The following is a 72,089-nucleotide window of genomic DNA, read 5'->3' on the forward strand; positions in this document are numbered from 1 at the left end:
CTTGGCATTGCATGCCATTGCTGTGCCTATCATCTACATCTATCATCTCCTAGATTCTCCCAGAGGTTCTCCCCCCAGTGTATAGATTGCATTCCTATTTTTTTCCATTCAAATGCATTATTTTAAATTTTTCTACATTGAACCTCATTTGCAATGTTCATATCTTTTTGCATTGTTTCTACATCCTGCGGAGAAGTTATTGCCCTGCTTAGCTTAGCATCGTCCGCAAATACAGAGCTTGAACTGTTTACCCCATCCTGCAGGTCGTTTATGAACAAATTAAATAGGATTTGTCCAAGCACAGAACCCTGGGGGACCCCACCACCCACCCCTGACCATTCCGAGTACTCCCCATTTATCACCACCCTCTGAACTCGCCCTTGTAGCCAGTTTTTGTACTCACCTTATGGTCCATGCCAAAGGACCTTATTTTGTACAGTAAACGTTTATGGGGAACTGTGTCAAATGTTTTTGCAAAATCCAGATACACCACATCTACGGGCCTTCTTTTATCTAGCTGGCAACTCACCTCCTTTATAGAAGGTTAGTAGATTGGTTGGGCAAGAACGATTCTTCATGAATCTATGCTGATTACTGCTAATGATACCATTCTCATTACTAAAATCTTGCATATAGTTCCTTATCATCCCCTCCAAGAGTTTACATACAATTGATGTTAGGCTAACTGGTCTGTAATTCCCAGGGATGTATTTTGGGCCCCTTTTAAATATTGGTGCTACATTGGCTTTTCTCCAATCAGCTGGTACCATTCCAGTCAGTAGACTGTCAGTAAAAATTTGTAACAATGGTCTGGCAATTACTTGACTGAGTTCCTTAAAGCGGGAGTTCCGCCGTTTTTTTTTTAAAAAGTCAGCAGGTACAAATACTGCAGCTGCTGACTTTTAAAATAAGGACACTTACCCGCCCAGCGCGTCCGCGATGTCGGCACCCGAAGCCGATCTCTCGATCGGCTCTCGGATGCTGCCGCCGCCATCTTGGGTATGGGAATCAGGAAGTGGAGCCTTGCGGCTTCACTTCCTGGTTCCCTACTGCGCATGCGTGAGTCGCGCTGCGCAATAAGGATGGCCCCCGCTGTCTCTGGGATCCGTGTGTTTCCCAGCAGACAGCGGGGGACCCGCAGGAAGTGGTGTAAATATCCGCAAATTCTGCAGATATCTATGCCAAAAGTGGGTGCAAATACCTGTACTATACAGGTATCTGCACCCCCTCCCCCTTGAAAGGTGCCAATTGTGGTGCCGCTTTAAGTACCCTCGTGTGCAAGCCATATGGTCCCGGTGATTTATTAATGTTAAGTTTCCCAAGTCTAATTTTAATTCTGTCTGTTAACCATGGAGGTGCTTCCTGTGATGTGTCTTGAGGATAAACACTGCAGTTTTGTTTACTATTACTTTTTTACTATTTACATACTGTTGCTCTCCTCCACTATGTGTCTTTCATGTTCTATCTTAGCCGTCCTTATTGCCCCCTTACATTTCTTGTTGCATTTTTTTATAATGTCTGAATGCTGATGATGATCTCTCAACCTTGTATTTTTTGAAGTCCTTCTCCTTTTGCTTTTATATGTATTTTTACATTGGAGTTAAGTCATCCAGGACTTTTGTTCACTCTTTTAAATGTATTACCCAATGGGATGCATCTGATAATGCCCTTATTTAATATGCTCTTAAAGCAAACCCATCTCTCCTCCGCATTCTTTGTTCCTAAGATTTTATCCCAATTTATGCCTTCTAGTAAGGTTCGTAGTTTAGGAAAGTTGGCTCTTTTGAAATTCAGTGTCTTTGTATTCCCCTTATGTTTCCCTGTGGTCGCTGTTTCCTAAATTGCCCTGTATTTCCACATCCGTGATCAGGTCTGTATTGTTGGTAATCAGTAGATCCAGTAACGCTTTATTTCTAGTTGGTGCACCTACCATCTGACCCATAAAATTGTCCTGCAAGACATTTAGGAACTGGTGAACCTTAGATGAATGCGCGGTTCCCTCTGCCCAATCTATGTCTGGATAATTAAAATCCCCCATTATGATAAGACTTCCCATTCTTGCTGCTAATTCAAATTGTGATAGCAGATCAGTCTCCCCTTCTTCCCTCAGGTTAGGGGGCCTATAGCATACTCCCATTATTATTTTCCCCTTAGTTTCATCCCTTTGGAGCTCTACCCATAAGGATTCCACCTCCTCCCTAGCACCCTTAGTGATGTCATCTCTCATATTCACTTGTACATTTATTCTTGATATATAGGCATACCCCTCCCCCTTTTTTACCCTCTCTATCTTTGCGATAAAGGGTATACCCTTGAATGTTTGCCAGCCAATCACAAGAGCTGTTTAACTAGGTCTCTGAAATTCTCACAAAATCCAAATCCTCCTCATACAATAGTATCTCTAGTTCACCCATCTTGTCTGCCAGGCTCCTATATTAGTCACACTCCACTCTTAAAGGCCCATTCACACTAGGAACTGCATGCAATTTGCACAGCAATGCTGTGCGGTTCCTGTGTGATTCACATGCAGTTCTGTGCAGTGAAATTTCGCACCGCACCAAAACTAGTACATACACTACTTTTTGAAATGCACAGTCTTTCCTGCACTGCATTCTAGTGTGAACGCCCTTGGCTCCTCTTGTCAAAGTGACTACATGTCACAATGTCCCCCACCCAGGAACCAAGCTTCCTTGATGTACTGCACCACTACTGGCTTGCTCATAAGGATAGGAGACTTCTGTACATACTGTAAACATAGGTGTGATCAACTATTAAACACACACATGCATTTCTGTGTATACATACAGTATATACACACACACACACACACACACACACACACACACACACACACACTCTTATAAATGTAAACAAACATTTTAAAATTTACTAAACATGGATGGTGTCAGTAGAACAGTGGACATGTCAGTAGGACAGTGGATGGTGTCAATCACTGGAGTAGTGGACATGTCAGTAGGGCAGAGGACTGGGTCAGAAGTTTTTTCTTATTTTAAGTTTTTTTTTTTACAATTTTTTTTTTGTTGCAATTTTTAAGAGCCCCATCGAGGGGCTTTGGTAAAATGTCAGAGATCTAAACAGACCCCTGATGTCTCACTTTTGAGGACAGAGATTTTCTATTTCCTTTCTCTGCAGAGTCAGCTGCACTAGATAGTAAAAGAATGGGTGCTATGCGGAGTGGCTTCCCGGTCATTCACAAACTGAAGCATTGTAAGCATGCAGTTCAGTGCAATGCAATTTCGCAGTGCTATGCGGAATGGCTTCCTGGTCATTCACAAACTGAAGCATTGTAAGCACAGTTTATGCTTCAGTTTATGAATGAACACAGTGAGTGATTGGTACTGATCACTCAATTTACTGGCCCCTTTTCCTGCTCTATTCGGAAGCATCCCCCTGTGTGCCTGTAGCCAAAGCTGATGGAAGAGGAGAGGAGGGAAGCCAAATGGGGATGGGGGATGATTAGCCGCTAAGCTTTGAGTGTATCAAGGTATAAAAAAAGTTTTGGCTGGAATCTGGAACTTGGCTATATGTTCTCAAATTGCTCAGGGGAAGAAACCACCAGCTCCCCTAATGAAAGGGCACAAATAAAATTGCACAGAGGCCCATTATCCACCAAATCTATTGTTTTGGCAATCCCATAGCTTCTAAATTAAGGTGGCTTTGAGTGTATCAAGGTACAAAAAAGTTTTGGCTGGAAACTGGAACTTGGCTATATGTTCTCAGATAGCTCAGAGGAAGAAACCACCAGCTCCCCTAATTAAAGGACACAAATAAAATTGCACATAGACCCATTATCCACCAAATCTATTGTTTTGGCAATTTCATAACTTCTCAAATTAAGGTGGCTTCAACCATTCTCTATAGTCATGTTTATTTAACACTTACAAACATGTTTCCATTTTATTTTTATATTATTATTATGATGTGCATAGCTCATGCCACGTTTTAAGTTATGACCCCTTTCAACACACACAAAAAAAAAATCTTTGAGTAATCGGGAAACGTCTCTTGTATCAGTTGAACATAAAGTTTATTTTTCACATCCGTAACAGGCAAGAAATATGTACAAAAAGAACAATGTGCGTGTGTTTATATGACCATTTAATGAAAACATTGCTGGCACACAAAGACAAACAGGGGTTTCCTGTAATAACTTAAGCATTAATCACATGACTGGGGACAGAAAGTCTTAGGCACATCCAGGAAAGTTCTAAATAGGGAAGGGAGCAACAAACTCATTTCAAACTGCATCCTGGTCAGTCTAGGTACTGAAAAAAAACCTGACTAGATGCTTCATACGTAAATGGCTTAATACAAATTTTAGTAGCTCTCTTGAAAGCTTATGGAAAATGTTCAATTTACCTGGGGCTATGTGCATTTCTGTATGTGTTACATATGCCCATTTAAAGATGCTAACTTTTGAAATATATCAAGTGTTTAATAGTCAAGGAATTGAAGAGCATTTTTATAGCACGAGCCTTAAGGTCCTAGCTTGGGGGGGTCTTCTATGACCCCTTTTTCCACCCTCCTCACTTCTTTTCCTTTCTACCTCCTCTCACACCTCCCTATTGTGGAGGTCCTTTCATTTCTCATGTCTCCTACTCAATAACCCGCCGTTTCCCCCAGGTCTGCAACCACGTTTTTTTTCCAGTGGTGGGAAAATAAAGGGCTACTGCGAATAGGAGTTCTTACAGGGCTTTATTCTCTTGATTATTTTAAAAATAGCCTACTCATCAAATCACATCTTTCATAAAGACCAAACTAAAAAAGCTTAAGGGCTTGGCTACTCTTACAACATTTGAGTATTCCTACAAGGCTACCATATTTGTCACAGGTCATATATCTATCCTCTATGAGCTTCTCATGTGCCCTTTACGCAAACTTTTCTATATTACTCAATGAGAACATGACCTGGGCTCCACCTTAGACATGGAGGATTGGCAGACAATTGTGCATAATCTGATTCTAGGTTCTGGTCGTATATGGCCAAAATAGATCCACAAGCCTCTCTTCTGTGTTTTAGGCATTGTGGCCAATTAGGCACTATGTTCCATTTATGGTGGCAATGCTCCAAACTCACAGGGTTTTGGATACAAACCTTCACCATAATATGCACAGGTAACAGATGTTAAAATCTCCAGGACTGTACTGTACTTCTCTGTACTCCTTTTCTTGTAATTCTCAATAAAAGTTATATTTGAAAAAAAAAAAAAACTGAAATAGCTCTGTTCCAAAATGTAAATTTTAATGTATTTTCCCTTTTTCCTCCTGGTGACATTCTCTTCCCCTATTATCTGTACATGTATGTACATTTTTTATAGTAAATTTTACCTGCTACATACCTTTTCTCATCAGTAATATATAGCGGTCTTGTGACTTCTATCAGTGTCTGGTTAAAGCTTGTAGGAGGAGTTTTCATTCTCTTCTGACTGTCCTATGAAGCTGTATGACTCCTAACCCTCTGTCTGGACAGTGCTAATTGGCCCTGTGCTGATCACCTGCACCGTCCAAAAAACAAAACAAAAAAAAACCCCTCTAGCAATACACACCAAACTGAGTATGTAGAGAGTGCCCTCAAGGCTCTGTACTATCAGGAGGTGGATTGGGGACTGTGGAAGAAGAGGAAGGTCAAAGAAGACAGGATCAGTCTTTTTACACAATTGGCTGGGCTAAACCCTTAGGTTCCACACTGAGTAGAATAAGCATGCTTTTCTGCATATACAGACTGCTTTTGTTGTGGGTTTAGTAAAGCATTAACTGTGTTCAAATTCCAAGTGCCTACACTGGTATTCTGTTGTTTTTCCCCTTGCTGGAGAGCCTGTTTGTTAGTTGAAAACTTTAATAAAAAGATTGAAACGGGGGTGCATGCATGGAGCGGACAGTGTCAGACATGTCCTGCTGAGGCTCTGTTCTTCCTGGGAATTTGCGGCCACCACAGACGCCCGAATGGCAGGGTAACTAAACAGAAAGCATACTAATATCCTCCTTAATACCCTGTGAACCAAATAGAATGGTTTTAGGAGCTGCCCGAGGCAAAACAAAAGTGAAAAGCCACAAGGAAAAAACGCTGAGAGGCTCCTGTAATATGGCTCAGTCAAATTCTCCTCACACAGCTAAGACACGCGCTGACAAGGAACAGCTGCATTTACCTCAGGAACTGTATAACACAGAAAGTGAATACAGCGGCAGCTCCCAGCCACAACAAGCAGATACATTACACCCGAATATAGTAAAGCAAATAGAGAAAATTCTACAGAAAGCTTTAAAGCAGATCTCTGACCAAATTACAGAGAAACTGACAAAATAAATACGTGATTTAGGCCAACGCACAGCTGAATTGGAAAACAGAATGGATGACTTTGAAACGAATGTACTATCATATGACAATGAATTGGAGTCCCTTAAAGATGAAAATGTAACGCTGCAAGCACGTTAGAAGATTTTGAGAACAGGGCATGTCGTTCAAACCTCCGCATGCGAGGTATACCTGAGTCAATCATTGACTTTCAATCGACTATGACTTCTCTTTTTCAGGAATTAACACCATCAATCCAAATTGAAAGATTGGAAATGGACAGAATCCATAGAGCTTTGGCGCCACGCAAAGCTGAAGGTCCCCCTCGTGACATAATTGTAAAGTTCCCCTTTCTTCGCACAAAAGCGCAACTTATGACAGCTGCCAGGAACAAAGACTCTTTTACTTTTCAAGGTCATTCATACCAGATTTTTGCTGACCTATCCCCAATAACAGTTGCTAAACGGCGCGCAATGAAACCTTTGCTCCAAAATCTCCAACACCACCATATCCCTTATCAATGGGGTTTCCCATTTTCTATTAGTTTTACACTTCAAGGCACCAAATATTCAACCAGATGCTCTGAAGAATTACAGTTGTTTGCATAAACTTCATCTATACAATGGGTCCTCTACTAGCGCTTGTCGACTGACGTACAACCTCTATTTCTCCACAAAGTGCATCTAAGCCTGTAACTGACAGAAGCAGACAAAGTGCATCAAAAAGGGGTAGATTCAATTCTCCAGATTTGGACCCACTGGACAATGCATTTTGCATTTCTCTCTGAAGCTCATTCAACTTAACGGTTCACCTATCTTATCTTTAATTTTAAATATTTCAAATTCTTAATATGTGATAAGTTAAGGTATATAACCTTACACTAAAATATTCATATATAATTAATTTAGGATTTGTTAAAAGGAATACTATTCAATCTGATTCTTGTGTTTGCTTATTTTTTAAGGAATATAGCCAAAATCGGATGTCTAAATACATTTTTTTTTATTTTTTCATAAATTTGGGCACAGGGGACCCGAGAATTGGTCACTGCTGCCCCCATTTTTCTGTCCTAGGACTCTCCTCCACTTGGGTTACAGTGTGAGGGGCCTCCTCGGATAGACTTTGTGCCTCTGAGCTAGCAGATTTGCGTGCTCAGTACGCCATTGTTTTATTTTTATACATATATTAGTAATTGTAACTTATTTTAAATATAAAACTCTTATTCTTTCTTTCTTCTCTCATATTCTACTTCTCCTTTTTTCTTTTATCCGATCTTTCCCTGGGGTTTCTTTGATTCCGCACCTGATAACAGAAATATATCAATATATCTTATGTGAAAATTATATATGGCTCCTTTTAAATGTCCTAACCCTAAATTTCCAAGGTCTAAGCATTCCTCTTAAGCAAATTAAAGTATTCAGATCTTTATCCTCCTCAAAAGCCCATATAGTGTGCCTCCAAGAGACACATTTTACTGAAACTTCAACCCCTAAATATTTTGGGACATGCTACCCCCAAGTTTATACTGCTTCAGCTAAATCAAAATGCAGTGGAGTACTAATAGCATTTCACCAAACTACACCTTTTCCCCCTCATAACAGAGATCAAAGATCCAGAAGGCCACTATCTCATATTTTTGGAACACCTATGTGATATCCCACTCACAATTGTTTCCTATTATGCACCTAATAAAAGACCAACATCATTCCTTTTTCACTTGCTACATTTAATAGATTTGCATAAAATTGGCACACTTTTAATATGTGGTGATTCAAATGAAGTTCTATATCCCTATCTAGATAAATCCCCTACTCCAACCGTATCCAGCTCTCAATCTCGTATGTTTCAAAGACTCCTTCAACAACATTCATTGCTAGATTCCTGGCGTGAAATAAATTCTTCAAAACGTCAATTCTCTTTTTACTCCCACCCACATAAATCTTTTTCCCATATTGACCATATCCTAATACCGTATCTATAAGTATGTCACCAGAATTTCTCAACTCATATTAAACCTAATACTGGACAGATCATTGTGCGATAATTTTAACCGTTACTTCTTTAATCCCAAAAGCTCAAGACCCCACAGGGCACATAAACGATTATATTCTCACACACCCGTCACATTCATCTGACTTAGAATCAGCAATAAAAGAATCTGGGAAACAATGATACTCCTGATATATCCCCCACTGACATTGTGGGAAGCCCATAAACCTGTTCTTAGAGGGGTCTGTTTAGGATAAGAATCATACCTTAAAGAAAAACAAAAACTAGAAAGAATTCAATGACTGCCACACAAATTTCCAATCAAACCCCACTCCAGTGTCAAAAAGCACAGCTTGATAAGGCAAGTTTGAATCTTGACCTATTCCTATCAGAATTGGTGGACAAAACAATACGTAAATCTAAACATAATGTCTACTTTAAAGCTAATAAACCTGGCACACGTCTTGCACGTGAGCTTAAAAAATTAAATAACCCCTTTAAGCCAATTCGCCTAAAAATACCCCATGATAAATATACTAGTAGCCCAGTAAAGATATTACACATCTTTCATAAACATCTTACTTCTTTATACAAAAAAGAAGGATCCTTTGATCAATCCTCAGCAGAATCATTTTTTTCACAAGTTAAACTTCCGACCATTTCTCAAGTTCAATACGATAGCCTTGAAAATCCTATTGAAATCGAAATAGCAATTAAATCCCTTAAATAAAGGGCCAGGCCCTGATGGATTCTCAGCCCTCTACCATTTACTGACTCCCATGCTGACAAAAGCATTTGACTCCCTACTTAACAAACAATCCTTCCGACGGGAAACTTTAACAGCAATAATTTTGATGATCCCTAAACCTCAGTCTGATGACTCATCTTGTACTAACTTTAGACCTATATCCTTATTAAACCTAGATATAAAACTACTAGCGAAAGTAATGGTGTCTCGTCTTAATATAATTGGTTCATTAATAAGCAAAGATCAAGTAGGTTTCATCCCTTTACGACAAGGAGCGGATAATGTCCGTAGAGCATCATTATTGATTCAAGAAGCTAAAACAAGGCGAATACCTCTGTGTCTCCTATCATTAGTTATCAAAAAAGCATTTGAGTGACATGGCCCTACTTAAATTTTGCTCTACAAAAATGGGGCTTTGGCCCTCATTTTCTAAGCTGGGTCACTTCACAATAATCCCAAGGCATATGGTAAGTATGCAGGATACAAATCAGACATGTTTGACATAAATAGAGGAACAAGTCAGGGTTGTCCTCTCTCCCCCACTCTTATTTGCCTTACTCATTGAACCTCTTTACCAGGCTATCCGTTCAGACCCCTCAATCAAGGGCATAGATTTAGCAGGCCATCAACACAAATTATGTCTATTTGCTGATATATTCATTGTTATGTCTTCCCCTCATATTTCTGCTCCCAATCTTATAAGTAAACTAGATCACTTTGCCCACATTTCTGGACTAACATCTCTCCCCTTTACATGGTCAACGTCTCACCTCACGTATCTAGGTATTACTCTTACCCCCAATATATCTGATATCTTCTCTGCTAACTATCCTCCACTACTACGAAAAATTATAAATTTTCTTAAAAAATGGTCCTCTTTGTCAATATCATGGATTGGTAAAATAAATGTAATAAAAATGACTGTATTGCCTAAAATGTTATATCTCTTTTGTGTATTACCCATTCCTATCCCGGCAAACTTCCTTAGGAACCTACAACGTAAAACACAAGCATTCATATGGAGCTCCTCAAAATCTCTTACCTTCCCACACTCTTTATCTTTCTAAACTTAGAGGATTAGGTTTGCCTAACTTTACAGATTATTTCCATGCAGCACAAATAGCACATATTCCTAAATATCACACGAAACATGAGGTTCCCCTCTGGGTAGTGATTGAATCAATCAATTGTGATCCGATGTCCATACCAAATCTAATGTGGTCTACCTTTTTGAACATACAATAAAAAATAGGATTACTAAACATACAATTGCTATATGGGATAGTTTCAAAGTAATTAAAAGACTACAATCTCCGCATATACTTGTATCATTTATGAGAAATCTACTTTTCTACCCGGCTCATACATCTCCTAAAACTTTAAAAAAATTGATTTCTGCTGACTTAAATGACCACTTCACTTAAAACCTTTCCTGAAATATGTGAAACCCATCAAATTTCAGATTTAGAACTTTGTTATCTACAGATCAAAAAAATGTTATGCCATTTATACAAGGTAGAGATAATCTATGTGACATAACGCATTTTGAACTTATTTGTAAAAATGACCCCCATTCAAAGGGGCTCGTGTCGATGTTGTATAGTCACCTGAATGCTTTGCATGATACAAAAACACCCTCCTATGTGAAAAATGGGAGAATGATCTTGGTTTTCACATGCACTCATCCAAATGAGATAAATTCTGGGCCAATACCAAACTATCTTCTCAAAATGTAGTAGCCTTAGGGGTGAACTATAACGTACTTATGCGTTGGTATCTGGTCCCTGTTAGGATTGCAAAACATGTTCCACAATACTCTCCACTTTGCTTTTGCAGCTGTGGTGATCCAGGAGCGCATTTTAATATCTTTTGGGATTGCCATATAGCAAAAAATTATTGGAAAGAAATATTCCTAATGCTCTCTAAATTATTCAAGAAAACTATCATCCCAGATTCGACAATTGCGCTTCTAAATTTAAAGCCTACCCAAATATCCTATACACAATTTAAACTCCTACAAATTACCACAGCCGCAAAGCAGACCATCACCAAAGCATGGAAGACCTCATCATTAATGCTTTCTGAAGCTATGAATAGAATACATCAAGCCATGATCCTCTCGAAAAAAGATGCCATATCCAATGATACCATACCTAAATTTGAGGTTTGAAACTTGAGACTCTTTCTCCTAATTTGACTTCTTCTTTACTTAGACCTTGGTAACTATATAATTTTGTTTTGAATAATTGCTAAATAGATACTATGTATATATTGTTACTAAGAAATCCCCGGAAACCTCTACTAATCCAGACTTTTTTTTTCTTTTCCTCTTATCTTTACTTTCCTTTTAGTCTTTTCTTCTCTCCTTATTCTATCCTGTCTTCTCCTATTTATAATTACATAACAAAATGGTAGCGAAACATTCACTTTTATAATGCTCAATTATAATACAATAGTAGTTAGTAAGCTCTAATGTCCTATTATAAGTAACTGAATCTCGTAGTAATTAATATTATTTGTTTATTACAATTTACTCTAAAAGTTAAAAGTTGAACAACTTTTAAATTTTTTGTTGCTCTTGATTATATAATTGTTAAAATTGATTGTAACACCTTAGTCTTTCTAAAAACATATAGCCTACTTAAATCTTTAAATGCTTGTAACTACAAGAAATACTAAGATCTGACATGTAAATTCAACTAATACTACCATTTAATGTAATCAATATTTTGTTAATTGTACCAATGTTTATATTTTCAAAATCAAAATATTTCAATAACAATTCATTGAAAATGAAAATCATTCTTATAGAACTACAGTAATATATACAATGTAATATACAAGCATACAATCTAATTTTATAATGGGCTGTTAAAGTATAGTTAGGATTTAAAATTCAATATATACTCAAAAACACTTGACCTCCATTATGATATGAACATACGATTGCCTTTTTTTTTAAATTTGATATACTGTTATGTATAATAAAAAGCATAAGAATCTGCCTTCTTCATTAAAACATCACTTTGTACTTGTTGAGAATCAATATTAAGGTTGATGCGATTAGGATTCTGTTCTCCTTTATCTTTCTCCCTTATTTCCTGTAGATAAAAAAGAAAAAGAAAAAGACTCAAGTTCAAGTGGTTAAAGTGGAAATGCAAGCAAAAGTATCAGGATTGCATGTATATGCTATATACTCTACATTACTCTTATAGCTGCAAGCTGTGATGGGACAATAAAAATACAGCACCATATGACAAACAGCCTCAGAAGACATTCATATAGTCATGGACGGGACATATGTTGCATGCAGGCTGTGAGGCTACGTTAGAAACAACTGCTTTCAGCTGCTGGAATAAATGTAGGGCACTGCTAGAGCCAGCAAAGAAATAAACCGCACCAAACTGAGTGCCCGTGTGAGGCCCCTTTCACACTTGTACGACTTGTCATGGTACTTTGCAATCCTAAATTGTGGGACAAGTCGTTCCCGATGATTTCCAATGACAACCATTCATATTAGTACGACTTCAAGTCGTGCCTAATTCAAAGTAACCCCTGCACTACTTTGGTCCAACTTTGATGTGAGTTACACAGGCATTCCCTGAAATTGTGGTAAAATTGCATGACTTTGAAGTCGCAGTAGTGTGAAAGGGGCCTGAGTTTCAGAAAGAAAAAATCATTTCATAACTGTTGGCCAGAAGACTGGAAATGGCCTTGCTTTACCTGTACCCCAGGAAGACTTCCTCATACCATTTATGAAGAGCAAACAAAGGCAAGACACCAACTGTTTTTTTTTCATGCAGACCTACCTAAGTACCTATCCAGAAAATTGCACTGAAGCGGTCATTCTGAGACTCTTTCCTTTTTTTGCTTGCCATTTGATTCTACACCCCCCTCCCCCACCCCTCTGCCTGCCTCTCTCACTCTTTTCCCCCCTTTTCTCAGGTGTTAGAGCTTGCACACTACGTAACACCCACCCAAATTTCCCACCCACCCACCCATATTCCTTCGGACCCTTTATGATAGGCTGCCTCAAAATGAATTTGTAGAAGGCAGGAAAAGCAGATGAAAATCAGCACTATCACTTATTTTAGTAAATCCTCTTCTATGTGTCATGAAAGACTGCAAAAAATTCTAAATACATTTAGCACGTCTGTCCCGTTAGAAAGGATAAGGCTAACCATACACTGAGCAAATTTCTTTGCTGCAACCATGGGTTGATGGGGAAAACCTCCTGCCGGGCCATGGTCTTCTCCCGATGGGGGGGGGGGGGGGGTGGGCGGTGACCACCACTAGCGACTTAAGCAGCCGCTATCGATAATCGCAAGAGAATCCAGCAGGCTGGTTGTACATAAGTTGATAAATTGATGGTACATTCAGCCTGGCCATTAATGGTTCAAATTTTGTCTAGTGCCTGCTGAACAAAGTTAATTATGACAAACACAGCTCTCCAGCCCTCATAAACAACAAGAGATAAACGGGTTTTTAAAATATTTTTTTAAATAATATTATGAGAAAATGTAAAAAAATATAAAGTAGGTGTTATCCTAATTTGGCTGCAAAAGTGGCAATATACTTTATGCATACTGCATACATTGGCACAAGTGTATTGTTCTGTATCTCCTTTGGATTGATTATATTGTGCTTAGTCACTTTAAAGGGTTATTCGCATGTGCAGCTTGGAGCAGTGGGCAGTTAAACCAGGTGGTTGACCCCCTGCCTGAATACTAAACATACAGCTGGACACGGATGTACAGTCAGGTCCATAAATATTATGACATCAACACAATTCTAATCTTTTTGGCTCCACCACAATGGATTTGAAATGAAATGAACAAGATGTGCTTTAACTGCAGACTTTCAGCTTTAATTTGAGGGTATTTACATCTAAACCACGTGAACGGCGTAGGAATTACAATAGTTTGTATATGTGCCTCCCACTTTTTAGGGGAAAAAAAAACAGGAGGTAGGTGTATGTGTGTCACAGTCAACAATCAAGAGAAGACTTCACGAGATTGAATACAGAGGGTTCACCACAAGATGTAAACCATTGGTGAGCCTCAAACAGGAAGGCCAGATTCGAGTTTGCCAAACATCTAGAAAAGCCTTAAACAGTTCTGGATCAACATCCTATGGACAGATGAGACCAAGATCAACTTGTACTAGAGTGATAGGAAGAGAAGAGTATGGAGAAGGAAAGGAACTGCTCATGATCCAAAGCATACCCCCTCATCAGTGAAGCGTGGTGGTGGTAGTGTCATGGCGTGGGCATGTATGGCTGCCAATGGAACTGGTTCTCTAGTATTTATTGATGATGTGACTGCTGACAAAAGCAGCAGGATGAATTCTGAAGTGTTTTGGGCAATATTATCTGCTCATATTCAGCAAAATGCTTCAGAACTCCTCGGACAGCGCTTCTCAGTGCAGATGGACAATGGCCCGAAGCATACTGCGAAAGCAACCAAAGAGTTTAAGGGAAAGAAGTGAAATGTTATGCAATAGCCAAGTCAATCACCTGATCTGAATCCGATTGAGCATGCATTTCACTTGCTGAAGACAAAACTGAAGGGAAAATGCCCCATGAACAAGCAGGAACTGAAAACAGTTGCAGCAGAGGCCTGGCAGAGCATCACCAGGGATGAAACCCAGCATCTGGGAATGTCTATGGGTTCCAGACTTTAGGCTGTAATTGACTGCAAAGGATTTACAATCAAGTATTAAAAAGTGAAAGTTTGATGGATGATTGTTAATCTGTCCCATTACTTTTGGTCCCTTAAAAAGTGGGAGGCACATATACAAACTGTTGTAACTCCTACACTGTTCACCTGATTTGGATGTAAATACCCTCAAATTAAAGCTGAACGTTTGCAGTTAAAGCCCATCTTGTTTGTTTCATTTCAAATCCATTGTGGTAGAGCCAAAAAGATTAGAATTGTGTCAATGTCTCAATATTTATGGACCTGACTTTACATATGCCACAGTCATGATGCTGTATTTCATGGGCACTGCAAAACCTAGACAGCATGCAGCTTTCAGCAGGTGATGCTGCTGCTGAACGCAACTAATTACAATACAGTCCTATTAGGGACACCCTGCAGCCGTTCCACAATTATATGCAATGCATGCTAGTACAGCACAGTAGCGTAGAATTTAAAAGGGTTAAATTGGGGGTTGAGGAAGCAACTTATCGCCTCTTTACTGTCTTTGAAACACCTCTGAAAAGCAATCCAGCTCAGTTGTGGTCTCTGCCTCACATGTGAACAAGCCCTAAGTAGTTTTTCTCAAAATCACTGTATTGCACTTACATGGTTATGGGCTTATTCAGATAAGCACTGAGACCTGTCCTATGTGCTAAGCAGCTGTCTGCTGTGTGTGACCCCACCTCAGAACTGCATGCAGGCAGCTCACAGAAGTGGATGCAGCAGCTGCACGGAGTTAGATGCATATCAAAATTTGACATGCGTGCATGAGCGGGTGTATGAATTTGAACAGTGTCATGGATCTGAATGCACACTATTACACCACTGTTTGGAAAACACTGGTTGATAAATTATGTTGATATCTATCTATCTATCCATCCATCCATCTCTCCGCACACACACACACACACGCGGACATGGCTCTTTACACAGATCGGGGTCGAGCCGTTTCCTAGCAACACAGCGCAGGTGCACACCCTCGCAGGCAAGCAAAAGAGGCCATTCTGGGATGCCGTCATATGACGTCATCCCAGAACAAGAGTTGCACCGCTCTGTCTCATTTGACGGTGGGCGGGCAGCAAGCAGTTAAAGCTGGGATAGGTTATAAAAAAATAGCCCAAGCTTTGAACATCTCACAGAGCACTGTTCAATCCCTTATTCAAAAATAGAAAGAGTATGGCCCAACTGCAAACCTACCAAGATATGGCTGTCCACCTAAACTGACAGGTCTGGCAAGGAGAGCATTAATCAGAGGCAGCCAAGAGGCACATAGTAACTCTGGAGGAGCTGCAGAGATTCACAGCTCAGCTGGGAGGAAAAGACACATAATGCTTACTTCCTTTCAACATCAGAAGATGTCCAGCAGTGCTATCTGCATAGAACTGGTGGAAACTAGTGGGACCCAGGTACACCTATTTACTGTATGGAAAATTCTGGCCAGAAGTGGTGGTTGTGAATGAACTGCGGCCAAAAACACATACCCATGACATGGAAACAAGGGTAAGCGACTCAACTATGCATGAAAACAGGAACTGGGCTGCAGAAAATGTCCTGGACTGATGAATCCAAATGTTAAATATTTGGCTGTAGCAGGAGGCAGTTTGTTCGGTGAAGTGCTTGAGAGCTGTACAATAATGAATGTCTGCAGGCAACAGTGAAGCATGGTGGAGGTTCCTTGCAAGTGTAAGGCTGCATTTCTGTAAATGGTTTTGGAGATTTGCTGAGGATCAATGGTGTCCTCAGTGCTGAGAAATCGATACTTATCCATCATGCTAAACCATCAGGGATGTGTGTGATTGTCCCCAAAGTTATTCTCCAGCAGGACAATGACTCCAAACATACAATGTAATTAACTATCTTCAGCATAAAGAAGAGCAAGCAGTCCTAGAAGTGATGGTGTGGCCTCCATAGATCTGTGATCTCAACATCATAGAGTCTGTCTGGGATAACATGAAGAGATAGAATGATTTGAGGCAACCTATGTGCACAGAAGATCTGTGGTTAGAAATTTGTAGCAACCTACCTATCGAGTTCCTTCAAAAACTGTGTGCAAGATCTATAAAACCCATATGAATACACATGCTCCATTAGTTGCGAATGAAATCTCCTGCAAACGCCTAGAACTATACTCATGCCTCACATATAACACAGAAAAGGCACTTAGATATAATTTAAAGAATGCTTCTAGTTAATTAGTCACAAACCCAAAAGATGTCAAAATTTACTCAGACCTCCTCTCAAGCCCCGCATTTTCCATTCCAGCCTCAGACTTTTCTTGGCTAGAAAATATTCCAATACCATCCCAATTAGGGATGGGTGAACTGTTCGCCCGGCGGTCGTTTCGTGGCAAATTTTGTGTGTTCGTGATTCGCGCGATCGGTGGACTATTGCCGACGTTCGCCCGGTGGACATATGTGTTTACAGTGTGAAAGAACTTTGACCCATGATGACACATCCATCACGGGGTACAGGACAGCCAATTGAGACATTTCAGCACATGGACAATTGGACATTCCCCCACCTTATAAATAGACCTGATCTGGCGGCCATTTTACATTCTGTCTTATTTCAGTGTAGGGACAGGACGCTGTGTGGAGCAGGGAGAGACTGTAGTGACACAAATCGCTAGCTATTGCCTATTAGGTCCACAAAAGTCCTTTTAAGGACTGGTATGGTATAGGGGTAGTACAGTATATAGGGTTGAGTGCACTGCTGTGCTGGCGATTGAAGCAGCCTGTCGTTTGTCAGTGTAGGGAGGGACAGGACGCTGTATGCAGCAGGGACAGTCAGTTTAATCACTAGCTATTACTATTAGGTCCACAAAGGTCCTTTTAAGGACTGGTAGAGGTGTACAGTATATAGGGTTCAGTTCACTGCTGTGTTGGTGATTGCAGCAGCCCGTCTTTTGTCAGTGCAGGGAGGGACAGGACACTGTGTGCAGCAGGGACAGTCAGTTTAATCACTAGCTAGCTATTACTATTAGGTCCACAAAGGTCCTTTTAAGGACTGGTATAGGTGTACAGTATATAGGGTTGTACACGTATAATATACTTTCTTCCAAATAAAGAAAGAATATTATACTTGACTGCTGCCCTTTTCTGCAGCAGTCCTTTATCAGTGTAGGGACTGAGGTACAGTCTGCAAATCACTAGCTACTTGGTCCACAAAGGTCCTTTTAAGGACTGGTATAGGTGTACTATTTGGAGGGTTGTGGTGCACTGCTGCAGATTGCTGCCCTATTCTGCAGCAGTCCTTTATCAGTGTAGGGACTGAGGGACAGTCTGCAAATCACTAGCTACTTGGTCCACAAAGGTCCTTGTAAGGACTGGTATAGGTGTACTATTTGGTGTGCAGTATATAGGTGTGTAATACACGTATAAAATACTTGCACATATAGAAAGCATAATATAGTGCATTTCCACTGTGCAGCATTGTCACTGCTGAGCAGTTCTGCAGCGATACTACAGAGAGTGACGAACGCAATAAAAAAAATGTATTATAACTGGTGTGATAGACCAGTGGCCCCCAAAAAACAACAGATTGAAGCGGGGTGTTACATACCTTCTTCCACATACATACTGCACTTCTCTAGAGACTTTTGTCACGGGGTCATTTAAAAAATGACAGGCAGAGGAAGAGGCAGGCCCTTCCGCAGAGGTGGTAGGGGTAGGGCAGGAGCAACAGAGCTGTGTCATATTTTTGGGGCCCAGTAGCGAGCTGCTGGTATCAGTGCTGCTGTCAGTGCTCTCTATCTCGGTGCTGGTGTCAGTGCTCTATATCATGGTGCTGGTGTCAGTGCCCTCCATCACGGTGCTGGTGTCAGTGCCCTCTATCACGGTGCTGGTGTCAGTGCCCTCTATCACGGTGCTGGTGTGGTCTCAGTGCTCTCTATCACGGTGCTGGTGTGGTCTCAGTGCTCTCTATCACGGTGCTGGTGTGGTCTCATTGCTCTCTATCACGGTGCTGGTGTGGTCTCAGTGCTCTCTATCACGGTGCTGGTGTGGTCTCAGTGCTCTCTATCATGGTGCTGGTATGGTGTCAGTGCTCTCTATCACGGTACTGGTGTGGTGTCAGTGCTCTCTATACCACGGTGCTGGTGTGGTGTCAGTGATCTCTATCATGGTGCTGGTGTGGTGTCAGTGCTCTCTATCACGGTGCTGGTGTCAGTGCTCTCTATAACGGTGCTGTTATCAGTGCTCTCTATCAGGGTGCTGGTGATCATCTCCTGCACCCTCTTCATAGCCTACCCTGACCTTTCCTCTCCTCCATTGCCTTCATGCGCTCCCGAGTCCTGAATTGTCAAAATTTCACATATAAAAAAAAAGAATGCTTGTAGTTGTCGATCCCAAAATTCACTTCATACATGTGTTATGTCAGTGGCCATGTGGTGGGACTATGTGTGTACAGCTAGAAATTATTTTATGGCTGAAAATATGACATGTAGGTTTTTAAAGTTTGCCTGCCATTGAAGTCAATGGGGCCCGCCGCGAACTTTGTGGTTTGCGAACTTTCAGCCGTGTTCACGAAATGTCCCTTCGGAAGTTCGTCCATCTCTAATCCCAATCTCCTTCTCAAATTGAAAAATGAAACGCTCCATGTACTGAAGATGAAATTCTACAAATTATTAAAGCCCCTAAAAAAGTACATAGCCAGGCTCAAATGGATTCACCTCATTTTATTACAAACAATTTGCCCCTCGTTTGGCACCTACATTAACGACATTATTTAAATTCAGTGATTCCTGCATTGATCTCCCCCTTCCAATCTGGTTTTATTCCAGGATGCCAGCTAACCGACAATATTTGACTAGCAATAGACATAATCTAATAAGCAAACATAAATCCTCAAGAATTACTTCTTTTGAGCCTTGATATTAATAAGGCTTTTGTCAGTGTCTCTTGGAAATACCTAGACATCATTTTACAAAAATATGGGCTACAGGGTGAAATTCGTCATGCTTTCCACACACTATACAATAATCTTTAAATGAGAATTTGCCTACCTGGATGCAACTCAGTTTTTTTAAATAGGTAGAGGGGCTAGGCAAGGGTGCCCTCTTTCCCCTCTCCTCTTTGCTCTTGCTATAGAAACCCTAGCCTCAGCTATTCTATTACACCCAGATATTAACCACTTAAGGACCAGAAGGATTTGCCCCCTTAATGACCAGAGCACTTTTTACAATTTGGAACTGCGCTGCTTTAACTGGTAGTTGCGCGGTCATGCAATGCTGTACCCAAACAAAATTTGCATCATTTTTTTTCCACAAATAGAGCTTTCTTTTAGTGATATTTGATCACCTCTGCAGTTTTATTTTTTTGTGATATAAATAAAAGAAAATACCTGAAAATTAAAAAAAATATATATATATATATTTTCTACTTTGTTATTAATAAAAATCCAAATAAACTCAAGTTTTGTCATACATTTAGGCCAAAATGTATTCAGCCACATGTCTTGGGTAAAAAAATAATAATTCAATAAGCGTATATTTATTGGTCTGCGCAAAAGTTATAGCGTCTCCAAGCTATGGTACAGTTTCTGCAATTTACGCAGCTTTTAGTTTATGATGGCCTATCTCATTTCTTGAGGTGCTAAAATGACAGGGCAGTACAATGCCCCTAAATGACCCCATTTTAGAAAGTAGACACCCCAAGGAAATTGCTGAGAGGCACGTTGAGCCCATTGAATATTTTATTTTGTCACAAGTGATTGAAAAATTACAAAAAAAAAACCCTCACAAAGTTGTCACTAAATGGTAAATTGCTCACACATGCCATGGATATATTGTATTTATTGCTGTATAAAAGGCACCTTAATTTTAAGAGACAAGTTTCAGGAAAAAAAACTTACATTTTAAATAAAGAATTTTGAAGCAAAATAAAGGTTAATGCCCATCAATACAGCCTGATCAGTGCCCATCTGCAGCTTCGCCATTGCCCATTAAAGAAGCCTGATCAGTGTCCATCTGCAACCTCACCATTCCCATCATTGCAGCCTGATCAGTGCCCATCTGCAGCCTCACCATTGCCCATTAATGAAGCCTGATCAGTGTCTATCTGCAGCCTTGACATTACCCATCACTACAGCCTAATCAGTGCCCTTCTGCAGCCTCACCATTGCCAATCATTGCAGCCTAATCAGTATCCATCTGCAGCCTCACCATTGCCCATCATTGCAGCCTTATCAGTGTCCATCTGCACCCTCGCCATTGCTCATCATTACAACCTCATCATTACAGCCTGATCAGTGCCCATCTGCAGCCTTGCTTATCATTGCAGCCTAATGAGTGCCCATCTGCAGCCTTGCTCCTCACTGTAGCCTGATCAGTGCCCATCTGCAGCCTTGTGTGAGGGCTGGGCTCAGCCCTGCCATCTCAAAGCTGGCCACTTATGTGTCGGCTAATTGACAGCTCCTATCTCTCCACAGTGACTCACCTGTTGATGATATCCTGCCTACTTAAGCCGTCCAATCCAGATCTCTGCCTTTACCTTGGTCACATCTCTAGGGACACTCTCCTGTGTTTGCTGACATTCCTTCTGGCTCTAGATCCTGCTTGCTCTTCTACTATGCTCGTCTCTGGCTCTCTGATGTTTCGGCTTCTTTGACTATCCGTTCCGGTTCCTGAACTCTGGCTATGTTTTGACTACGTTTACTCTGTTTACCTTTTTTTATTATTATTAAACAAGTGTGATTTAACTGTACTTCTGTATCATCTGATTCATGGTTGCTGACAGTAGGCGAAGGCCATGAATTCAGAAGTTGCAGTCAATCCACTTGTTGGTAATATTTTTTCCAGATTGGACGAGCAGGATCACCGCATGGATCAGTTTACCATGGCGTTACAAGTGCTCCCGAGTTGCATGGCTCATCTGGAATCTCCCACTGTGGCTGCTCCGGTACATTCTGAGTTGCAGGCCATCCCTACTGCTACTCCAGTCTCTGTGCAGGCACCCGCCTCCAATATTACCTCTATAAGAGGTATGTCTGGTTTCGCTCCACTTCCCCAGTGATTTAGGAGTGGTCCAGTCCAATGCAGAGGGTTTCTCAACCAGGTTGAGATATACTTTGAGATGCTGCCCCAGGCGTTTCCCACGGACAGAAGCAAAGTAGGTTTCGTGATAGCTTTGCTTTCTGAGAGAGCCTTGGCCTGGGCAAACGCTCTATGGGAGACGCAAAAACCTGTTGTCTTGAGTTACCCTGAGTTTGTGGCTTCTTTTAAAAGGGTATTTGATGTTCCCGCACGCTCCGCTTTTGTTGCCAAGTGCCCCATGTCCATCAAACAGAGTATGAGAACTGTTGCCGATTACGCCATTGAATTCCGTACTGTGGCAGCAGAGGTTGCTTGGAACAATGAGGCAATCGTGGCTGCTTTTTCTCATGGTCTCTCGTATACCATCAAGGATGAGATAGCAGCCCGAGATGTACCCACTGAGCTGGAGAAGTTCATTACATTCATCATCCTCATTGACACCAGACTCAGAGAAATACTCCCTCTTAAGGAGCACTTGCGGAAGCCTCCTGTAGATTTGTGACTACAACCCGAGCCGAGTACACAGGAGATCCGGCTCTGTCTAGTTCGGTGGCGCTCGTCCCCTCCTTCCCCTCCGTGGCAGCCCATTTCAGCGTATGACATGCACAGACAATTTTCCCCCTATCTTAAGGGGGAAGAAGTGTGTGTTATATGCCAATTAATATGGTATATTGAATTACACCCCAAAATACATTCCGCTGCTTCTCCTGAGAACGGGGATACCACATCACCGCATTCAGGCTTTCTATGGGCGTAAAATGGTGATTTCACTTCCTATCTACCTATCACAGTTTCAGGTGCCCTGAAATGTCACGATAGCACAACCCCCCCCCCCCCCCCCCCCCAATGACCCCATTTTAGGCACTTCAAGTTATTTTCTGACAGGTACGTTGAGTCCATAGAATGTTTTATATTTTACCCCAAGTTTTGGGAAAATTCAAATTTAAAAATTTTTTTTTTTTTTACACAAAGTTGTTACTAAATATTATATTGTTCAAACATGCCATTGGTATATGTGGAATTACACCCTGAAATACATTCTGCTGCTTCTGAGTACAGTGATACCACTTTCTGGCAGTCTAGCCGCATACAGCACCCGAAATACCAATCACCACCTTCAGGATTTCTAAGGGCATACATTTTTGATTTCACTCCTTACTGCCATCACAGTTTCCGAGGCCATGAAATGCCAAGATAGCAAAAAAAACAAACAAATTACCCCATTTTGGAAAGAATACACCCCAAGCTATTTGCCGAGAGGCATGTTGAGTACTTTGCAGATCTCGTTTTTTGTCAAAGTTTTGAAAATTGTAAAAAGAAAAAAAAATACCTTTCCTTTCTTAATTTTCAAAAACAAATAAGAGCTGCAAAATACTCACCATGCATCTTAGCAAATACCTTGGGGTGTCTACTTTCCAAAAAGGGGTAATTTGGGGGTGGGGGGGCATTGTGTTGTATTGACATTTTAGGGCCTCCAAAACTGTGATAGGTAGTGAGGAAGTGAAATCACTATTTGGTAAAATATAAAAGATGATCTTATGCCAAGTGCATAGATACCAAACACGACATGATTTAAAATTGCGCGCAACCATGCAGCAGCGACAAACTACATACATTTTTAAAAGTCTTTACAGGTTACCACTTTAGATTTACAGAGAAGGTCTACTGCTAAATTACTGCCCTCGATCTGACGTTCACGGTGATACCTCACATGCATGGTGCAATTGCTGTTTACATGGGACACAAGACCGATGCTTGCGTTCGCATTTGCACGCCAGCACGGGGGGGCGGGGGGGGATTGGTGTTTTTTTCATTTATTTTCTATTATTTATTTTGCTTTTTTATTTCATTTTTACACTGTTCCATTCATTTTTTTTCTATAATTTTTATTGTTATCACAGGGAATGTAAATATCCCCTACGATAGCAATACGTAGTGACAGGTACACTTTAAAAAAAAAAAATAATTGGGGTCTATTAGACTCTAGATCTCTCCTCTGCCCTCAAAGCATCTGACCACACAAAGATCGTGTGATAAAATGCTTTCCAAATTTCCCAATGGCACTGATTCTATCTGGTGAAACCGAAGTCATGAAATGCTCGTAGCTTCCGCTTTCTTAGGCCATAGAGATGATTGGAGCCTATCTGGTCTTCGATCAACTCTATGGTCAGCTTGTGGAACCACCGGCTACATTCTCAGGTTCCCCGGTGGGACAGGAGAGCCCGAGAAAACCATGGGAGACGGCGGGGGGGGGGGGGGGGGGGGGTTTGTTCCCTCCTACTGCTTCTAAACAAAACAATGTGTATAAAAAAATGAGTCCCTCTGTGAATCAACTAGTTGATTCATAGAGGGAATCTTTTTACACATATTTTTTGTTATTACGGTTGTTTTTAACATAACTATCATTTTTAACTCACTTATTACAGTTATTTTTTGCACCAATATTATTTTTTTTCATTTAATTTCAGGACTGTTTTTCAGACTTTGTTTCACTGGTTTGTTTCAAGTTTTAGTAATTTTGTATCAATTGTTCATACACATTTGGTAATTGTATATAAGTCTATGAACTTTAAGACTTAGTTTTGACAGGGCACTTTTCACTTAATACCACATTTACCACATCCCACCAATCCAGGGATTTTTCAGTGTTGCAGTGTTTCACTATATTGGCCAAGCGCACCCTTTAATTGTACAAAGTAAACCTGCCACCTTCCATTGATGGCCACTTTCACAAAAATTTTACCTTGTTTTCCCCTTTTCCATTAACTGCGTGGTGGAAATTGTGGTGGAAATTGTGGTGGAAATTGAGGTCGTGTCTGTAAAATAATAAATATTAGGAAGTGATAATTTGATAAATATATACATAGAAACAGGATATACACATCAGATACACAAATATGGCAATAATATAGAAATCACATTAGAACATGGCTAACGGAAACTAAAATTCTCCGATGAAAAGGCCGATATTTTATACTGGGATTAAACTATAACTGACAAAATTGATGGCTATATGTTGCAAATCTATGGATGCAGTAATGTCAAAATATCGTTCAGAGGACTGGGTACTTGCATGTAACCTCAGTTCTAGATAAGCAGGCCCTTTGCGGGCAAATATTTGTACTGTTCCTACCAAACCTCATGTCTAATTTTTCTAGATGTGTAAGTGGTTCTCCCATATGTAAGCAGATTTTTCAGCATCTTGGGACATTGTACTTGGCACATTATCATATTTTTTTTGTTTTAGAATATACACATCTTACATAGTTGCATGGCATTTCAAATGTCTTGAGGAGGGTAGCTATGTTAGGAAAGGTTTTTGTTAACTTTGAACCATTATAAATGTAAATAGCACTCATTTTTTCTAACTTTTATGTGCATAATGGCAGCTAAAATTGGATTGGTTGCTGTAGCAAAACAAATTATTTGTAACTTGTACAGTGAGGGAAAACAGTATTTGATCCCCTGGTGATTTTGTACGTTTGCCCACTGATAAAGAAATAATCAGTCTATAGTTTTAATGGTAGGCTTATTTTAACAGTGAGAGATAGAACAACAACAAAAATATCCACAAAAACGCATTTCAAAAAAGTTATAAATTGATTTGCATTTTAACCACTTTCAGACCGGACCATTTTGCTGGTAAATGACCAGAGGTCTTTTTACACTTTGGCACTGCGCTGCTTTAACTGGTAATTGCGCGGTCATGCAATGTTGTACCCAAACAAAATTTGCGTCCTTTTCTTCCCACAAATAGAGCTTTCTTTTGATGGTATTTGATTGCCTCTGCGATTTTTATTTTTTGCGATATAAACGTAAAAAGACCGCAAATTTTGAAAAAAAATGATATTTTCTACTTTTTGTTATTAGAAAAATCCAATAAACTCAATTTTAGTCATACATTTAGGCCAAAATGTATTCAGCCACATGTCTTTGGTAAAAAAAAAGTCAATAATTGTATATTTATTGGTTTGCGCAAAAGTTGTCACATCTACAAACTAAGGTACGTTTTCTGGAATTTACGCAGCTTTTAGTTTACGACTGCCTATCTCATTTCTTGAGGTGCTAAAATGGCAGGGCAGTACAAAACCCCCCCAAATGACCCCATTTTGGAAAGTAGACCCCCTAAGGAAATTGATAAGAGGCATGTTGAGCCCATTGAATATTTTATTTTTTTGCCTCAAGCGATTGAATAATGACAAAAAAAAAATTTTTTTTTTTTTTTACACAAAGTTGTCACTAAATGATATATTGCTCACACATGCTATGGGCGTATGTGAAATGACACCCCAAAATAAATTCTGCTGCTTCTCCTGAGTACGGGGATACCACATATGTGGGACTTTTTGGGAGCCTAGCCGCGTACGGGGCCCCGAAAACCAAGCACCGCCTTCAGGCTTTCTAAGGGCGTACATTTTTGAGTTCACTTCTCACTACCTATTACAGTTTTGAAGGCCATAAAATGCCAAGATGGCACAAAACCCCCACAAATGACCCCATTTTAGAAAGTAGACACCCCAAGCTATTTGCTGAGAGGCATGTTGAGTTCATGGAATATTTTATATTTTGCCACAAGTTGCGGGAAAATTACAAACTTTTTTTTTTTTTTTTTTTTTTCACAAAGTTGTCACTAAATGATATATTGCTCACACATGCCATGGGCATATGTGAAATGACACCCCAAAATAAATTCTGCTGCTTCTCCTGAGTACGGGGATACCACATATGTGGGACTTTTTGGGAGCCTAGCCGCGTACGGGGCCCCGAAAACCAAGCACCGCCTTCAGGCTTTCTAAGGGCGTAAATTTTTGAGTTCACTTCTCACTACCTATTACAGTTTTGAAGGCCATAAAATGCCAAGATGGCACAAAACCCCCACAAATGACCCCATTTTAGAAAGTAGACACCCCAAGCTATTTGCTGAGAGGCATGTTGAGTCCATGGAATATTTTATATTTTGCCACAAGTTGCGGGAAAATTACAAACTTTTTTTTTTTTTTTTTTTTTTTCACAAAGTTGTCACTAAATGATATATTGCTCACGCATGCCATGGGCATATGTGAAATGACACCCCAAAATAAATTCTGCTGCTTCTCCTGAGTACGGGGATACCACATATGTGGGACTTTTTGGGAGCCTAGCCGCGTACGGGGCCCCGAAAACCAAGCACCGCCTTCAGGCTTTCTAAGGGCGTTACAGTTTTGAAGGCCATAAAATGCCAAGATGGCACAAACCCCCCCCAAATGACCCCATTTTGGAAAGTAGACACCCCTAAATTTAGGGGTACACTAGTGAGACTAGGTAATAAATGGCGGGTGCCCTGAAACTATAAAAAAAATAACTAACCAATCAGCGTCACCTGTAACAGTTATATGGTGATCACTGGTGAAAGGGTTAACTAGGGGGCAATCAGGGGGCTTTATGCGGTAGTATATGGGGGTCCCTGGCGCTATAAAAAGCTGCGGCGAACCTAAATACCTACCTGCCTAACTAGCGTCACCTGTGACACTAATACAGCGATCAGAAAAACGATCGCTTATTAGGCTGGGTTCACACTGGAGCGATGCGGGAACGCCACGAATGCGCGGCGGGTTCCCGCATCGCATGCCTCCCGGCGGCAGTTCACACTGCCCTATGCGAACTGCTGGGAGTGTCAGTGAAATGTTACTGACACCCCCAGATCAGTTCGCATATCGCAGTGCGATCTGCAAACTCGGATCGCATGGTGTGAACACCCATGCGATCCGATTCTGCTGCGGGCCAAAAAAAGGGTCCCGTGCGAATTTGCGGCGGGTGCGGCGGGTGTGGCGGGTGCGGCGAATGGCTGAACTCGAATCGCACAGAGATCGGATGTGATTTGCACTGCAGTGCGGTGCGAATCACATCCGTTCTCAAACCGCTGCAATGTGAACCCAGCCTTAGTGACACTGGCGACGGGGGGTGATCACGGGGTTAAACCTTTATTGGGGGGGGTTAGGGGGGTACCTTAGAACTAAAGGGGGCTAACCCTAACTGCCCTAACAGTTATTAGTCACAAATGACACCCGCCGGGTGATCAGGGGGTTAAACCTTTATTAGGTAATAAATGGCGGGTGCCCTGAAACTATAAAAAAATAACTAACCAACCAGCGTCACCTGTAACAGTTATATGGTGATCACAGGTGAAAGGGTTAACTAGGGGGCAATCAGGGGGCTTTATGCGGTAGTATATGGGGGTCCCTGGCGCTATAAAAAGCTGCGGCGAACCTAAATACCTACCTGCCTAACTAGCGTCACCTGTGACACTAATACGGCGATCAGAAAAATGATCGCTTATTAGGCTGGGTTCACACTGGAGCGATGCGGAAACGCCACGAATGCGCGGCGGGTTCCCGCATCGCATGCCTCCCGGCGGCAGTTCACACTGCCCTATGCGAACTGCTGGGAGTGTCAGTGAAATGTTACTGACACCCCCAGATCAGTTCGCATATCGCAGTGCGATCTGCAAACTCGGATCGCATGGTGTGAACACCCATGCGATCCGATTCTGCTGCGGGCCAAAAAAAGGGTCCCGTGCGAATTTGCGGCGGGTGCGGCGGGTGTGGCGGGTGCGGCGGGTGCGGCGAATGGCTGAACTCGAATCGCACAGAGATCGGATGTGATTTGCACTGCAGTGCGGTGCGAATCACATTCGTTCTCATAAACCGCTGCAATGTGAACCCAGCCTTAGTGACACTGGCGACGGGGGGTGATCACGGGGTTAAACCTTTATTGGGGGGGTTAGGGGGGTACATTAGAACTAAAGGGGGCTAACTCTAACTGCCCTAACAGTTATTACAGTCACAAATGACACCAATGCAAAAAAAAAAAAAAAAAAAAAAAAAATGACATTGGTGTCACTGTGACTGGGGGGCAGGGGTAATTGGGGGGGTGATCGGGGGGTAAAGGGGGGGTGTGAGTGTGCCTGGCATGTTCTACTGTGTGTGTAGAGTGTTGGTGCAACTTACTGATCCGCTCTCCTCCGTGTCGGAACGAAAAATACCGACACGGAGGAGAGAATACATCACTTCCTCTCCTGTGTTTACATTACAGGAGAGGAAGTGATGTCACCGGGGATTTCTATTCGTCGGGAGCGATCGCGAGGGGGTGGCCATGAATGAATGGCCGTCCCCTCGTCCGGGATCGCTCCCGTACGAATACCGACCGCCGCAGGCACCGGGCGGGGGCCCGATCGGGCCCCCGACCCGCGGGAGGCAAGGGACGTACATGTATGTCCTTATGCCTGCCCGTGCCATTGTACCGACGTACATCGGCGTGCGGCGGTCGGCAACTGGTTAATGAGTAAAATAAGTATTTGATCCCCTAAAAATCTGTCTCCCAGGTGCCTTCTATACAGGTAATGAGCTGAGATTAGGAGCACTCTTTTAAATCTTAGCTTGTTACCTCTATAAAAGACACCTGTCCACAGAAGCAATCAATCAATCAGGTTCCAATTTTTTTACCATAACCAAAGTGCTGTCCAAGGATGTCAGGGACATGATTGTAGACCTACACAAGGCTGGAATGGGCTACAAGACCATCGCCAAGCAGCTTGGTGAGAGGTGGCAACAGTTGGTGCGATTTTTCAAAATGGAAGAAACACAATATAACTGTCAATCTCCCTTGGTCTGAGGCTCCATGCAAGATCTCACCTCGTGGAGTTTCAATGATCATGGGAACAGTGAGGAATTAGCCCAGAACTACACAGGAGAATCTTGTCAATGATCTTAAGGCAGCTGGGACCATAGTCACCAAGAAAACAATTGGTAACACACTACGCCGTGAAGGACTAAAATCCTGCAGAGCCTGCAAGATCCCCCTGCCCAAGAAAGCACATGTACAGGCCCGTCTGAAGTTTGCTAATGAACATCTATATGATTCAGAAAAGAACTAGCTGAATGTGTTGTGGTCAGATGAGACCAAAATCGGGCTCTTTGGCATCAACTCAACTCACTATGTTTGGAGGAGGAGGAATGCTGCCTATGACCCCAAGAAATCCATCCCCACTGTCTAACATGGAGGTGGAAACATTATGTTTTGGGGGATGTTTTTCTGCTAAGGGCACAGGACAACTTCACCGCATTAAAGGGGCGATGGATGGGGCCATGTACCATCAAATCTTAGGTGAGAATCTCCATCCTTCAGCCAGGGTATTGAAAATGGGTCATGGATCGGTATTCCAGCATGACAATGACCCAAAACACACAGTCAAGGAAACAAAGGAGTGGCTCAAGAAGAAACACATTAAGGTCCTGGAGTGGCCTACCCAGTCTCCAGACCTTAATTCCATAGAAAATATGTGGAGGGAGCTGAAGCTTTGAGTTACCAAATGTCAGCCTCGAAACCTTAAAGACTTGGAGGGGAGAGGAGGGGTGGAAAGGGCTTAACCTGTCAGTGTGTGTTTGTACATTTCTACTGCCTGTGTGCTATATTGTGAGACACCTCCCCCACTGTATACACAGCATGTCACAGTACACAGTCCCTCTCCTTCACACACTACTGTGTATGGCATTGCCCAGGTCCCTGTTTAACCACTTCAGCCCCAGAAGATTTTACCCCCTTTCAGACCAGAGCACTTTTTGCGATTTGGCACTGCGTCGCTTTAACTGGAAATTGCGCAGTTGTGCGCGTCTGTACACCAAAAAAAACTGACTCCCTTTTTTCCCACGAATGTAGCTTTCTTTTGGTGGTATTCGATCACCTCTGCTGTTTTTTTTGCGGTATGAACAAAAACATTTTTTTTTATTTTCTGGTGTAAAACATCCAATAAAAAAAAATGGAGAAAAATCCAATTTCATAAATTTAGGCCAATATGTAATCTGCTAAATATTTTTTGGTAAAAACAAATCCCAATTTTAAATTTTTGCATTTGATGGGCACAGTGGTGGCAATTTATGGGTACAGTGGCTGCGTTTGATGGCACAGAGCTGCGTTTGATGGCACAGTGACTACGTTTGATGGCACAGTGACTACGTTTGATGGCACAGTTTCTGCATTTGATGGCCACAGTGGTGGCAATTTATGGGTACAGTGACTATGTTTCATGGGCACAGTTTCTATGTTTGATGGCACAGTAGCTGCGTTTTGATGGCACAGTGACTACGTTTGATGGGCACAGTGGTGGCAATTTATGGGTATAGTGGCTGCATTTGATGGCATAGTAGCTGCGTTTGATGGCACAGTGGTGGCAATTTATGGGTATAGTGGCTGCGTTTGATGGCACAGCGACTACGTTTGATGGGCAAAGTGGTGGCAATTTATGGGTACAGTGGCTGCATTTGATGAGCACAGTGGCTGCGTTTGAGGAGCACAGTGGCTGCGTTTGAGGAGCACAGTGGTGGCAATTTATGGGTACAGTGGCTGCGTTTGATGGCACAGTGGCTGCGTTTTGATGAGCACAGGGACTGCGTTTTGATGAGCACAGGGACTGCGTTTTGATGAGCACAGGGACTGCGTTTTGATGAGCACAGGGACTGCGTTTTGACAGCACAGTAGCTGCATTCTGATGGGCACAGTGGCTGCAATTGATGTTTTTTTTTTCAGTTTGTTTGCGCCCTCCCAAAAATTTTGAGCACCGGCTCACCACCACTGGTGCAAATCTGGTGGCCAACTACAAGAAATGTCTGACCTCTGCGATTGCCAACAAGGTCTTTGCCACCAAGTACTAAGTCATGTTTTGCGAAGGGGTCAAATACTTATTTCAATTACCGTATATACTCGAGTATAAGCCGAGATTTTCAGCCTCTTTTTTGAGGCTGAAAGTGCCCCCCTCGGCTTATACTCGAGTCATCGCCGTCTGACTGCTCGATCAGCGTATCGAGCAGACAGACGGCGGACATACTACAATTTGAAAGCCGCGCCTCCTTCTCCGTCTCCGCCTGTGATAGGCGGAACACTGAATTTCCCAGCAGCCTGTGTTCCGCCTATCACGGACATCGTCTCATCCTCGTCCGTAGTACGAGGATGAGACGATATCGGTGATAGGCGGAACACAGGCTGCTGGGAAATTCAGTGTTCCGCCTATCACAGGCGGAGGCGGAGGCGGGGCTTTTGAATTTTAGAATGGCCGCCGAGGCGATCCTGGCAAGGCACGGGACGGAGGCAAGGCAAGGCACGGCACGGGACGGGACGGAGGCAAGGCACGACACGACACGGGACGGAGGCAAGGAGGCAAGGCACGGCACGGGACGGAGGCAAGGAGGCAAGGCACGGCACGGGACGGAGGCAAGGAGGCAAGGCACGGGACGGAGGCTCGGGACACAGGTAGGCTGGACACACACACACACACACACACACACACACACACGGACACACACACGGACACACACACGGACACACACACGGACACACACACACAGGGATGGATGGATGGATGGAGACACACACACACAGGGATGGATGGATGGATGGAGACACACACACACAGGGATGGATGGATGGAGACACACACACACAGGGATGGATGGATGGATGGACACACACACACAGGGATGGATGGATGGATGGACACACACACACACAGGGATGGACGGACACACAGGGACGGACACACACACAGGGATGGACAGGCATGTCTCACCCTCGGCTTATACACGAGTCAATAAGTTTGCCAGTTTTTTGGGGGTAAATTGGGGGCCTCGGCTTATATTCGGGTCGGCCTATACTCGAGTATATACGGTAACCACTTAAGCCCCGGACCAATTTGCAGCCAAAGGACCAGGCACCTTTTTGCAATTCGGCACTGCGTCGCTTTAACTGACAATTGCGCGGTCGTGCGACGTGGCTTCCAAACAAAATTAGCATCTTTTTTTCCCCACAAATAGAGCTTTCACTTGGTGGTATGTGATCACCTCTGCGGTTTTTATTTTTTGCGCTATAAACAGAAATAGAGAGACAATTTTGAAAAAAATTCAATATTTTTTACTTTTTGCTATAATAAATATCCCCCAAAAATATATATAAAAAAATTTTCTTCCTCAGTTTAGGCCAACACGTATTCTTCTAGATAAAAAAAAAAACTAAAAAATTTGGTTTGCGCAAAAGTTACAGCATTTACAAAATAGGGGATAGTTTCTATAGCATTTTTATTAATATTTTTTTTACTAGTAATGGCGGCGATCAGCGATTTTTACTGTAACTGCGACATTATGGTGGACACATCGGACATTTTTGACATATTTTTGGGACCATTGTCATTTATACAGCAATCCGTGCTGATTCCTGTGTAACTGACACTGGCAGTGAAGGAGTTAACCACTAGGGGGCAGTGTAGGGGTTATGTATGACGTTTTGTGTTTTTTTATTGTAGGGGCATGGCCTGGCATGTGACGTCACTGATCGTCCTTCCCTATAAAAGGGAACAGACAATCGGTGACAGCCACACTAGGAAGCATGGGGAGAGGTTTGTTTACACAGACCTCTCCTCGTTCTTCAGCTCTGTGACCCGATCATGGGACACCAGCGGCGATTGGGTCCGCTGGTCCCGTAGCCACGTTCACGGAGCTCAGGACCGGGTTGGGAGCGTGGCGAGCTCCCGCCCCACGGCTGGGCACTTAAAGAGCCACGTACAGGTACGTGATTGTGCCCAGCTGTGCCATTCTGCCGACGTATATCGGCGTGAGGCGGTCCTTAAGTGGTTAAATAAAAATCAATTTCTAACTTTTTTGAAATGCGTTTTTCTGGATTTTTTATTCTCTCACTGTTAAAATAAACCTGCCATTAAAATTATAGACTGATCATATCTTTGTCAGTGGGCAGACATACAAAATCAGCAGGGGATCAAATACTTTTTTCCCCTCACTGTACATGCGACATGATGGCTAAAATTACATTGGTTGCTGTAGCCTTTATTTTCAGATATTTCATTTTCTTCAAGTCTATAAAATGACCTGAATGACTCATTGTAACTGGATCTATATTCTTCCTCCAAACTTTAGTTTATTAGTGCAAAAGATTTATCCACATTTATCTACAAATCCAGTAGTGTTCATCATACATTATATGCAGATAACCAATTTTTAAATTTTTAAAATATGCACCAAAAATCATGTGGGACACTTCTCACCTGTTGCCTCCGGCAAAGTGATAACTCTTCTTCCTTTCTTACATATAGAGCAGAAAACTTACTAAGTTCATCCTTTTTTACCGTCACCTCATTTTGTAATGAAGCTTTTTCTGTTGCTAGGTTTTTTTTTTCTTCAGTGAGAATGGTCTGGCCTTGTTTGCACTTCTCCAAATCCTCATTAATTCGTGCGTTGGTCACCTTGATCTGGGTGTTTTCATAGACAACAACATTAACATCTTGCCTTAACCTGCTCAAGGTCATATCGATCCTGTTGTTAAGCAAGTCAGAAATTGGTCTACACCTCATAGTTGAATCATAGGAGTTTCCAGGTATAGCAGTTTCAATCACACTTGTTAAGCTCTGTAGCTCCTGCCTGAACTTTTCATTAATTTTAGTACAGGATTCTTGAAGCAGGTTTATCTGAGTCCCCAGGTCTTTGTTATCCCTTTTAAGCTGTATAATTTCAGAACTGACCGCCTGGTTTTTGGCGTTATGGCCATCTATTGTCTTTGTGTAGTTTTCTTCATGCTGCTTTAGTTTGAAGTCACACATCATTTTCTCATTCTGTGCCTTAAGTCTTTCATCTGTTTCAGAATAAAAAAAAAAATTAACTGTCAGGTGAAATTATACTGGTAAAATGTATTAATATATTCTACTTGATACTACCGAGAATAGTTAGGCTGTTTTTTTTTTTTTTTTTTAAGATATAGGTGTACATATTGCTAAAAAACTTAAAGATGAAGGAATTCTCACTTTCAATAATTGTTATTAAAAAGATTTTTGCAGTCACATATTGGTCACATTTTATGGTAATATATTTACATAAAATGTGAATGTTTGTGAAATACTATATTTACATACTTATCTTTACCCATAACAATTTCACGCTAGTGATAGCTGGTCTAAAGAAACTGCATGATCTGCGATGTTCTCTGTGCAGTTAAAGACATAGGGAAGGAAGAAGGGGGAAAAAAGAGAAGAGAAATGAAAAGGGGGAAGAAGTGAAAGACACTAAAGCATGAGTCAAAAGATGGGGACCTTATAAGGGGCATGGGAAGGAAAACAAAGGACTAGGGAGAGAAGGAAAGGTTCTGGAATCCACAATGTGCATCTCCCTACAATTATGTCTACAGGAAAAAAGCCCCTGATGACACCCTTTTTGTGACAAAGCCTCCAGACATTGACAGATGCCTGCTGCAAAACAGTGTTCCATAATTCTATAAGGGGATGATACCATATCTCTACACATACTGACCTCTAGTCTCAGTCAGTATGCACATAGATATTATGGTGGATGTGCTTTCTTCTTACAGCAACAGAAGTTTGATTGGTATGGAAGAGTATTTTTCCGGTGGGGTAATATCATCATATATCTGTAACCTCTACCCCAATTCAGGTGGTCAGACGCTATAGCTGGCTACTGTGTGCTTCACCTATAGCAGCCCCCTTTCCCTTAAGCAGGCCTACCGGTACTTGGTTGCCCCCAGTACTTATACACAATGCTATAGGGCCTGGCCACCACACCAGAGCAGATGCAAACTGAGCAAAGCAAAGAGATACTTGCAGTTAACAGACAGATAGCATGGTTCTATGACAGTCCAGGTAAAAAGAAAGGCTGAGTTCAAGGAATAGTTCAAAATCCAAACTAGCAAAGCAGGGCAGACAGACCGGGAGCTTGATCAGGAACAAAACAGGTATCACTCACTATCACAAGCAAGGGACTGAGTGTTTGGCTTGCTTATAGCAGGTGACTGACCACATCAATCACCTTGCAGGTGGACACAGACAGGGAGAGTGCAAAAGCCAAAACCCGGATGCTGGAATGAGGAGCAGGAGCACTTAAGTTGTCCTGACTATATCATATGCACAGTTCCTTCACAAAACAGTGGTGGAATATCTGTTACTGAGAATTGCATTGGAGGACTTTCACTTACAGCGCTGCAGCATTTTATATATATATATATATATATATATATATATATATACAGTGGTGTGAAAAAGTGTTTGCCCCCTTCCTCATTTCCTGTTCCTTTGCATGTTTGTCACACTTAAGTGTTTCGGAACATCAAACCAATTTAAACAATAGTCAAGGACAACACAAGTAAACACAAAATGCAATTTGTAAATGAAGGTGTTTATTATTAAAGGTGAAAAAAAATCCAAACCATCATGGCCCTGTGTGAAAAAGTGATTGCCCCCCTTGTTAAAACATACTATAACTGTGGTTGTCCACACCTGAGTTCAATTTCTCTAGCCACACCCAGGCCTGATTATTGCCACACCTGTTCACAATCAAGGCATCACTTAAATAGGAGCTGCTTGACACAGTAAGGTCCACCAGAAGATCCTTAAAAGCTACACATCATGCCGAGACCCAAAGAAATTCAGGAACAATTGAGAAAGAAAGTAATTGAGATCTATCAGTCTGGAAAGGGTTATAAAGCCATTTCCAAAGCTTTGGGAATCCAGCGAACCACAGTGAGAGCCATTATCCACAAATGGCGAAGACATGGAACAGTGGTGAACCTTCCCAGGAGTGGCCGGCCGCCCAAAATTACCCCAAGAGCGCAGCGACGACTCATCCAAGAGGTCACAAAAGACCCCACAACAACGTCCAAGGAACTGCAGGCCTCACTTGCCTCAGTTAAGGTCAGCGTTCATGCCTCCACCATCAGGAAAAGACTGGGCAAAAATGGCCTGCATGGCAGAGTTCCAAGGAGAAAACCACTGCTGAGCAAAAAGAACATCAAAGCTCGTCTCAATTTCTCCACAACACATCTTGATGATCCCCAAGACTTTTGGGACAACATTTTGTGGACCGATGAGACAAAAGTGGAACTCTTTGGAAGGTGTGTGTCCAAGTATATCTGGCGTAGAAGGAACACTGCATTTCATAAAAAGAACATTATACCAACAGTAAAATATGGTGGTGGTAGTGTGATGGTCTGGGGCTGTTTTGCTGCTTCAGGACCTGGAAGACTTGCCGTGATAAAAGGAACTATGAATTCTGCTGTCTACCAAGAGATCCTGAAGGAGAATGTCCGACCATCTGTTCGTGTACTCAAGCTGAAACGAACTTGGGTTCTGCAGTAGGACAATGATCCTAAACACACCAGCAAGTCCACCACCGAATGGCTGAAGAAAAACAAAATGAAGACTTTGGAGTGGCCTAGCCAAAGTCCTGACCTGAATCCTATTGAGATGTTGTGGTATGACCTTAAAAAGGCCGTTCATGCTCGAAAACCCTCTAATGTAACTGAATTAGGACAATTCTGCAAAGATGAGTGGGCCAAAATTCCTCCAGGACGCTGTAAAAGCCTCATTGCACGTTATCGCAAACGCTTGGTTGCAGTTGTTGCTAAGGGTGGCCCAACCAGTTATTAGGTTTAGGGGGCAATCACTTTTTTACACAGGGCCATGATGGTTTGGATTTTTTTTCACCTTTAACAATAAACACCTTCATTTACAAATTGCATTTTGTGTTTACTTGTGTTGTCCTTGACTATTGTTTAAATTGGTTTGATGTTCCGAAACACTTAAGTGTGACAAACATGCAAAGGAACAGGAAATGTCGAAGGGGGCAAACACTTTTTCACACCACTGTATATATATATATATGTCTATAGGGAGGCATAACCATCCAAAAGCATGGGTATGGGGAGCTAAAGGGGGTCTTACCATCTTGTTTAAACCCCTCTATGCAGTAACAACTGCATTTATGTTCCCTGTTATTTATAAGGCTTAGTAAACTAAAATCTGTCACATCATATATGTGTTTTAAAAGTTTGATTATACTGTATATAAATAAATAATCTATTAAGCCAGATTTAATCTAGATATATGATTGCTGGGAACATTTTGAAGAAGCTAAGAACACTTGGAAAGCATATATTCAGACTAGAATATAACCTTTGCAAAGAATATTAACACTTAAATACTAAACGTAGTTGAACAGTGCGGCCAGGCTCCATCCAAGTGAAGTGTCTTAGTACTATCTTCTTCAGCATTGGTGTGCGCAGCCTATTGCATTAAGGTGTGTACCACAGAGCATGAACACACATGCGTGTATATCAGCAGAGAAGTAGACGTTGTCAGTAGAGCAGCCATTGGTAGGGCAGTGGATGGTGTCGGCAGTTTTTAATTTTTATTGTTTTTTACAAAATATTTTTTATTAATTTTTTACAATTTTTTTAGGAGCTCTGCTGGGGGTCTTTGATGAAATATCAGGGATCTCAACAGGCTCTGATGTCTCACTTTGAGAGAGAAAAAACTGAGGACAGAGATTCCACTGGTGGGCACTGATAGGCGGTACTGATGGACATTGATGGGCAGCACTGACAGGTATAGCTGGCAATGGTGGGCACTGTGTTTCACTATTGTAATCAGGGCACTGATGATCAGTGCCCTGATCACATTCCTACGTGTCCCCCTGTGAGGAGATGCTACTGATCAGCTCTCCTCTACTCACACACTGTCAGCATGAGGCGAGGAGAGCTTGGACACAACCGATCACATGGTTTAAGAGCTGCGGACGCGGCTCTTTACAGAGATCGGGGTCACGCTGTGTCCTAGCAACATAGCGAGGCCGCGATCGCCGCTCTGCGTGCCCCGTGGGTGCACGAGAACAGCCATTCTGGGATGCCGTCATATGATGGCATTTCAGAACGCGAGCAGTTAAAGAGATACTCAAAACATTTCCCTCTGGGTGATATATGTACCTTGCAAGGATTTTGCTGCCGAGTCCTACCTTTTGCTATTTTGAAGAAATAACTGTTTGTGTCCATGTGCACAGTGAATCTGTATGGGAGTGGTTTTATAACTATCAATCGGCTGCTGTACATGCAGGGCTCTAATGGAGGAAATTGGCAAGGTCTGCATCCCTTTAGACATGATTTCCCTTTGGCAGTATCTCACCAAAATTTACATTTTAGTTGCAGGGAATGCCAAAAATCGGACTTATATTTTAGTGCAGACTTCTGGGAAAACCTGAAAGCAGGACATTACATTTCTGGGGGGGGGGGCACTGCATTTTACAGAAAATTACAGCACTGCAAATTGAAAAGGAAAGATCATTTTTAATCACATCCAATTACAATATGTTGCAATTATATACACTGTACTTTTTTTTTTTTATTTCTTGATTTTTTCCCCATGAAAGTGTAATTACCCATTAAAGCTGAACTACAGAAATGATCTATTTTTCAAACTTACACTGGGCCAACTTTGTTACATGTAATTATCCATTTGCCACAGGGGAGGGCCACTGGAGTTACTGAAATTCACTGTAGTAGCCTGTGCTACATACAGTCAGCATTGTCCTGTTGTGGGTGCTGCTCGAGCAATCTACTGTCTGTACACTAAACACAGGGAGTTGATTACTGTATGTGACAATGAACTGTGTGTGGTGGATAAGACATTGTTGAAGGATTAGGGTGAAAGGAAGTGAAGTCTGTAGAAGAAGAGCAGAAGAGTAGCGCAAGCAATATGAGGAAAAAGGAGAACAAGGATTGTAGGGAGGAGCTAAATTTGGAGGGTGAGCAGCATTAGAACAAAGGTGCAGGGGAGAGGTAGGGTGGATGTCATTAGGGTGAGCAGCAGTAGAACAGTAAAGTGACACAGGGAGAGGTGGAGAGAATCCCCAAATGAGCAGTAGTAGAGTGAAGGATGATGGCATTCCAAGGTCAAGTGGAGGAATTCCTAGAATGAGTGCAATTGAAATGGAGGAGCCAGTAATTCAGAATAGAAAAGCGAGGAAGCCCAGGACAAGCAGTGCTAGAGCGAATCCTGCAGAAAACAGACAATATGGAATGGTTTTCAAAACTTAGTAACTTTACTATAGGATCTGGGACATTTGGCAACTATGTAGAGGTGGAATTGTACAGCAAGTGATGACACTGGCAAGAGGGGTGGTGGCAAACCAGTTGAGGACCAGTAAAAATAAAACAGCTTCCAGGGACCAGACATCACAACCAGAACTCCCCCTTCTTCTGTTTGTCGGACTTTTTTAAATTGTAGTTTCTAGGTCAGCTGGGAATTATATGGTAAATGTTAAGATCAATGGAAGGGTCGCTTTCACCCTCCCCCCAAGTATTAGCCAATGGTTTGGGGGGGGGGGGGCTGCTTGAGCCCAATTCCATGAAAAGTGGAGTGTCAGACTTGAAAGATTCTTTTTGAAAGCTAAAATAAACCCAAAAAACATTTTGTAATATTTTAAGTTGATGAAACACGTAAAATGTTAATTTAGCCATACAGAGCATTTATATTTAAAAATAGAACTCACTAATGCGGGACATGTTCAGAAAGTCCATGGTACTTTGTATATTGTTGCAGTTCGGTGGCTAAAATAAAATGAAGACAAAAAAAAGATATCAAAATTCATATAGTCTATAGCTGAATTTTTTATGGTTATATTTATCAATCAGCACATTGAATCTGGTCCATTAAAAACATAAAATGCCCACTTCTTCCTTCAATTGTTTTTTTTATTAAGAATTAACATTTGACAAGGCAGAAAAGGCATTAACATCATTTAAATATAGACAACAGTAGAGTAGCCATTCACATTATGTTTGAAATACTAAAGAACTTTTATAGCTAACATATGCTTACATAGTATTTGTCAGTGAGTAAGGTTTAAAAAAAATCCCCTCACTTCACATTTGGTGGGCATGCCCCCCTGTGAGGAAGTTCTGGCAAAAGATCCTTGACTTGTACTGCAAACTCATGGCGACCTCCATCGCACCCTCTCCTGAGATGGCTCTGCTATCTCTGCTCCCGGGACCGCTTAAGTCAGTCAAGAAAGACGTTCTGCGTCACTTTTTGGCGGCTGCTAGAACGGTGTTGCCCAGACATTGGAAGTCAACGAGCATGCCTTCCCTGGGGGATTGGGCAATTGAAGTGGACCGAATTAATAGTTTGGAAAGAATGTTGTCGCAGGAAACGGGTAGGGAGGAACAATTCTCTAAGACCTGGACCTCATGGTCGATGTTTCGATATTCCTCAGAGTTTATCTCATGGGCCACAGAGGACTCTACCAATACACCTGTGTGATCAGGGTGGAATGTATATCTTTTGATCCCTAAACTCTTTACTGTCCTGACCCCTCTTTCCTCACTCTCTTCCCCCTTTCTTCCCTCCCCTATACAAGTTGCAGTAATACCCGATTACTTAAGTTATGACCTCTAGTCTCATTAGACCAGCATGGTGGCACATACAGAGCTTCCCCCCCAGAGTGAACGTTGCCAGAATGAACACAATAGCCCTAGTCTACCTGTAATGAGTGGGCAACACCCGCTGAGAGGATAGTGGTGCACACACACCCACTTTAACTTAGACTAATCATGGTAGGACTACAGGCTCTCTTACCATACTACCTAAATCGAAGCTCAAAACAAACACTTTAACCTTGTGACAGTTCGACACCACTGTAGTAGAGTGGATTTCTCTGTGGTTTCTTTTTTTTATGTTTATGTAACAATGTAACATGAATATGTTGGAATATTCTGTATTTTTTTTTCCCCTCCTATCTTGCTTCTATATCTCAATAAAAATAAGATTGAATTAAAAAAAATCCCCTCATTAAACCATCCTATGTGACTGTCTAGGGTTCACTTTGATTTGGAGATCAACAGTGGAATTTCTAACTGTGGCTGCTAATTTGTGGGTTTGGCTGACAAAATCTAAAGCTGGCAATAGCTGGATCGAAATTCCCTGCTGAACTGGCAAAATTTCAATCCATGTATGTCCATATTGATAGAATGGAAGTCGATCTATCGACTGCAGGGCCCCAATCAGGGGGGTAAAGGCAGTACTCCTGTAAGGGGCCCACCTGGCTGGGCCCCCCCTTTCCCCCTCTGGTGCCTTCTATAGAGAGGGAGAAGGGAGCATGCACAAGTCTGATGAGTCACCGCCTTTCTTTCACTAGCACCCCCCCCAGCGCCCGCTATAGAAAAGAAGGGAAATCTGAGCCACCACTGCCGCTTTTCACTAGCAGACCCCCCACAGGTGATCGAGGCCAACAATTGCTCCGTTCTTTCCCTGCTGGCTGCTGCTGCTAGGTTAGCTCTGATTGGCCGGGACTCTGGCAGGGGGTGTGGTCAGTTTGTCATTGGTGAACAACCCAGCCCTATTAGGCGCATGCAGATAGGAGAGAGCGGCGTGGGAGGGTAAATCACAAAAGGTTGGTGTGCGGCTGTGCTCCCTGTGCTGTATATTTGAACTTTATTTTAATCTCCTTCTCCTTGGATGGGACATCTGAGGATGACACCCTTGGTTCAGATGAGAGTTACATTGTGGAGATTCTCTTCACTTTGTAACTCTTATGCCACGTACACACGACTTTATCTCAGAATAAACTCTGATGGTCTTTCCAACAGAGTTCCGACTGAAACGGACTTGCCTACACACGATCACGCCAAAGTCCGCTCATTTAGAATGCTATGACCTATGACGGGACTAGAAAGGGAAGTTCAATAGCCAGTAGCCAATAGCTGCCCTTGCGTCATATTTGGTTCTTCGGAATAGCATAGAGACCAGCTTAGGATCCACCCAGATGTCTGGACCGGCATCTGGCTCAGCCTTTCAGCAAGCTGCTGAGAGCCTGAGCTAACCGCTCCCACCCCTTCACAGCCCAGCCCTCCAGTGAGCCCTGGAGGAGCAGAGAACCGCTGACTGACAGTCACCAACTCTCTGCAGCCTGAAGACTGAGAGATGAGAGATGAGCGCTATTTCATCACTCAGTTCTCGGTCTGAAGCCAGAGGGGACATCTAGGTGGACATCTTGTTTTTTTTTTCAGGAATCCAATACTTCTCCCTCTGGGTGGACTCACAGCAGCCATAGCTCACAGTTTAGAGGGAGATACTGTTTTATATATTTTAATTTTTGGCATTGGCATATGTCTTTTATGGCAATGCTTGGCTTCTTATGCCTTTTGCTTGACAATAGATTTCTTTTTAGCCCTACAAATTGTAGGCTGGCCATATTTGAAACACAATGGGTGTTATTTAGTAAAGGAAAATCCACTTTGCACTACAAGTGCACTGAAAGTGCACTTGGAAGAAAAATCGCTGTAGATCCGAGGGGGACAGGCAAGGAAAATAGAAAACAGCATTTTAGCTTGCACATGATTGGATGATAAAATTTCAGATCTACCCCTTAGATTTAGAGCGACTGCACTTCCAAGTGCACTTTCAGTGCAAAGTGGATTTGCCTTTCGTAAATAACCCCCAATGCTCGCTCCCTCATAAAGTTCAACTGGGTTCACCTCAAAGTTTGTGAACTTTGATCTTAAAAAAAACATTTGTGAAGTGTACCCTATGAATAAAAAGTGTAGTTCTTTGATGATCTCAGTGGCTGCATGTAATGTCTTTTTATATTTATTTATTTTTAGCAAAGAGAATACAGAAGCATTCACTATAAAATATAAGTACACTGCCATTTAACATGCTTTTAGGATATTGCTTCTAAAATACAGAGTACACCTACTTTAGCGTAGAGATAAGGAGGTAGAGAACAGATGAGGGAAACTAACAATTAGAAGAGAAAACATATCCAAAATTTAGAAACTGTATGGTTCAGTGAAAAAATCATACATTAAGTTATTTTAAAATGACAGTAAGATTTATAGGTAACTGACATTTGGTGGACATTTGGTGATCTAAGACTAAACTGCATCCCCTTTTTCCACAAAAGGTCCACTTTATGTAGACATCATGGAGGAGTGGAAGAGATTGGTGGCAACCTGTGAAGCTCTGGTGAACTCCATGCCCAAGGCAGTGCTGGAAACTAATGGTGACCACACAAAATATGGACACTTTGAGCTGAATTTGGAAATTTTCACTAAGGAATGTACTAATTTTTGTTGCCATCGATTTAGACCTTAATGGCTGTGTGTTGAGTTATTTTGAGGGGACAGCAAATTTACACTGTTATACAAGCTGTACATTCAAATTGGAGCATGCTTTGCTGGGGTTTTTTGCCTTCCTCTGGATCAATTGTAGGTGAGGGATTATGTATGTAGCACCCTCGAGTTTAGGCAGGGTTGTTCCTCACAAATTCGTGGTCAGAGGTAGAGGGGAAGCTGTTGCCAGTAAGAGTCGGTTCACACAGGGGCAACACGACTTTCAAAGGCAACTTGGACACAACTTATCAACACGACTTGGGGCGACTTACAAAACGACTTTAAGTTTCCCCAGGCCAGGTGACTTTTGCCGTGGACAATCAGAGAATGAGCTCTCAAGGGGAACTCCACGCCAATTTTTATTTTTTTTTAAACGGCGTGGGTTTCCCCTCCAGGAGCATACCAGGCCCTTAGGTCTGGTATGGATTTTAAGGGGAACCCCCTACGCTGAAAAGATGGCCTGGGGGTCCCCCTCAGATCCATACAAGACCCTTATCCGAACACGCTACCCGGCCGGCCAGGAAAGGGGATGGGGACGAGCGAGCGCCCCCCTTCTGAGCCGTACCAGGTCGTGTACCCTCAACATGGGGGGGTGCCTTGGGGAAGGGGGGGTGCGCGCCCCCCAAACCCAAAGCACCTTGTACCCATGTTGATGAGGACAAGGGCCTCTTCCGACAACCCTGGCCGTTGGTTGTCGGGGTCTGCGGGCGGGGGGCTTATCGGAATCCGTGAGCCCCCTTAATAAGGGGGCCCCCGGATCCCGGCCCCCCACCCTATGTGAATGAGTATGGGGTACAATGTACCCCTACCCATTCACCTGTGAAAAAAAAAAAACACAACACACAAGGGTTAAAATAGTTTATTGCACAGCTCCGGGGTCTTCTTCCATCTTCAAGGGTTTTCTCGCCAGACTCCTCTGCTATCTTCTGCTAGCTCTTTTACTAGCGGAGGAGCCCGGCTTTCTTCTTCGCCGCCGCCCTCTTCTTCCAACTTTGGGGGTCTTGTCCCCCTGTTTGGGGGTCTTGTCCCCCTCTTCGGTTCTTCTTGCCGGGCCACCGCACCTTCTTCTAGCTCTTTTACAAGTGGTGGCCTGGTCTTCTGTCGCCGCTGCCACTGTCTTCTGTTCTTCTGTTCTTCTCTTCTCTTCTTCTCTTCTGGAGATGTTGCCTCGTCGCTGTCTCCAGTCACACTGACAGGACACGCGGTGTGCGGCGACTTATATAGGGGCATCACCGGATGATATCCCCGCCCATTATGATGTCACAGTCCCAGCATCCTTTGGGCTCGCCGGGAGGCCCTATTGGGGCGGTAAGGGACTTGCTGAGTCGCGGGGTGATAGTACCTGTTCCGGAGCCAGAAAGATTCCGGGAGTTCTACTCCAATCTGTTTGTAGTTCCCAAAACGGAAGGGGTACGTCCAATCTTGGACCTAAAAGCCCTCAATTACTTTGTAAAAGTACAGAGGTTCAGAATGGAATCAGTTCGCTCAGTAGTCGCTGCACTCCATCAAAGGGACTCCCTGGCATCTTTGGACATCCAGGATGCGTACTTGCACATATCCATATGCCTTCGGCATCAGAGGTTTCTGCGTTTTGCAGTTGGGGAAGCCCAATACCAGTTTGTGGCTCTCCCTTTTGGTTTGGCATCAGCCCTCCGAGTCTTTACCAAGGTATTGGCTCCTGTTTTTGCGTTGCTGCGACAACCCGGGATCTCGATTGTGGGTTACCTAGACGATCTACTCCTGAGAGCATCTTCCACCTCAGAGTTAGAGGAGGATGTGGCGATCACCATGCAGACCCTGCAGGAGTTTGGGTGGCTGTTGAACCTAAAGAAGTCGGTGATTGTACCGACTCAGTGCCTGGAGTACCTAGGCTTACTGCTGGACTACATGGAAGCGACAGTGTTTCTCCCTTCAGACAAGCTGCAGACTCTCAGAGCCACGGTAAAACTGCTGATGAACCACAGGTGGTCGTCGCTACGCTTCTGCATGCGAGTCCTGGGACTCATGGTGTCCTCCTTCGAGGCAGTACCGTATGCCCAGTTTCACACCAGAGTCTTGCAGAAGGAGATTTTTACAAAGTGGGACAAATCTCTGGATCGGCAGATTCAGGTGAGCCAGTTAGTCAGGATTCCCTGCTTTGGTGGCTGAAGTCCCCGGCACTTCGGTCCGGGAAGTCGCTCCTACCTCTGAAATGGACAGTGGTCACAACGGATGCCAGTCTGACTGGCTGGGGTGGAGTAATGGGGATTCAGTCGAACCAGGGCCTCTGGTCGGTGGAGGAATCCAAGTTGCTGATCAATCTGCTCGAGTTGAGAGCGATCAGGCTATCCCTCTCCACATGGATGATAAGACTTCGAGGGCGTCCGATCAGGATCCAGTCAGACAACGCCACGGCAGTGGCATATGTCAATCACCAAGGAGGAACAAGAAGCTCGGCCGCCGCACGGGAAGTCGCTTACATCCTTCAGTGGGCAGAGAGCGACATGTACGGGGCTTGTCAGCCATTTACATCCCGGGAGTTGAAAACTGGCAGGTGGACTACCTAAGTCGCCAGATGCTGGACCCAGGAGAATGGGCGTTGCATCCAGAGGTGTTCAGGCTACTGTGCCTGCCATGGGGTGCACCAGACGTGGATCTTCTGACCTCCCATCTCAATTGGAAGGTGCCGAGATTCATGTCCAGGACAAAAGATCCTTGGGCAGATGCGTCAGACGTGCTGGTGGCTCCGTGGGATCAGTACCAACTGATCTATGCCTTTCCTCCTCTGAAACTGTTACCACGTCTGCTCCGCAGAGTGGAGGCCGAGGGAATTCCAGTAATACTGATTGCCCCAAATTGTCCCCAGCATCCCTGGTATGCAGACCTAGTGCGCCTGGTGGCGGACGCCCCATGGCGACTGCCGTTACGAGAAGACCTGCTGTCTTAAGGTCCGATTCTCCATCCTGCTTTACCATCGTTGGTTTTAACGGCATGGCTATTGAGAGCCAGGTGTTGAGGAACCGGGGTCTTTCTGACTCAGTGATTCCCATTATGTTGAGAGCACGGAAATCTTCCTCTCGGAAGATATATCATCATACCTGGAAGGCCTGCATCTCCATGTGTGAGGAGAAAGGTTGGCGTCCGCGCTCTTTTTCTATATCCAGGATCCTGCTGTTTCTACAGCAAGGAGTAGATGAGAAATTGGCTTTAAGCACCATTAAGGATCAAATATCAGCTTTGGCTGTCTTTTTTCAGCAACCCCCGGCATCTCACTCTCTAGTGAGCACTTTTGTTCAAGGGGTCCGACATGTAGTTCCTCCAGTGCGCCCACCGTTACCCTGTGGGTTCTGAACCTGGTGTTATCGGCGCTTCAAAAACCGCCATTTGAAAATATCAGAGAGATGCCTCTGTTGATTCTTTCCCAGAAAGTGGTCGTTCTAGTGGCCATTACTTCGGCCAGGAGGGTTTCGGAACTGGCAGCCTTGTCTTGCAAGTCGCCCTATCTGGTTATCCATAAGGATAAGATGGTGTTGCGTCCGCAACCTTCTTTTCTGCCGAAGGTGGTTTAGGCGTTCTACATCAATGAAGACATTGTGTTACCATCTCTGTGTCCTAAACCGACACATCCTAAGGAGGTGGCCCTTCATTCCCTGGACGTGGTTCATGGCTGGTCCGAAAAAAGGCATGGTGGTCTTGTCGGCCACCATTTCCAGGTGGATCAGTAGCAGGTGCCCCCCTTTCCAGTCACGGCCCACTCCACAAGGTCAATCGGAACGTCTTGGGCCTTCCGACATAAATCGTCTGTCGCTCAAGTGTGTAAAGCGGCGACTTGGTCGTCTGTCTACAAGGTAGATGTCAGTGCATCGTTTGATGCCTGTTTTGGCCGCAGAGTTTTGCAGGCGGCTGTATAATTGCAATTGCACTTAAATTTTTTACTGTTTTTTTGCTAAAAACACAGTACCTTTAAGTAAATGCACTGTTGCATTTGTTACCGCAGTTCTATTGCGGTTTGGAGACAGTGACTCCCAGTTGAGGAGCACCCTGTTTTTTTGTGGGTAAAAAAGTTTTTATACTAGTTCCCACATGCCATTGTGGGTGAAGTTTTATGCTGGTTTCCCACCCCTTGTTTTGGCACTGTTTGGGGATGTCCCAATGGTCTAAGAAAGGAGCTGTGTCAGTCTGTGAACGTAAGAGAAAATAGGATTTTTTTGTACTCACTGTAAAATCCTTTTCTCTGTAGTTCCCTGACTGACACAGCACCCTCCCCTCCTATTTTTATCTAAGTTATACTGCTTGTTGATGTACTGAAGCTGCAGTATCAGGCTGAGGGGTTGTTACCTAAGGGACCGCCCCTTGGTTGGAACTAGAAAGTTCTAGTTTTATTATCACATGTTAACATGTTATGCCTAGTCCTCTCCTGAAGGTGGCGTAACAACTGAATGTATGTAAGGAAAGTTGATGTCGCGCTATTCTTACCCTATTCTGGGTAGGGGTTACACCTTCCACTCTATCTAGTAACATATAAATGACTCTCAGAACATATATATTTGAATATATGATATCTTCTAGATGGTTCTATATGATTAGAAATTCATTATGGTGTAGATATTTTATAGAAAGAACTATAGAATAAGGTGCCAAGAAAAGGACTAAATTTTAAAAGTTGCACTCTTAAAAAAAACATAAACACACTTGCAGAGGTGCTGACACCCAGTGATGTTGGTTTTATATAAAACTATCAGAAGTGTTTTAGTGTTGGGTGTTACCGCATTAAAAAAATAAGAAAATTGAAAAATAAATAATCGCCCTATAGATTGTATACATATGACTTATCAACTCTAAACCTATATGTGTTTAAATGACATCAATATTGAGTGAAAGAAAGTGCCACGTGCTCATCACATAAGTGCAACTACTTTAAATATGCTAAACAGAACTAAAAACTCTCTAAATTATCTCATATATTGCCTAGTGTTGGCTGGTATTGTAAAGGTAGTAATAACAATGTTAACAATGTTGTTACCAGCCAACACTAGGTAATATATGAGTGAATCAGAGAGTTTTTAGTTCTGTTTAGCATATTTGAAATAGTTGCACTTACCTGATGAGCACGTGGCACTTTCTTTCACGCAATATTGATGTCATTTAAACACATATAGATTTAGAGTTGATAAGTCATATGTATACAATAATTGCCTCTGTAGGGCGTTTATTTATTTTTTAATTTATTTTTATTTTTTTATGCGGTAACATCCAACACTAACACACTTCCGATAGTTTTATATACACTCAACATCACTGGGTGTCAGCACCTCTGCAAGTGTGTTTATGGTTTTTTAAGAGTGCAACTTTTAAAATGTAGTCCTTTTCTTGGCACCTTATTCTATAGTTCTTTCTATAAAATACCTACACCATAATGAATTTCTAATCATATAGAACCATCTAGAAGATATCATATATTCAAATATATATGTTCTGAGAGTCATTTATATGTTACTAGATAGAGTGGAAGGTGTAACAGCCTCCTACCCAGAATAGGGTAAGAATAGCGCGACATCAACTTTCCTTACATACTTTCCCTAGTGGACACGGCTTGGTTCGTATCGGTGTATGCAGCTATTCATATAAATAACCTTTACTAGGAGCAGCGCAGGAATAACTATTTACTAGTAACAACTGAATGGTCTAAGAAAGGAGCTGTGTCAGTCGGTGAACTACAGAGAAAAGGATTTTACGGTGAGTACAAAAAATCCTATTTTCGTTGTAACGGAATTTGGATCCAAAATTCATAGACTAAATTTCGCATTTCGTACAAAATTCGAAAGCATAGCAAATCGTATTTCGGATCCTCCCGAATGTACGAATTTATGGAAATTCGTATGAATTTTCGATTTGTACGAAAATAATCGCACATGTCTAGTATATATCAGTTCTTGGGACACTGTGGGAGTTATTTACTAAAACTGGAGAGTACACAATCTGCTGCAACTCTGCATAGAAACCAATCAGCTTCCAAGTTTTACTGCCAGAGCTTAATTGAACAAGCTGAAGTTAGAAGCTAATTCTGAACCAGTGCACCAGTTTTAGTAAATCTCCCCCTGTGTATGTTTTGAGTCAGGGATGCAGAAGTGAAGCATCTTAAAGGAATTAAAGCCTTGAAGCACACATCTTCAGACGTTTCAGCTACCATATTTCTTTTCAAATGCTAGGTTCACAGTTTTTTTTTGCGTTCAACCCAGTGAAATAAAAAAAGGAGAGGTCACCATACTAACTAAACAATGTTAGTACAGCAATCTCCCCCGCTGAGCTATTGTGTTTTGACAGGGTGACTGCCCCCCCCCCCCCCACCCCACTAGAACACACTGATCAGTGCTCACAGTCATTGGCTGCAAGCACAGATTGGATGGTTTTTCAGCATGCCCGCTTGATGAAAGCTATTAGACCAGCTCCTGTCCAACAGGCTGCTTTACACACAGCCTGCGTATCGACCACTTTCTATTGAACTGGCCGATACCAGCCAATATTCGACCCATTACCTTGATGGAAAAAAAAAATTTTTTCCTTCAAACAGATGATTAAAATTTAGTATGGTGTATGCACAAGATGGGGCACTTGATGATGTCACACAGTTGCCATATACAGTTACACTTTTTCTCCTGAGATCTTGCAGTTAGGAACAAGGTCTCCCTTCCTGTTGCTTTCCCTGGTGGCATCTGTCTGACAAGGGCTGTCTCACTATTGACTGCAGGGAAACCAGGAAGAAAAAAAAAAGGTAAGTAAAAGCAAAAAAAAAAAAAAAGTTTAACAAAACAAATGATAGATGATTTCACACCAGCATGGAGCACTGCATGCTGATGTGAATTGTATTAAAAGTTGGAAAGGTCTGTTAAAGATTTTTATGCTTCCTGAATTATTGTGCATTGCTATGGTCAACAATGTGTTATCATTTTACATTTTTCGTGTCATCCTTGATGAAGGGGGTGCAGATACAACCTCTGAAACATGTTGGCTTTGCAAATATTTTAGCATTAGAATAAACTTGAAGATTCCTGACAGGTTACTTCGCTGTCTTTCTTTGTCACAAAAAAATAATCAGCTTGTTGGAAGATCTTCCTCTGTGTAGATCCTTATCCTATATTCTTCTATGCAGTGGAATGAAGCAGAGCAAATACCCTTTATGCACCTTCGCCATTGCTGTAATTAGTTACAGAAATGGGCAGCTGTCACCCCAACTGTTATTTTCAGGGTGATAGCTGATGACAGTGGTTTATGGCTTACTTTAAAGCCCAATTCCAATTTTTTTTTATTTTTTTATTAGTGTTGGATAAAGTGGACAAGTTTAGCCCATCAGACCTGTTTCTTTAGTTGTTTGCTCTGTGTCCCCATGTCCCCTCAGTTCCCGTCCTAGTAAAACGGGACAGGAAGTTATAGGAAATCTCTACAGTGGGGGCAGAAAGCAAAAAAAAAAGGCAAAGTGCTGTAAAAAAAAAAAAATTGAATACATTGGTTGGATTTTGTTTTGTAGAATATTTTTTTAATTGTTTACAAAGCTATTCTGCCAATAACAGCATTTCCTAGTCAGGATAAGTCACTGTCTTGCAATTAGCAGCAGCATTGCCAACCTGCTTTGCAAGCTGCTTTGGTAGGCTGTTAAGTGGATAAAAAAAAGTCTACACGCCCCTGCAAAAATGTCAGCTTTCTGTGATGTAAAAAAAATTAGACCACGATAAATAATTTCAGAACTTTTTCCACCTTTAATATGACCTATAAACTGTACAACTCAATTGAAAAACAAAATGAAATCTTTTAGGGGTGGGGAGTAAAAATAAAAAAATAAAATAATGTAGTTGCACACCCTATTATAATTGGGGATGTAACTGTGTTCAGAATTATGCAATCACATTCAAACTCATGTTAAATAGGAGTCAGTAGACACCTGCCATCATTTAAAGTGCCTCTAATTAACCCCAAATAAAGTTCAGATCTTCTAGTAGGTCTTTCCTGACATTTTCTTAGTCGCATCCTACAGCAAAAGCTTCCAAAGCATCAGAGGGATCTCATTGTTAAAAGGTATCAGTCAGGAGAAGGGTACAAAAGAATTTCCAAGGCAGTAGATATACCATGGAACACAGTGAAGACAGTCATCATCAAGTGGAGAAAATATGTCACAGTGACATTACCAAGATGGACGTCCCTCCAAAATTGTTGAAAAGACGAGAAGCGGTAGTGGCAGCTCTTTTTCTTCAGCTGGAACAGGGGCCTTAGTAAAGGGGAATTATGAACAGTTCCAAATACCAGTCAATATTGGCACAGAATCTTCAGGCTTCTGCTAGAAAGCTGAACATGAAGAGGAACTTCATCTTTCAGCATGACAACTACCCAACACATACATCCAAATCAACAAAAGAATGTCTTCACCAGAAGAACATTAACGTTTTGGAATGGCCCAGCCAGAGCTCAGACCTAAATCCGTTTGAAAGTCTGTGGGGTGATCTGAAGAGGGCTGTGCACAGGAGATTGCCACACAATATGACAAATTTGGAGTGTTTTTGCAAAGAAGAGTGGGACAATATTGCCCAGTCAAGATGTGCCACGCTGATAGACTCATACCCAAAAAGACTGAGTGCTGTAATAAAATCAAAAGGTGCTCCAACAAAGTATTAGTTTAAAGTGGTTGTAAACTTATTTACATCACTTGTACCTAAAGGTAAGCCTATAATACGGCTTACCTGTAGGTACTGCAAATATCTCCTAAGCCTGCCTGGCTTAGGAGATATTTACCATATATGCTTGCGCCGACATCATCGGCTCACGCGCACTGAAGAGCTCGTTTCTTCAGCAGCCGTGCCGTGACCGGCGGCTCCCACACGCGGGTGTGTTGTCATCACGGCTCCGGCCAATCACAGCACCGGAGCCTGCGAACCCCGAAAATAACTCCAGAAGACATGTTACCGGTCACAGCGGTGTACGAGAACCGCTGCAACAGCTTCGATCTAAGGTAATTATTTCATAATGAGCTAATTATTTTTGCTTGTTTTTTGGGGTTTACAACTACTTTGACCACTTCAGCCCCGGACCAATAAACACCCTAAGGACCAGAGGTCTTTTTACAATTTTGCACTGCACTGCTTTAACTGGTAATTGCGCGGTCATGCAATGTTGTACCCAAACGAAATTTGCGTCCTTTTCTTCCCACAAATAGAGCTTTCTTTTGATGGTATTTGATTGCCTCTGCAATTTTTATTTTTTGCGATATAAATGAAAAAAGGGCGAAAATTTAGAGAAAATTTTTTATTTTCTACTTTTTGTTATAAGAAAAATCAAATAAACGTAATTTTAGTCAAACATTTAGGGCTAAATTTATTCAGCCACATGTCTTTAGTAAAAAAAATGTCAATAAGCGTATATTTATTGGTTTGCGCAAAAGTTATAGCGTCTACAAACTAGAGTACATTATCTGGAATTTACACAGCTTTTAATTTACGACTGCCTATCTCATTTCTTGAGGTGCTAAAATGGCAGGGCAGTACAAACCCCCCCCCCCCCAAATGACCCCATTTTGGAAAGTAGACACCCCAAGGAAGTTGTGGAGAGGCATGTTGAGCCCATTGAATATTTTTTTTTTTTGTCCCAAGTGATTGAATAATGACACAAAAAAAAATAAAAAAGTTTACAAAAAGTTGTCACTAAATGATATATTGCTCACACATGCCATAGTTATATGTGGAATTGCACCCCAAAATATATTCTGCTGCTTCTCCTGAGTACGGGGATACCACATATGTGGGACTTTTTGGGAGTCTAGCCGCGTACGGTACCCCGAAAACCAATCACTGCCTTCAGGATTTCTAAGGGTGCAAAGTTTTGATTTCACTCCTCACTACCTATCACAGTTTCGAAGGCCATAAAATGCCAAAATAACACAAAACCCCCCCAAATGACCTTATTTTGGAAAGTAGACACCCCAAGGAAGTTGTAGAGAGGCATGTTGAGCCCATTGAATTTTTTTTTTTTGTCCCAAGTGATTGAATAATGGCACAAAAAAAAAAAAAAGTTTACAAAAAGTTGTCACTGAATGATATATTTCTCACACATGCCATAGTTATATGTGGAATTGCACCCCAAAATATATTCTACTGCTTCTCCTGAGTGCGGGGATACCACATATGTGGGACTTTTTGGAAGTCTAGCCGCGTACGGCACCCCGAAAACCAATCACTGCCTTCAGGATTTCTAAGGGTGCAAATTTTTGATTTCACTCCTCACTACCTATCACAGTTTCGAAGGCCATAAAATGCCAAAATAACACAACCCCCCCCAAATGACCGCATTTTGGAAAGTAGACACCCCAAGGAAATTTCTGAGAGGCATGTTGAGCCCATTGAATATTTTTTTTTTTGTCCCAAGTGATTGAATAATGACACAAAAAAAAAGTTTACAAAAAGTTGTCACTAAATGATATATTGCTCCCACATGCCATAGTTATATGTGGAATTGCACCACAAAATATATTCTGCTGCTTCTCCTGAGTACGAAGATACCACATATGTGGGACTTTTTGGGAGTCTATCTGCGTACGGCACCCCGAAAACCAATCACTGCCTTCAGGGTTTCTAAGGGTGCAAATATTTGATTTCACTCCTCACTACCTATCACAGTTTCGAAGGCCATAAAATGCCAAAATAACACAAAACCCCCCCAAATGACCCCATTTTGGAAAGTAGACACCCCAAGCTATTTACTGAGAGGCATGTTGAGTCCATTAAATATTTTATATTTTGCCACAAGTTGCAGGAATTTTTTAATTTTTTTTTTTTTTTGCACAAAGTTGTCATTAAATGATATATTGCTCACATATGCTATGGGTATAAGTCAAATTACACCCCAAAATAAATTCTGCTGCTTCTCCCGAGTACGGGGATACCACATGTGGGGGACTTTTTGGGAGCCTAGCCACGTACAGGACCCCGAAAACAAAGCACTGCCTTCCGGATTTAAATATAAAATGCTACCAAAAAAACTGTTAGCGATCGCAGGGATCAGGCCTGACTCTGCGATCGCTGCAGTTATGTGTTTAGTGTTTTGTAAGTGACAGTGATCGATCAATACTGCACTTGGGTGGGCTGGGCAGAGGGGCAAAACGCAGGTGCTAGCAGGTATCTGGGCTGATCCCGCTAACAATGCGTTTTTTTGGAACCCTAAACTGCTGGGGATGCTAGTATAGATCTGATCAGATCAGATATTGATCTGTTCAGATTCTATACCAATACGGGAGGTTTATGCTTTGCGTGTGGGTGTTAGCGGTACTGGCACTAACCTAGCGCTGCCTGGGGCGACGCAGACCCTGACCCTAAAACCTAATTGATATCACCTGCCGGGTGATCAGAGGGTTAAACCTTTATTGGGTAATAAATGGTGGGTGCCCTGATGTTATAAAAAGCAAACTAACCAGAGTCACCCGTAACACTTATACGGTGAAGACTGGTGAAAGGGTTAACTAGGGGCAATCAGGGGGTTCAAATTTTTATTAGGTAGTATATGGGGGTCCCTGGCGCTATATAAAAACCTGACGGGGAACCTAAATAACTAACTGGCTAACCAGCATCACCAGTGACACTTATACTGTGATCGCTGGTGAAAGGTTTCACTAGGGGAAATCAGGGGGTTAAAACCATTATTGGGTAGTATATGGGGGTACCTAACGCTATAAAAACCTGGCGGTGAACCTAAAAAAATAACTAGCTACCTAACGACACTAGTGACACTAATGCAGCGATCAGAAAAACGATCGCTTAGTGACACTGGCAAAAGGGGGTGAAAGGGTTAACTAGGGGCAATCAGGGGGTTAAAACCATTATTGGGTAGTATATCGGGGTACCTAGCGCTATAAAAACCTGGCGGTGAACCTAAAAAAAAAACTAGCTACCTAGTGACACTAGTGACACTAATGCAGCGATCAAAAAAACGATCGCTTAGTGACACTGGCAAAAGGGGGTGAAAGGGTTAACTAGGGGCAATCAGGGGGTTAAAACTATTATTGGGTAGTATATCGGGGTACCTAGCGCTATAAAAACCTGGCGGTGAACCTAAAAAAATAACTAGCTACCTAGCGACACTAGCGACACTAATGAAGCGATCAGAAAAATGATCGCTTAGTGACACTGGCAAAAGGGGGTGAAAGGGTTAACTAGGGGCAATCAGGGGGTTAAAACCATTATTGGGTAGTATATCGGGGTACCTAGCGCTATAAAAACCTGGCGGTGAACCTAAAAAAATAACTAGCTACCTAGCGACATCAGTGACACTAATGCAGTGATCAGAAAAATGATCGCTTAGTGAAACAGTGCGAAAGGGGGTGAAAGGGTTAACTCTAGGGGCAATTAGGGGGTTAAACCTTTATTGGGGGGTGATAGGGGGCTACCCTGGACCTAACACTAACTGCCCTGACAGTTTTTACTTTTACAACTGACACTGAATGCAGTGATCAGTAAATAAATGATCACTGCAATCAGTGACACTGTGACTGGGGGGGGGTGCGGGGGATCGGGGGGGGTTTGTGTGCCTGTGTGTACCTACATGTCAGTGTAGTGTTGGTGCACACTTACTTTCTGTCTTCTCCTCGTAGTCCGGTCAAAAAGACCGCCCTGAGGAGAATGACATCACTTCCTCCTTCCTGTGTATACAATACACAGTGGGAGGAAGCTTCTCATTGGCCAGCAGCGATCGAGAGGGGGTGGCCAGAAACCAACGGCCATCCCCTCATCACAGATCGCTCCTGCAGCGAACCGAACCGCCGTATCCAGCGGGAGGGGGTCCGATCGGACCCCCCACCCACTGGAAGGCCGGCACGTACATGTACGTGCTTGCGTCTGCCTGTGCCATTGCGATGATGTACAATGGCAATACGGCGGTCCTTAAGTGGTTAAGGGTGTGCATACTTAAGCAACCATATTATTATAGTTTTTTTTATTTTTACTTCCCTCCACCTAAAAAATTTCAGTTTGTTGTTCAACTGAGTTGTACAGTTTATAGGTTGCATTAAAGGTGGAAAAAGTTCTGAAATGATTTATATTTGTCTCATGTTTTTACATCACAGAAGCCTGACATTTTAACAGGGGTGTGTAGACTTTTTATATCCACATGCAGCCCAATGGTAATGAAAGGAGTGCTGACTACACTGCAGCTGCTGCAAATTGTGAGGCAGTGGCTTAGCATTGTCAACATGAAGCAGGAGATGCTATTATTGGCAGGATTTCCATTTAAGAAACCCTGTAATAGCTTTACAAACTTGTTACTAAACCCAGGACCCTGCATTTACTATATGTGGTCTCCCATAGTACACAGAAAATGGAAATGCAGTTATTTTAGTAAATATAAACTGCAAAATAACTTTTATCATCAGCATTATAGAGCATTTTTGTGATTTCTATCAGTGTCCAGCCAAGCACTGGTTAAAGCAGGCAGGAGGAGCTTTAATTCACCTCTGACTGTCCTATGAGGCTGCATGACCCCTGACTTTCTATCTGGACAGTGCTGATCACATGCACCCTCCCGAGGAAAAAAAAAACCTCTAGCAATACACACCAAACTGGGCATGTGCAGAGTGCCTCAAAGGCTCTGTACTATTAGCAGATGGATTGGAGACAGTAAACGAAGGGGAGGATCAGAGCAGACAGGATCAAACAGCCTTTTTACACAATGCAGCGGATTAACCCCTTAAGTTCCACAGTGAGTACAAGCATGCTTTACTGCATATACCGACTGATTTTACTGTTTTGGGTTTAGTAACACTTTAAGAAAACTGAATACAGTGATGTATGATGCCAAACCTACTGAAAAAAAGAGATTTAGAGTTCACATATACTTTGACTTACCACTGAGCAATGCTGGCATAATTAACCTAATAATAGAAACTCTTGACATTTTTAAATGCTATCTTTAATTTCTGAAAATCTTTAAAAATAACAATATTTTATTAGTTAGTTATAAATCAGCGATATTAAACCCACAGTCAAAATCGTATACATTGCAGCTTACCAGTCCTTGGATGTGGTGGCTGTATTCGTTTTCTGCTTTAGGTTTTATTATTACCTGGGCAGCACATTGGCTAAGTAGTTGGTAGTCAGTACTACGGTTGTCATAATGTGCTACCTGTGCCTACGTAGATTTCCTCTAGGTACTCTGGTTTCCTCCCATACTTCAAAAACATGTTGATAGGTAAATTGGCCCTAGTGTATGTATGAATGCGAGTTAGGGATCTTATATTGTAAGCTCCTTGAGGGCAGAAACTGGAGTGAATGTACAATATATATGTAAAGCACTGTGTAAATTGATGGTGCTATATATGTACCTGTAAATAATTACTATCACCTGGGCAGTAGGGGGTTGATTTACTAAAACTGGTGAGTGCAAATTCTGGTGCATAGAAACCAACTGAACAAGCTGAAGTTAGCAGCTGATTGGCTACCATGGACAGTGGCACCAGAATTTGCAGTTTTAGTAAATCATCCCCTCAGTCTGTTGCTTTAACAGAGTAAGCTGTCCAGAAAAAGTGACAGTTAGAGTGTTGGAACAAATCATTTAACACTGACAGGAGTGCTTACAATGGTCAGCTTTTATTCATTTATGTAAAATCTTTAGCTTAAAAAATGAAAAACAAAGCTGTTGTATCTGTTGTAAAAATGTGTTAGCTTTCCCTTGGCTTTTTTTGTTAGTTAAGTTCATGTAAAACTGCTAATCCATCTAACACTATCCTCTCCCCAAACTGACAATACTGTTGTCCAAGGGTGGCTCCATTGCTCTTCCATCGAGAGTGGAGACACCCTTTGACATAAAGTGTAATGCTGTATGGATCACCAGGTGAAAATAAAGGGGGAAAATTAATGTATGCAGCTAGTTCTCTTAAGGATTGGTAAGCTTCAATGTATTACATTTTTGTTTTTGAGTTTGAAACCTTATTAATGTATCCTTAATTATCAGTCCAATTCAGTAAAATAATACAAAAAGCAATAAGAATATGCAAAGTGCAGCAAACAATTCGAAATCATCTCTTAAATTATCTAAATCTAGTAAAGTGCTTATTGTGCATACATCTCTAATGCGCTTTACTCTAGTCTAGAATAATAAAGCATTCCTGTTACCATTAGTTACAATTACTTACATTACAGCGGAAATATATATACACACACACACACACACACACAAGTATATATATATTTATAAGATTGATAAGATCATCATGTGCTAAAACTTTTTGGACCATGATCCTGCAACATAATACAACAAATCAAAAGATCTAAACAAAAGTCATGCTACACCAAAGATTCCCAAAATTGTACTCACGAATCTTGGACAGAGAGTTGTTCTGTTCAAGCTGCTGGTTGCCTGTGTCTTCATAAGAGTATCGCTGCAGTTTTTATGATTTTTTTCTGAAGCGGTCAAGTTTTTTTTTAGCGAATTGAAATTTTCCATCAGCAACGAATGGGCCGCTACTAATTCTTTATAACGGTTCTCTACACTTTTCAGGCGAAGTTCTGTGCCGCCATGGGCATTGCCATAGAGCATGAAGAGCACCAAGCCTAGGATGATAAGGAACTGGATGATAGATGAAAAAATGAAGAAATATTTCATATAATGCCAGCAACCTTTTTGTCTGGATCTGAGAATGTCCTTAGACTCCAAGCCAAACTTGGCCATTGCGTAGCTCTTGTCCATGTTTGCCTCTTGCTATTACGATAAAGGGGTTTAGATAAAGAGCTTAAAGACTCCTCTTACAAAATCTGCAGTCCTTATGTGACCAGTACAAATTCAGCAGACCATTTACTCTCATCTGCATAGAGCTTGTACCTTAAAGTCTTGATAGCCTCATCATTTTATCTTGAGATGGGCTATGGGACAGGGTGTGGTTTTTTCACACCCACTTACTGATAAGACTTTTTTAATGTTTCCCAAGCCTGGCTCCTTCCTGCTGCTCAGGATGCGTCCAACTTCCTTAAATTTGTCATAACACTCCACACTGTGAAAACTCTATTGTTAGTGGGTTTAATGGTCATAGTGCATATTTGCATGTGTGCCTAGTATAAGCAGAACTTGAATTCATTTTTGATTATCTTTATGATAAACATTCCAAAGAAAAATATGAATATCCCCTTTTGGTTTCATTTACAGCTTTGTACATACATTCTACTTAACTACCATGTATTATATTGCTCTGTTTTTTAGAGTGTATATTTTAAAGGACTGTGTTAACAACTATTATATTGACTATACAGTGAAAAACAAATAAGATACTGGGTGTTAAAAAGAAAAGGAGCCACTGATGTATTTCAGGCAAGCCCGAAGCTCAAGATTGTTTTTTTAATGAAACCCAAATTCAGCTAGCAAATATACTTTCTTATAAAACTTACTGGCTGTTCAATGGCTAATGTGTAAGGGGGGGGGGGGGGGGGTGTTAACAGTACTTTTTGTTTTGCCCACTAGGTGGCACCCTCTTTTAGAATATATCGAGAGTGGGTTTCGGGGGTTGTTTAGGTGGAGAGTGTACGAAGGTAGGAACTCTGCTCTGCTTCCTTCAAAGAAGTAAACCCCAGAATATGGTATTCCCCGGCCTGGAGAATACCTGGCAAGGACTGAAATTAGGGACTGGTCTAGACTGGTCTAGAACCGCAGTCAACCTTCATTGTAAGAAGATGGAACCTATTTTTCCTTGAAGTGATGTGTAACCTAATTATGTATTCTAGAATTGGAAATTAAAATTTTGAAAATGCATAAGACTTGCCTCCATTATTACTTGTGGCTTATCTGGGAAGTGGTTAGCCGGTTCATCCGGGAGCATGTGGGGCAGAGTGTAGGGCAGAGTGTAGGGCATAAAACTGGATATGTCCCATTAATTTCAATAAAAACTATATAACAATAAACTATATATACTATAAGTTTATATGCTCATCAAATGTATTTTATGCATGTTGTTTACTTGTAAACAATTCCCTTGTGTGGGTATCCAAAAGACCTGAGATTGATGCTGAGTAGGGATGAGCTTAGTGTTCGAGTCGAACGTACGTTCGACTCGAACATTGGCTGTTCGTCCGTTCGGCGAAATCCGAACATTTTGGTCTGTTCGCGTCACATTCGTGTGCGATGGCGCAGTGCATTGCTGGCTCATGATTGGCCAAGCATGCACTGTGACCCCGCATGCTTGGCCAATCGCAGCGCCAGCAGCGAGGAGAGCCATGATTGGCCACAGGCAGGATGCCTGTGGCCAATCATAGCTCAGGCTGTGTAGTGCACGCCCCACACTATATAAGGCCGCCATCGTGGCGGCCTCGTGTAGTGTGTTGGCGTCTGAAGCAGTGGGTGTTCTGTGTACCTTCAACACAGTACACACCGATCGTTTTCGGCCGATTTTCTATCTTGCTGTTGTGTAGTGGTTATTGTCTGTGTGCCCTGACCGCAGTATACACCGCTATATTCACCTCACCTATATAGCTAGTGATCTATCTTTTATAATAGAGCTTGCAGTCAGTAGTGTTAGGAGATAGTGCGCGCTGAGTTAGAGTAGGATTTTGCAATATCAATCAATTGGATCGCTCTGCAAATGCTGTCTCATGTACCCCTTAAATGGACAAAGCCTACTTGATCTTTATGCGCAGCCACTGCGCCCATCAAGCGCAGCCACTGTGCCTATCAAGCGCAGCCACTGTGCCCATCAAACGCAAGTACTGTGCTCATTAAACGCAGCTACTGGTGCCACTAGCGGCTGGTGCTCAAAATTTTTGGGGAGGCGCAAACAAACTGAAAAAAGAAAATCAATTGCGGCCATTGTGCCATCAAACTAAGTCACTGTGCCCATCAAGCCCAACCACTGTGTCTATCAAACGCAGCCACTGTGCCCATCAAGCGTAGCCCCTGTGCCCAGCAAGTTCAGCCACTGTGCCCATCAAATGCAACCACTGTGCCCATCAACCACAGCCACTGTGCCCATCAATTGCCACCACCATGCCCATCAAATGCAACCACTGTGTCTATCAAACGCAGCCACTGTGCTCATCAAGCGCAGCCACTGTGCCCATCAAATGCAACCACTGTGCCCATCAAACGCCGCCACTGTGCCCATCAAATGCAGCCACTGTGCCATCAAACGCAAGCCACTGTGCCCATCAAATGCTGCCATTATGCCCATGAAACGCAGCCACTGCGCCCATCAAAGGCAGCTACTGTGCCCATCAAGAGCAGCCATTGTGCCAGCTACCATACCTATCAATTGCTGCCAGTATGCCCATCAATTTCTGCCAGTGTACCCATCAATTGCTGCTCCTGTGCCCCATCAAATGCTGCCAGTGTGCCCATCATTTGCCGCTGCAACTGTGCCCCATCAAATGCTGGCAGTGTGTATCACCCCGGCACTTGCCTGTCTCGCAGCGGGTCAGTGGCGGTGTCCTGCCTGCTCCTTGATGTCTTCTTCCGTCCTCTCTATCAGGCGTCCAATCACAGCGTCTGATGTTTCAGCCAATCAGGTGACAGATAACAGACCCGAGCACCTGATTGGCTGAGAGGTGGTTCAGTGTTAGCAAAGTGAATTCCTTCGCTTTGCTAACAAACAATTGAGTGAGCAGCAAACGCAGAGCATTGCACCCGCTGTTCACCTTTTTGGGTTCCTATTAGAGTCTACGGCTCTAATCAGGTGCTTCCAAAAAAAAAATCCCATCACTATAATTCAGGTGCCCAGCGCCAGAAAAGGGGCCAGACACCTGAATAGGGGGTGTCAGCGGGGACTATAAATAGATTCATGCAAGGCATGAATCTATCTATGGTGATAGAGCAGTGACAGAAGAGAGGGGGCAGCGCTCCTGCGCCCTTTACGGACGCACTGCCACTGTATGTTATACTTTTCATTTAAAGCCCCTCTCAGAGATAAAATCCACACCCCTGCCTGTTGTAGCCACTTCCTATTGGATGGGCTATGGTAAAAAAAAGGTGGACGTCAGCAGAGAGGATTGGAGGAGACTGGTGGTCCCCTGGGTCGGTGGTACTCCTAACAGTGGGGATGTGGGATCTAGTTTGGGGATTTACGTGGGTATATCTGGCTTCACACAGTAAGGGGGAAAAGGCCTAATAGAAAAAGATAGTGGGTATTTAAGTCAAATAATGAAGAGGTAGAGAAAACATTTTGGGAGCCCAATGGATCCAGCAAATTATGCATTCTAATTATTTTCCTATTGCATTCTTCTTTCTTTTCTCCAGTACCACTACATTAAACTCCCACTTAAATTAATATTTTATTGCTTCATAGGCAGAACAAATGTCATTTGTAATTATATGGCAGAGGTTGCAGTGTGGTGGCACCAGCACCAGTGCCTAAGGCCCAATTTTTCTGCCCCTGTTTAACAGGGGCGTTTAAGTACAATTTTTGATGCAATGCTTTGCAGCAGGGCTAATTCCTGCAATAAAACTAGAGTATATGGAAGAGGTTGCAGTGTGGTGGCACCAGCAGGAGTGCCTAAGGCCAAATTTTTCTGCCCCTGTTTAACAGGGACATGTAATTACAATTCTTGATATAATATTTCACAGGAGGGCCCCTTCCTGTGCCCACCCAGAGTAACGGTGAGGACCACAACCACCAAAGGTCAATTTTTCTACCACTGTTCAACAATGGCATGTAATTACAATTCTTGATATAATCGTTCACAGCAGGGCGCTCCAGTGCCCACCAAGAGTCACTTTGAGGGCTTACAATGTTATGGCAAAACCAACACCTTGTTCCGCCATTTCTGCAGAGCATATAGGGCAGGCCCCTACTTTCAAACATCCAACTTACAAACATCTCCTACTTGCAAACGGAAGGAGACAACAGCAAGTGAGATGAAAAAAGATGGACGACAAAACAAATTATACAGGGGTGATAACCCTTCCCTATGTTTTCCAAAAAGCTTAAAAATAGTTTTTTTGACTGGAGCTACACTTTAAAAATGTACCAGTTGAAAATTACAAACAGATTCAACTTAACACAACAAACCTACACAGTCCCTGTCTTGTTTGCACCGCCTGTATACTGCTGTTCTGGGTATATAGGGCCTGGGGGCCACACGCATTTCCTTTTTTTAATATGGGTACAGGGTTCCCCTTAATATGCGTACAAGACCCAAATAGGCTGGTAATGGGCAGGGAGGGCTACACATGCCATTTTTCTCAATGATTTTCAACCATATTGCAGGAACCAGATATAACATTTAAACCACAAGCAGTTTTAAATGGTGTTATTTCCGTTTAATGTCATTTTGTGCAGGGACTGTTCTAAACACGGGAAAGACGTGGCACTTCACAGGCATACTACAGACAACCCCCAGGCACCATATTTAAAGGAATATTTCACTTTTTTTTTCACTTTAATCGTCATTAAAATCAGTGCTCCCGCCAAAACGGCCGTTTTTAAAACTTTTTTTTGCATTGACCCATGTCCCCTGGGGCAGGAGTCAGGTCCCCAAACCCTTTTTAGGACAGTATCTTGCATATTAGCCGTTAAAATTAGCACTTTTCATTTTGAACGTTCGAGTCCCATAGACTTCAATGGGGTTCTAACATTCGTTCGAATTTGGGGTCCGTTCGAAAGTTCTGGTGCGAACCGAACCGGGGGGTGTTCGGCTCATCCCTAATGCTGAGATGTTCATAGCCCCAGCAGACCAGGCCCTGATATTCAAAAAAATTGCACATTGCAAGTGAAAAAGGAAATTATTAATGGAAACACTGCATGTGAGCATTTAATATACTTGATTTTTCTGCACTTGTACCTGCAATTTTTTTTAAAATATGGTGACAGGCTTTCTTTAACTTTTGCTTTGTATTTGTATATTTCCTGTATATGCAATCTTTGTTTTACAGACAAATGTTTAATACAAATTATTCCAAGCACACTTTGGGTTAGTTAAAGAGACAGCAGTAACAGACTGCCTGTTATGTAATTTTGGGGTTGATTTACTAAAGGCAAATTGACTGTGCACTTTGCAAAATGCAGTTACCCTATGCAAGATATATATATATATATATATATATATATATATATATATATATATATATATACATACATACATACATACATATATACAGTATATAATCATATACATTACATCACTGGTGAGCTGGTCTAAGTTATTAACCATTTGAAAACAAATGCACTCCTTTATAGGCATCATAATGCATGCAGTGTTTTCAGTGTCTAAAAAAAATTAATCTTTATACAGGCATACCCCACTTTTAAGTACACAATGGGGTTTATTTACTAAAGCTGGTAAGTGCAAAATCAGGCTCACTTCTGCATAGAAACCAATGAGCTTCTAACCCCAGCTTGTTCCCAGCTAGTTGATTTGGTAATAAAACATGGAAGCTCATTGGTTTCTATGCAGAAGTGAGCCTGACTTTGCACTTACCAGCTTTAGTAAATAAACCCCATTGTGTACTTAAAAGTGGGGTATGCCTGTACATTACTTTCGCCTGTACATATGCATATTTTTCCATGCAACCACTAGATGATGCTCCTGGCAAATGTTTAATTAAATATTCATTTGTCTAAACACATGTATGTTGCCATTTCAGTTTAATTTTTTTCCATGTGCAATGTTTCATGGACATAAATAGTTCTCTCACCGTGCAAGCATCTAAATACATTTGTATAAATTACACAAAAATAACTAAAGATGGAGTAGGCAACCTTTTGAGCACAGTGTGCCGAAATTTTTTTTCAAAGAAATTGAGCGTGACGATTTTATAACAAAAAAATTTCAACTTCACACTCAATTGCGAAAAATATTTTTTTATAAAGTAAATGCTGTAAACTACTTCAGTATTAGCGACAAATTAACTAGATGCTGACCCCTGGCTGGCAAATAATGGCCAGGTGGCGCACCTATTGTGGCGGGAGGCCGTCATATGACGGCCTACCGTTTAAACAGGGAATGCACGCGATTGTGCGCGCGCATCCCTGTTTCTTCGGTGGCGGCGTGTCACGGAGACACCGCTCACCACCGAAGGGGGTGAACAGCCATTGGTTATGACTGTTTACCACGTGATTGGCCGTGATGAAGTCACGGCCGATCACAGATGGTCATACCCCGACTGTGCATGGCGCATGCGCGCGATCGTGAGCGCGCTGTGCCTGCACGTCGGTGGCGGCGTGTTCCCCGTGAACACTGCTCGTCACCGACGCTGGTAAACAGTCATTGGCCGGCTGTTTACCTATGTGATCGGCTGTGATCCTTTCACAGCTGATCACTAAAATGTAAACAAACCGCGGTAACGAGATGTTACCGGGTTCTCCTCCTCACACACCGATCTTGTGTGAGGAGGAGATTGCGGTAATATCTCGTTACCGCCTACAGTGTACACCAATCATACTGATTGCCCCGCCCCCAATAAAGAGGACCTGTCACCACTGCTCATAGTACCTGTCAATCACAGTCCATCAGAGTACCTGTCACAGTCCATCAGAGTATTTGAGTACCTGTCACGGCCCATCAGAGTACCCGAGTACCTGTCCCAGCCCATCAGAGTACCCGAGTACCTGTCCCAGCCCATCAGAGTACCCGAGTACCTGTCACCGCACATCAGAGTACCCGAGTACCTGTCACGGCCCATCTGAGTACCCGAGTACCTGTCACGGTCCATCAGAGTACCCGAGCACCTGTCACGGTCCATCAGGGTACCCGAGTACCTGTCACAGTCCATCAGGGTACCCGAGTACCTGTCACAGTCCATTAGAGTACCGAGTACCTGTCACAGTCCATCAGAGTACCCGAGTATCTCTCACGGTCCATCAGAGTACCCGAGTACTTGTCCCAGCCCATCAGAGTACCCGAGTACCTGTTACGGCACATCAGAGTACCCAAGTACCTGTCACGGCCCATCATAGTACCCGAGTACCTGTCACGGTCCATCAGAGTACCCGAGTACCTGTCACGGTCCATCAGAGTACCCGAGTACCTGTCACGGTCCATCAGAGTACCCGAGTACCTGTCACAGTCCATCAGAGTACCGAGTACCTGTCACAGTCCATCAGGGTACCCGAGTATCTGTCACGGTCCATCAGAGTACCCGAGTACCTGTCCCAGCCCATCAGAGTACCCAAGTACCTGTCCCAGCCTATCAGAGTACCCGAGTACCTGTCACGGCACCTCAGAGTACCCGAGTACCTGTCCCAGCCCATCAGAGTACCCGAGTACCTGTCACGCACATCAGAGTACCCGAGTACCTGTCACGGCCCATCTGAGTACCCGAGTACCTGTCACGGTCCATCAGAGTACCCAAGTACCTGTCACGGTCCATCAGGGTACCCGAGTACCTGTCATGGTCCATCAGGGTACCCGAGTACCTGTCACAGTCCATCAGAGTACCGAGTACCTGTCACAGTCCATCAGGGTACCCGAGTATCTGTCACGGTCCATCAGAGTACCCGAGTACCTGTCCCAGCCCATCAGAGTACCGGAGTACCTGTCACGGCACATCAGAGTACCCGAGTACCTGTCACGGTCCATCAGAGTACCCGAGTACCTGTCACGGTCCATCAGAGTACCGGAGTACCTGTCACGGTCCATCAGAGTACCCGAGTACCTGTCACGGCCCATCAGAGTACCCGAGTACCTGTCACGGCCCATCAGAGTACCCGAGTACCTGTCACGGCCCATCAGAGTACCCGAGTACCTGTCACGGTCCATCAGAGTACTCGAGTACCTGTCACGGTCCATCAGGGTACCCGAGTACCTGTCACGGTCCATCAGGGTACCCGAGTACCTGTCACAGTCCATCAGAGTACCGAGTACCTGTCACAGTCCATCAGGGTAACCGAGTATCTGTCACGGTCCATCAGAGTACCCGAGTATCTGTCACAGTCCATCAAAGTACCCGAGTACCTGTCACGGTTCATCGGAGTACCCGAGTACCTGTCACAGCCCATCAAAGTACCCGAGTACCTGTCACGGTTCATCCGAGTACCTGAGTTCCTGTCACAGCCCATCTGAGTACCCGAGTACCTGTCACAGCCCATCTGAGTACCCGAGTACCTGTTCCAGTCCATCTGAGTACCCGAGTACCTGTCACAGTCCATCTGAGTACCCGAGTACCTGTCACAGTCCATCTGAGTACCCGAGTACCTGTCACATTCCATCTGAGTACCCGAGTACCTGTCACAGTTCATCTGAGTACCCGAGTACCTGTCACAGTTCATCTTAGTACCCGAGTACCTGTCACAGTCCATCTGAGTACCTGAGTACCTGTCACATTCCATCTGAGTACCCGAGTACCTGTCACAGTTCATCTGAGTACCCGAGTACCTGTTTCAGTTCATCTTAGTACCCGAGTACCTGTAAGAGTCCATATGAGTACCTGTCACCGTCCTTCAGAGTACCCAAATACCAGTCACCAAGCCATCAGAGTACCTGTCACCAGGCCATTAGAGTACCCGAGTACCTGTCACCAGGCCATCAGAGTACCCGAGTACCTGTCACCAGGCCATCAGAGTACCTGAGTACCTGTCACCAGGCCATCAGAGTACCCGAGTACCTGTCACCAGGCCATCAGAGTAACCGAGTACCTGTCACCAGCCCATCAAAGTACCCGAGTACCTGTCACGGTTCATCCGAGTACCCGAGTACCTGTCACAGCCCATCTGAGTACCCGAGTACCTGTCACAGCCCATCTGAGTACCCGAGTACCTGTTCCACTCCATCTGAGTACCCGAGTACCTGTCACAGTCCATCTGAGTACCCAAGTACCTGTCACAGTCCATCTGAGTACCCGAGTACCTGTCACAGTTCATCTGAGTACCCGAGTAGCTGTCACAGTTCATCTTAGTACCCGAGTACCTGTCACAGTCCATATGAGTACCTGTCACCGCCCTTCGGAGTACCCAAGTACCAGTCACCAAGCCATCAGAGTACCTGTCACCAGACCATCAGAGTACCCGAGTACCTGTCACGGCACATCAGAGTACCCGAGTACCTGTCCCAGCCCATCAGAGTACCCGAGTACCTTTCACACACATCAGAGTCCCTGAGTACCTGTCACGGCCCATCTGAGTACCTGAGTACCTGTCACGGTCCATCAGAGTACCCAAGTACCTGTCACGTTCCATCAGGGTACCCGAGTACCTGTCACGGTCCATCAGGGTACCCGAGTACCTGTCACAGTCCATCAGAGTACCAAGTGCCTGTCACAGTCCATCAGGGTACCCGAGTATCTGGCACGGTCCATCAGAGTACCCGAGTACCTGTCCCAGCCCATCAGAGTACCCGAGTACCTGTCACGGCATATCAGAGTACCCGAGTACCTGTCACGGCCCATCAGAGTACCCGAGTACCTGTCACGGTCCATCAGAGTACCGGAGTACCTGTCACGGTCCATCAGAGTACCCAAGTACCTGTCACGGCCCATCAGAGTACCCGAGTACCTGTCACGGCCCATCAGAGTACCTGAGTACCTGTCACAGCCCATCAGAGTACCCGAGTACCTGTCACGGTCCATCAGGGTACCCGAGTACCTGTCACGGTCCATCAGGGTACCCGAGTACCCATCACAGTCCATCAGAGTACCGAGTACTCATCACAGTCCATCAGGGTACCCGAGTATCTGTCACGGTCCATCAGAGTACCCGAGTACCTGTCACAGCCCATCAAAGTACCCGAGTACCTGTCACGGTTCATCCGAGTTCCCGAGTAGCTGTCACAGCCCATCAAAGTACCCGAGTACCTGTCACGGTTCATCCGAGTACCTGTCACAGCCCATCTGAGTACCCGAGTACCTGTCACAGCCCATCTGAGTACCCGAGTACCTGTTCCAGTCCATCTGAGTACCCGAGTACCTGTCACAGTCCATCTGGGTACCTGAGTACCTGTCACAGTCCATCTGAGTACCCGAGTACCTGTCACATTCCATCTGAGTACCCGAGTACCTGTCACAGTTCATCTGAGTACCCGAGTACCTGTCACAGTTTATCTTAGTACCCGAGTACCTGTCACAGTCTATATGAGTACCTGTCATCGCCCTTCAGAGTACCCAAATACCAGTCACCAAGCCATCAGAGTACCTGTCACCAGGCCATTAGAGTACCCGAGTACCTGTCACCAGGCCATCAGAGTACCCAAGTACCTGTCACCAGGCCATCAGAGTACCCGAGTACCTGTCACCAGGCCATCAGAGTACCCGAGTACCTGTCACCAGGCCATCAGAGTAACCGAGTACCTGTCACCAGGCCATCAGAGTACCCGAGTACCTATTTGCAGCCCATGTCTCATAGAATATACGTTGGGGTGTTTGCTTTCCAAAATGGGGTCATTTTGTGGGTAATTTCACTGTCCTGGTGGTTCAGGACCTTCAAAAGTGTGATAGGTAGGAATGAAATGAGATGTGTAATTTATGCTCCTAGAACGCCTGAACGTACTACTTCAATGTTCGGCCTCTCTATGTGGTCAGGCTGTGTAAAAGTCCTACACATGTTATATTGCCATACTCAGGAGGAGTAGCAGAATGTGTTTTGGGGTCTAATTTTTGCTTTATACATGCTATGTGTTAGAAATATCTTATACATTGACAATTTTGTGTAAAAAAAAAAAATGCGTTTTAATTTTTTTCCACATATTCCAAAAACTTCTGGAAAAAAATGAACCATTCAAAAGACTCATTATGCCTCACAGATTATACGTTGGGGTGTTTGCTTTCCAAAATGGGGTCACTTTATGGGAAATTCCATTGTCCTGGTACTCCAGGGCCTTCAAAAGTGTAATAGGTGGATGAGAAATGAGTCATTTTTGCTCGTAGAACGTCTGAAGGTACTACATCAATGTTGGTGCTCTGTATGTGGCCAGGCTGTGTAAAAGTCTCACACATGTGGTATCGCCATACTCGGGAAGAGTAGCAGAATGTATTTTGGGGTGTAATTTGTTGTATGCATATGCTGTGTGTGAGAAATAACCTGATAATATGACAATTTTGTAAAAAAAAATAATAATAAAAAAAAATCTTCATTTTGCAAAGAATTGTGGGAAAAAATTACAACTTAAAAAAACTCACCATGCTACTTACTTAATACCTTGGAATGTCTACTTTGTAAAAAGGGGTCCTTTGGGGGGTATTTGTACTTTCCTGACTTGTTAGTGTCTCAAGAAATGATGTACTGAAGGCCTGATCAGAAGTGATCAATTTTCAGTGATTGGCACCATAGTTTGTAGACTCTATAACTTTCACAAAGACCAAATAATATATACTAATGTGGGTTATTTTTACCAAAGATATGTAGCAGTATAAATTTTGGCCAAAATTTATGAAGAAAAATTACTAATTAGCAAAAATTTATGACAGAAACAAAGAAAATGGCATTTTTTCCACTAAATTTACATTTTATTTTATTTATAGCACAAAAAATAAAAAACCCACTAGTGATTAAATACCACTAAAAGAAAGCTCTATTTGTGTGGAAAAAAGGACGCAAGTTTCATATGGATACAGTGTTGGATGACTGAGTAATTGTCATTCAAACTGTGAGAGCGCTGAAAGCTGAAAATTGCTCTGGTCAGGAAGGGGGTGTAACTGCACTGTATTGAGGTGGTTAAAATCCTGAACTCTCACCCCTCAGACCAGCCCCAATTCCTGCAACTACAAACCTCAGATCAGCCCCAATTCCTACACCTCCAGTTCTCAGATCAGACCCAATTCCTATACCTCCAGTCCTCAGATCAGCCCCAATTCCTATACCTCCAGTCCTCAGATCAGCCCCAATTCCTATACCTCCGGTTCTCAGATCAGCCCCAATTCCTATACCTCCAGTCCTCAGATCAGCCCCAATTCCTACACCTCCAGTTCTCAGATCAGCCTCAATTCCTATACCTCCAGTCCTCAGATCAGCCCCAATTCCTATACCTCCAGTTCTCAGATCAGCCCCAATTCCTATACCGCCAGTCTTCGGATCAGCCCCAATTCCTATACCTCCAGTCTTCAGATCAGCCCCAATTTTCTATACCTCCAGTTCTCAGATCAGCCCCAATTCCTATACCTCCTGTCCTCAGATCAGCCCCAATTCCTATACATCCAGTTCTCAGATCAGCCCCAATTCCTATACCTCCAGTCTTCAGATCAGCCCCAATTCCTATACCTCCAGTTCTCGGATCAGCCCCAATTCCTATACCTCCAGTCCTCAGATCAGCCCCAATTCCTATACCTCCAGTTCTCAGATCAGCCCCAATTCCTATACCTCCAGTCCTCAGATCAGTCACAAAACAATTTTTTCTACAGTGTGGATATTTTATTTGCTATTGACATGTTTCACTATATCTCCCACACTCATTCAGTTAGGAATGGGGGGTCAATATGGTTTTG

At 42.9% G+C, this 72,089-nt stretch overlaps 1 protein-coding gene across 1 annotated transcript; it reads right to left on the bottom strand.

Annotated features, from left to right (window-relative positions):
* Positions 1–4,026: 4,026 nt before the first annotated feature.
* On the bottom strand, positions 4,027–59,640 carry PLVAP (plasmalemma vesicle associated protein). Its single transcript, XM_077475429.1, has 5 exons — positions 59,082–59,640; positions 40,142–40,199; positions 33,862–34,445; positions 24,523–24,595; positions 4,027–12,151 (listed from the first exon to the last, which is right to left on the bottom strand). The coding sequence occupies exons 1-4, from the start codon at positions 59,451–59,453 to the stop codon at positions 24,542–24,544; spliced, it is 1,068 nt and encodes a 355-aa protein (XP_077331555.1). The 5' UTR covers positions 59,454–59,640; the 3' UTR covers positions 4,027–12,151; positions 24,523–24,541.
* Positions 59,641–72,089: the final 12,449 nt, after the last annotated feature.

The sequence above is a fragment of the Lithobates pipiens genome, unplaced genomic scaffold, assembly GCF_037356315.1.
Source record: "Lithobates pipiens isolate NorthernLeopardFrog02 unplaced genomic scaffold, aLitPip1_a1.2 Scaffold_13, whole genome shotgun sequence".
Lineage (NCBI taxonomy): Eukaryota > Metazoa > Chordata > Amphibia > Anura > Ranidae > Lithobates > Lithobates pipiens.

Bases quoted from the DNA above. Each gene is read 5' to 3' on its own strand.
- PLVAP (XM_077475429.1), bottom strand. From the start codon at position 59,453: ATGGACAAGAGCTACGCAATGGCCAAGTTTGGCTTGGAGTCTAAGGAC. The intron at 34,446-40,141 runs GTGAGTTCTATT...ATTCTGAAACAG, and splicing joins TCTGAACATGTCCCGCATTA to ATGAAAGACTTAAGGCACAG. The intron at 24,596-33,861 runs GTGAGAAGTGTC...ATTATTTTACAG, and splicing joins CACTTTGCCGGAGGCAACAG to ACACGACCTCAATTTCCACC.